The sequence below is a fragment of the Cibotium barometz genome, chromosome 9 (assembly GCF_041138505.1).
Source record: "Cibotium barometz isolate CiBa-2024 chromosome 9, ASM4113850v1, whole genome shotgun sequence".
Classification (NCBI taxonomy): domain Eukaryota; kingdom Viridiplantae; phylum Streptophyta; class Polypodiopsida; order Cyatheales; family Cibotiaceae; genus Cibotium; species Cibotium barometz.
Window position 1 is genome coordinate 61,764,375 of NC_141054.1, and position 72,089 is coordinate 61,836,463.

Here is a 72,089-nt window from a genome sequence, read left to right on the forward strand (position 1 = left end):
ACCATTTTGTTGAGGTGTGCAAGGCATTGTGCATTGATATTTTATATCTCTTTTAGCCATATATGCATGAAACTCCTTTTACATATAATGCCCCATCGATATGTATATGAAGGGTGAAACTTTACATGTAGACACATTTTCAGCCCATACAAACAAAGTTTCCAAAGCATGTAAAAAACTCTGACTTTTCCTTAATGGATACAGATACACCCAGGTGTGTCTAGAGTCATCAATAAAGCTCACAATGTAGAGATATCCCCTAATTGGTGGTGTCCTCATAGGACCAGATACATCATATAATTTCATCCCTTATTGTTGATCCATCTTTCAAGAATGGTGCCCATTCCATCTTGCCCAAAATGCACCCTACATATATGTTCGACATGCTTTGCAACTTTGACACCATCTCTTGCCTTTTAAGGCACAACAAATTGCCAAAATTCAAGTGACCAAAAACATGCGGCAATAATTGAACAAGATTTATATGTCAATCTTTCATATTTGTCCAACTTGTAAAGCCCATGTCTTAGAGTATTGGATACCATAGTAATGTCTCAATCACTCTTGTCATGAACTGTATACCTGTCCATCAACAAATCGACCTAGGCTTGCCCTAGCAATGGCAGAGACTCACAACAAGTTCTATTTAATGCTTGGCATGAAGAAGACTTCTGAGAGAGTGATTGTTCCACCATTTATAGTAGTGAGCACAACCTTACCAACTCCTTTCACTAGATATGAGGAGTTGTTTACACATGTGACTCTGCCTCCTTGAGGAGAAAACTCAAGGAAGGAAAATAATGTGATTTTGCTAGCACCACTATCAAAGTACCAAACATGATCTATCACTAAAACACACATAATGGACAAAAGGATCGTAACTGCAATGCACAATGAAATCATTCTATGCATAGTTCATTGACTCCTTTTCAACATAATGAAAAAGGATCATAACCGTAGTGCATAATGAAATCATCCTATACATAGTTCACTGACTCCTTTTCAGCACCACTTTGGTTCTAATATATCAGCCCACAGCCATGCTTAAATCTTTCTTCTTCTCCTTCTCCAGCATTTTTCTACATTCGTTGATATAATGGTCTGGCTTCAAAGGGTAGTTGCACTTTCCTATCTTCTTAGGCTTATCACCCCCATTCTTGGCATCCTTCCTTAAGAAAATTAAGCTGATTACACCTTTGGCTTATAGCCACCTTGAGAAAAGACTTTGCCTTTATCTTTTTGACTGGCAGCAAAGCAATGCCTGATCTCCCACAAACTTACTAGTTTAGTTTTGCCGAGATCGCTCTTCTTGCAAGAGAACTACAATCAACTCATCAAAAGTAAGGGTATTTGGGTTACCCTCCATCATAAGCCAAAGTGTATATGCAAAACCCTGGTATGAATATGATCAAACTATGATGAGAATAGTAGACACCAAAAAACTATTCGAATAGGCGTCATCAAAACATACAAGCTGCTCCCTAAGATCTTTAATCCTTGTGAGGAACTCATCCATTAAATCTCCCTCATTTATATACTCAAACTCTAACTATTTGCACAAATAAGACACTTGTGTTACGAGCATAGTAAAGCGTATCCCAAATATGCTTCATAGTTTTACATGAGCGAATATGAGGAATAATGCTCCTTTTTATTGAAAGTGCCATTAATTCATGTGCATGTGCAACGTTGCTATCCCACTTGGCTTGTTCTGCTATGGGAGGTGCGGAGGAAGATACCATTTGAACTAGTGTCACCATCTAAATTACCTATACTATCCTATCTTGGCAAGAAAGGGCATGCCTCAATACCAATTACGAATGTTCCAAATCCTTTTGGCAAAACTAATACATGATGATATGAATGCGAATGGTAGTAGGTCTTATCAAGCTTACCCTCAGTAAAAATCATCCCAAATACATCACTCCCTACCATTTCAGCCAGTAAACAACTGATCTCTAACACACGATACAAATGTCAATGCCCACTAAATACAACCGATATGGCTCCATTAGATCACAAATGACAAAGGAGACCTGTAGAGTGTATGAAAATTTACAAAGTGTAGTGTGAAAATGATACTTAGCAAGAATGCAAAAATCAATGGTAATGTTGATGATGTTGTTCAAGATGAGCTCAGCCCTGTCTGCACACCAAAATGTCGCTACTATTGCTATTTATGTAGAAAACCCAAAATTTGAATGGAAAGAGTTCAAACTGACACTCCCCTAGGATTCCTATTATTTCAAAAATCTTACAGAATGTGAACAAGCCCCAAATTGTGCCCAAAATGTGCAAGCAAAATGATGTTAACATAGATAACATGTTAACATAGATAACATGTTAACATACATAACATCTATTAACATAGTTAACAACACACTATAGGGTATACCATCTCTAAGAGGATAGCTTAATCTGAGACAATCAAAAGAGGAACTCAAGGAGAAGATGATAAGGGGATGAGGGCAAAGAGAACCTCAATTGTTGGAGAACACACACATAGATGTAGCAAGCAAGGAGAGATAGATGGAAGCACAACACTCAAAGTAGATTTATGAGAATGAGTGAAGTACGAGTGAAGTGGCATGATAAGGTCACTTACACTCATAAGAGTGCATACATATGCTCGATGGAAAAAACCTCCTAAAGAGGGGGAAAGTTCCTAAGTAGTTTGTGATTGTTCCTCATTGAGATCAGCCCCTTATGGAATTATTCAAGGATGGGAGCTCGTGGATATAGTTAACGAGGGGGTTTAGTTGGTTGAGAAGGTCAAAGGATTGGCGACTCCCATCATAAAAGGTGCTGCAAATTGTTCAACGGGAGGGTTATGGGTGGGGGTGAGAGTTGGTGGTTGGTTTTGGCTCTAGGGTATTTGATTTGTTGCCCAAACTATCTAAGGAGGGGGCTTGATTGGTGTGCAAGGCTTCTTCTCTAAAAGACTAATGTCCGCCTTGGTTTCCATCTAAGAACTCTCGAGGTCATCCTCCTTAGCTTTAGGCTTATGGCTTTGGAAAATGGAAAAGGCCTCCTCCACAAAGATGTCCTGCAGGTAAGCCACATGGATGGTCTAAATGGTGGCCCTCTCACTAATAGGCTAGGGCTTATTCTAGGTAAGAGTGGACTGTATGATATAGTCAAAGGATGCCCAGTGGGTTATACTGATTATTGGGCATGTTACAAAGATGGTGAAAAGGAGACTTCACTATTGTGTGGCAAACAAGGGTTTTCATGGGCTATCATGGCTGAGTGAAGCAAGTCAAAGGATGCCCAGTGGATTATACTAATTATTGAGCATGTTACAAAGATGGAGAAAAGTAGACTTCATTGTTGCATGGCAAACAAGGGTTTTCATGGATATCATGATCGAGTGAAGCGAGTCTACATGGATGTGGGCTCAAATTTGGTTGGCTGGAAAGTAGTTTGTCTAGGATCATGAGAGACACCCTGTTGTGGTGGTCCAAGGTCTTCTGGTGAGTCAAGAAGGTGAGCACACAAGCTACTGGCACACATTCGAGGATGACTATGTCATTAAATTTATCCCCATTGGAATCGATGCCATCATGCCGAACCTCAATCATGACTCCCTTGGCCCACTATGGAATTTGGATACATGGGCTGGGAGAGATGTAAAAGATGTCAGGCTCTACATATGAAAACCTCAGTGTGACCAGGATCCAACAAAGTTACCCATCCAACATCTCATAATTATCTATATTGGTAGCACTCAATGTCCCATGGAGATTTGTTTACGAAAGGCCATGAGGCTGACCTTGTCAAGGTAAGGGGAAGCTTTGGGTAAATGGAACATGGCATGGTATTTTGCCCCACCACAACCCTAAATAGGTTTTGAGAGGGGTTTTCAATTGGGACAATGCGAAGCATTTCAAAGTCGAGGGAGTTGGAGTGATCCCAATGGTGAGGGAAATTTTGATGAATGGATTTGGAAGATCGAGAGGCCACCTTCTAGGCTCCCTATGTAGGGGTGACGATGTGGATGTGGAATTATCCACCATAATGTGTGCAAAAAATTTCCTTGTACAAAGGATTAAATTCTTAGTTGTTTTCAGTAAGTGCACAATTCTTATGTGGGTAGTGCCATGTTGTGCTAGGTGTGTGCGCCCGAGAGGTGAGATAGCTATGATCGAAAAGGTTTTTGGACTGTTCGAGCTCAAGGAAAAGCATTTTAACTTTTTCAAGGGTGCTTTTTGGACTATCTAAGAGGGTACCTACAAATAGTCCAGCTATACTGGACTATCTAAGAGGGTACCTACAAATAGTCCAGCTATACTGGACTATCTGTGAGGGTACCTAGAAGCATTTGAACTTCTCAAGGGTGCTTTTTGGACAATCTAAGAGGGTACCTACAAATAAGCCCAACTATACTGGACTATCTAGGAGTTTATCTAAAAGCATTTGGACTTTCGAGGGTGATTTTTGGACTATCTGGGAGGGTACTCACGTAAATAAACCCAAATATACTAGTTTTACCCCCTCGTGGGGGTGCTCTACCCACTTAATAAGTAGTAAAAGGAGGGCAAGAAGGGTCTTCCTACACTTACCACAGTTATTGAGAAGAACATGGATGTTTGTGTTACATTAATCATCTCTTGTCAAAATGTTGATAGTGCGGCTAGATGAGGTCTTCTTCTCACCTATCTTGCTATCGATGGTTTTGCCTTATTATCGGCATTAGTTATGCTGTGTATCGGATGGTTGCTTGTGCGGCTACACCAGGATTTGAAATTGGTTTGTCACCGTCTCTTTGTCTTCTTATATCGGGGGGCTTGTAGCTCCTGCTCTGGTGGCTTTGATGAAGCCGATTATTGGCTTTGTTGGTGGCTTGCTCCTTTGAGGCTTTGTTGGTGGCTTGCTCCTCTGAGGCTTTGTCATTAGGGTGTTGGTGGTGTTGTAGTTACAAGGTGGACAGTGGTTTTGATTTGCTGGTAGTAGATGGGGTGCTTGCTCGAAGACTGGGTTGTTGTTGGAGAAATCAAGTTCAGTGTTTCTGTTATGGGAGAGGCTGAGGGTTCTAGTGCTGGGGAGCCAAAAGTTACCATGTGGTGATGAAGAAGGTTTAATCATGATGTCGTCCTCTCTCCCTCTTCAAAATCTTGAGCCCTAATTTACTTCATAGCAACTCTTATTGCTTGAAGACTACTTCATTAAAAAATTATGCGTTCACTTTAAATATAGATGTAATAAAGAGTACTTATGCATACAGTCGAAGCTCTCTCTCTCTCTCTCTCTCTCTCTCTCTCTCTCTCTCTCTCTCTCTCTCTCTCTCTCTCTCTCTCTCTCTCAAGCTCTCTTCTCTTTCTCTCAAGCTCTTGTCTCTTTCTTTCTTTTTCTTGGGACCAATAATATTTATTTTTAATCAACTGTTCAAAATCTGGCATACTTCACACCCAGAGACTCTCTCTACTCTTTTTTAACCTCATTCAAGATTTTACATAGAAATTCCTATCTTTCATCCTCACACAAAAAACAAGACTGATCCCACGAAATCTGATACCCCAGCAATAAGCAAGCCTCCATCATAGCCTCAGTAGTGCAGCCTCGGGGGGACTGTTTTTCTAACATACCCCCATGCTTTGACCAAACCTTGACAGTAAGTCTAGTGCCAACCGGGTTCTCAATAAAGGCAACAAATGTGTGATCCATTTGTTTTTCCTTGCTGTACCATCTCTGAGTTTTCAATGATGAGCTCAGTGGGTTAGTGTTTAACATTAGCTCTTGTCTCTTTCTCTTAACCCTCTTCTCTCCACTCTCTTTTCTTGACACACTAGTCTTTCTCTCTAAAAAATTACTATAAAAAAGAAGCCTAGGCATAACCTCCTAGTGAGCACTGAGTACATGCTATCACCTGATACACCCATCGTGCAATTACATGGAAATGGATTAGATCTCACTCCGCCAGAATAAAACCATGATCTTGGTAGAATTTTGTAGTCCTAAGACACTTAAGCACCATATGTAATGCCAATATGTAAGAGATATCTTGGTGGCTCTAGTAGCAGTAAAGCAACATCAAAATTTTTGTCCAAAACCTGGAGGGTCTCGATCCCTTCAGCTTTTTTTTTTGTTTTTATTACTTCCCATTTTGAATAACAATAATAGGTTGCCTTTCTTAAGCTCATTGTCCTTAACATTTTGGTTAAACGATTTTTTCTATCAAAGATTTTCTACCATTAGCTCATGCACGACTAATAGTCTAGTCTCTTCTAGCTTTTCCAGGTCAATTAGTATACCCAGTTATATACCTAGTTGCCTCTTTGTATAATGTTCCTGTAAGCTTATAACATAGTTGTAAGTTTGTGTTCCCAATTCAATCTATTGACTTAAACAATCTTTATTAAAATGCTACATAAAATTTTGGTCATGCTCTCTGCCTGGCCATTGGCTCGAGGATAGTATGACAAAGAATTTTTGTATACTATCATGAAGCCTTTCATGAAGTAATCAATCACCTCATTAACTTAGTCACTTACAAGCCTCAAAGGGTACCCAAATCTATAAATAACCTACTTATATAGGAATTTGGTAGTGGTACAAGCGTTTGCCTTTCTAGTAGCCTTGGATTCTGTGCACTTTGTAAAATAATATGTTGCTACTATGATGTAGTGGGCTTGGGATTTATGTGTGGCAAGACTAATGCATCCTACAAATTTAATTCTCCATTTTTCAAAGGGTCTCTTGACTATTATTGGGTTGAGGGGCATCTTATCCCTCTACTGGGGTACAAAAAATCGTTGGCATTCATTGTGCAACCTTTTAAAAAAATTACCACATCACCACATAGTGTTGGCCACCATATTCGTGCTTGGAGGACCTTTTGAGCTGCTTGTAATATTAGAGTATGCATCCTCTCTAACACATGTATAAATTTGTCCTCACAAACACACCTCCATAAAATATCACCTTTACCAAGCTTATATAGTTGTCCCGCTATCAATTGATATTTTGTCTCTAGCTTAATAAGCCGTAGCATCTTATCCTTATTCAATGTTTGATCTTAAGAAAAACCATAGGTGAGGTATCGAGATATTTCATCACTAAAAATCAAACACCATTGTCAATTTTAAACAAGTATGCATTAGGGAGATCATCATCAATTCCAATGGAGGTGGATTTGTCATTAGGATTTCATAACATATGATTAGCTACAACATGTGGTGTTCCTTTTAAGGAGCCAAAGATTGCTGAAGAAAAGGAGCCAAAGATTGCTGAAGAAAATCCCACCACACAATAAGTGCGGACATATAAAGCATGGCATAAAAGAGATAGAAAGATGTTGTATTGGTTGTCTATCATCAGTGTGACAAACTCTATGATTGTGCATATATAGGATGCATAAATGCATAAGGAGGCCTGGGGCACCTTAGTGAAGATATACAGTATAAACATTGTATAATCAAGCTTAGAGATGCAGCTAAAGTAGGAGCTACATAATAGAGGAAAGTTGAGTATTAATGACTCCTTAGTGAAGATTAAAGGGCTTACAGATGCCCTTACTTTTATTGGATTACCAATAAAAGTACGGGCTTACAGATGCCCTTACTTTTATTGTTTTACGAATAGATGACAATGATATAGTATCTCTAACCTTGAATTGTCTTGGCGGCAAGGAATATAATCAATTTCAGATCTCCATTGGATTTCAGGTGAACTTTCTAAATTTTAAAGAACAGGTTGCTCTCCTTATATGTGATAAGAAGATGAATATTGGGAGAGGTCAATCCTCTGGAAATTCACATGATAGCCCTTTTACTTAGATATAGGTAGAGGTAGACTGTCATCTAGAGGACGTGATGGGTGGTTGATTTGGAAATCAAATCCAGAAGCAACAACAACAATTAAAAAAACACCTCATACAGGTGAAAGAGGCCACGTTAAAGGGAGCTAGAGAGGCCACTATAACGGCACGAGGAGCTAGAGAGGCCAAAAGAAATTAAAAATGAAAATAACATGGAGTGCTATTACTATGGAAACCATGGCACATTGCAAAGAATTGTTATAAAAAGCAGAACGATATCAAAAGTAAAAAGTTACAGTAAGGTAACTATGTATCATCAAGTAAATAGGGTGATGACAGAAGTGAAAGTTGAATTGCAACACATGCTCGGTTCCATGACACGAGATATTTCAAGATTAGGAGATATTTGGTATATGGTTTCTGGTGCCTCTAACCACACGACCGGTCATGCTCAATGGTTTAGAGATATACAAATGGAAAAACCAGGATATGTGAAAACATGTGATAACACTGCACACCCCATTGGGCATGTTGGTACAGTGCCATTGGCATGATAAAAAAATAAAGTACCTCACATATGTACTTCATGTTTATAATATTAAAAAAAAACCTAGTTTTTTGTGTTGGACAAATGATTGAGTAGAGTTTGCAAGTGAGATTCAATTCTCAAGGGTGCTTTGTGGAAGACCTCAAAAATGAGTGCTACTTGGTTTTGCAAAGGGTAACATAAATGACACGATGCTTACTTTGGATGTTAATATGCTTGAGATAATGCTAATTATGTTAATATGCTTAAGGTGAAGGCAATTATGTTTGCACATGAAACCAGTGTCATTGAAGATATGGATATATTACATAAGTGCATTGGCCATGTGAATATGTAATGAAACTCAAGTTTATGCAGGTCCAAAATATTGTTGCAGGTTTACCGAAGTTCAAGGTTGATGGTATGTATAAAATATATCAAGCATGCTAGCTTAAGAAGGAAAAAGGTTTGCGGATCAAATACCTAAGATCTAATGGTGGGGGAGAACCAATGAGTTCAGTGGTTTCTTAAGAAAGCAAGGAATCAAGAGGCAATTCACACATAGGTACACTCCACAACAAAATGGTGTTATAGAAAGGAAAAATAGGCACATTGCAGAATTTGCTCGTGTCTTAATGCTTGAAAAGAATATACCAGGCATAAATCTAGATGTGTCTCACTTGAAAGTGTTTGGATGTATTGTATATGTGCATGTTCCTTATGAAGTGAGAACCAAGTTAGATCTAAAGGTGAATAAATGCATCTTCATTGGTTATGCTTTAAAGCATAAAGGTTATGGATACTATAATCCTACCACTCTTGAGATACAAGTAAGTAGACATGTTATCTTTGATGAGATGAGGCAACTGAAGATGTAGATGTAAGAAGTAATAATGCTATCCCACATGTAGAGGAGCAACCTCACACACAAGGTTCAACTTAGCCTAGAACTTGTTCAACTCTAAGAAAAATTATGGGAGAAAGAAAAAAACCTCTTCAAAAATTTCAAGATTTAGTTATATTTTAGAGTAAATATAAAAAAATACCTACTCAAAATGATAATTTCCTCCCCAACCATGTGCAAAAAGGATTCATGTAAGGTTCAACAAAAAGTCTCTCACACGGGCACACACCCTAAAGAGTCGCTTGTATGTTTTAAGCAACATCTTGGGCCGTCTGAGAAGCACGCCCACTATATATATTCACACATATTCTGGGCACTGGGCATATACGCTAGCAGTCGATCGTTTGTCCTCACAAATATATATATTGGCGACATGGGTTCGACCTCTCAGCCCACCAAAGCGTAACGAGACAGACTCGTCGCCCCATTCTCATCCTCATCCTCATCTGCGCAATCTACTGGTGTTCTTTCAATTGATTTGGGTTGCTTGTGTGCGCAGGTCGGGTGGCAAGGTCTCCTTCAAGGTCACTCTCACTTCAGATCCCAAGCTTCCATTCAAAGTGTAAGCGCCTCTTGATCAACTGCAATTATGATTGAAACTTTGCATGTGAACAGGTTGTGTGTTTCATTAGTTTTTTTATATAAAATTGTTTATTTAAATAAAAATTCACATTGTCGGACTCCCAAGTTTTGCATGCCTATGTGTATACTATTTAGACATGAGGCTTTTGACATCTGATTCCATGAAAGACCTTTCTTCTCCCATAAAGAAAACAAATGTAGACATGGGCATTTTGACATCTGATTTCATGCAAGGGCTTCCTTCGCCCGTGAAGAAAACAAATGGGGGCCTTCATGGAGGGACCAACAATTGCACAAGCACAGTGTTGACGTCAGTGTAACCTGGCGGATCAGCATCATAGTTGAATCTTGTCTCATTGTAAATTGAGTGTAAGTCGAAATAAGTAATGGAAAACTAGTCTGGCATGTTCTCTAGATTTAGAAGACAAAGTGGGCAGCTGGACTAGTACGAGCCCAACTGCCCTTGATAGCTTGCATTGCAGTGTCAGGCTTCTTGAGAGAGGCTTAACATTGATTAGCTCTACTGCTTACAGTGGTATCAGAGCTTTGGCTTGATCCTATACCCCCTACATTGGTAGCACTTGCAATTAGTATTTTCTTTAGTTACATGTGTAGTGTGACTTTACTCTTTGCATTTGCTTGTTTTCATAATCATACTCATCCACATGGAGACTCAAGCCACCCACGAAAACCATGTGGGAGAGTAGAGCACTCTTTTGAAAGCAATAGAAAGCCTTCGGGAGGAAAATCAATTGATTCGTCAGCAACTCTCAAATATGGAGGCTACTAAGAAGAATAGTGTGAAGAAGGAAAGAGGCCGATTATTCTCAAAACAATCAAAGAGGCGTCGTGAAAGTTCTTCTTCATTAAGAACGTTTTCTTTCTCTTCTTCCTCTTCGTCATCAGATGGGAGTTCACACCATTCTCATGGATGAAGCTATCAAAGGCAGTCTCATCAACATCCTCGCAAACATCATCAATCACCATCTTCTTCTCCATCTTTCTCTTCGACTTCTTCAGCATCAAGTTCTGGGCATAGAAGAAGGCAATCAAAGAAGACCATATCCTTATCCCAGCTTGAAAAGTAGATCAAATTCAGTACGTATGATGGTTCTCGTAACACCGATCTTCTTCGTAAGTTTATTCGTCAATGTCAAATTTTATATGGTCGTGATAACTATAAAGAAAAAGAAAAGATCAAGTTTGCAGCTCTTCATTTGACCGACTTAGCTCACACTTGGTGGATGGGTTTGGAATGCGATCATGCTGTCCCAAAATCTTGGAGGTCTTTTATTCGAAGCTGAAGGCCCAGTTTCTTCCCGTTCATTTCAAAAGAGATGTGAAGATGGAGTGGGATCGGTTTTGGCAAAGAAAGGTTGAGTCTCTTGATAATTATACGAAGAGATTTTGGGAGCTACTCTTGAAGGTTCAACACTTCAAGAAAATTAGAAACTCTGAAAAGATGAGGAAGTTCCAAGGTGGCCTCCACTTCAGACTCCGTACTGCTCTCAATCATTATCGCTGCTCCAATTTGAGAGAACTCATAGACCGTTGTCACGATTGTGACTTAGTTCATTATACAGTCTCCTTATGATTACAGATACTGAAGTGACATGATTACAGAGGACCCCCACACTTGGATGGTCACGACTATTCACTCTAGAGACATACCTCTTCATCAAGAGCCACACTCCTTCGACGACTGGTCACACCCCTTCGCTCTAGGGTTGCAACTCTTCATCCAATGGTTGCAGCTATTCGTCCAAAGGATGTGTCTCTTCGCCTAGAGTCATGACTATCTCCCTTAACCCCTGTAGAGACACCTCCTCTCGACGAGGTGGAAGACTTCGAGCCTTCGGAGTTAGGCTCCGATTTCTTAGCAGAATTGGGAGACGATTCACTGTCACTCTCTCCTCCAGCAGTACCACATATTTCACCAGCTTCTCCGCGCTACTCCCTCTAGCAGATCCAACATGCCATCTATCTCAGAGGAAGAGGGCCAGCAACAAGACGAGCAAATGCAGGCCATTACATTATTACGCGAGCAGATGGAGACACTTCAGCAGACTTTTTCGACAAGTCTCTCTACCATCAGCAGACGACTCGACCAGTTGCAGCGGCCCCATCCAGCGCGCACACCAGCCAGTGATCCACAACCATCTTCTTCAGAGACTTCGGTAGCAGAAAATGAAGATGAACCAGATCCAACTGCCGAGGTAAACAATGCAGAACTCCAACTTCTTTATAAAATATTAATTGCTGCACAAAAAAAGAAACTCGATGTCAAACTGCCTGCCCCTTATAATGGCCGCCGCGACAAGCGCGTGCTTGACCAATGGATATTCAAAATGGAGGTATATTTGACCAATACCGATTTGGTCGAAAGCAAGAAGGTTGCTTTAGCCAGTTCCCTACTCAAGGATACAACACTTCTATGGTGGCAACGACGTGTTGCAGATGGTAAGCACACTCCTACTTGGGATAAATTCCGGCGCGCCCTCCTCAAGGCCTTTGAACCTGCCAGTGCGGACTACCATGCCCAGTCTGCTCTCTGCTGCCTGAGGCAAACAGGATCCTCAGCCGCATATACCACAGAGTTCCAACGTTTAACTCTGGAAATTGAGAGCCTCAGTCCCGCTGACAAGCTACACAGCTTCATCGATGGGCTTGAACCCCACTTACAGGAAGATGTGCAGAAGTTTAACCCTCTCACCATAGATGCTGCTATTGCCTACGTAGAGCGCCTTGGAGATTTACGACAACAACCCAGGACATCCTTCTTTGGCAATCGGTCCTCAAACAGTGCTCATTTCTCCCAGCCCAATCGCAGAGGAAATTTATCTCAACCTGCGTCTCAATATTCCTAATCCTGTGGTCAGCAATCTACTCGGCAACAGTCCTTTCGGCCTAGATTTTCAGGTCAGGCAGCAGCCTCACAAACAAGATCCTCTTCCAACAACAACAATCGGAATCGAGGACGCAACTGGCAAGATCGCCGACCCAACAATCGCCGCAATTTTCGCCGCGATACCTCAGCAGGTTAGCAAGCCTCTACATCGGCACCTTCAACCTCTCAAGCCAACCCTTCAGGTCTTTGCACAATTTGCAATGGACCACACAGGTGGTATGAGTGCCCAAAGCGTAATTCTCGCCAAAATTCCAACATGGAATGTTTCCCAGAAGGTGAACATGGACATCATCATCCTTCTGCGCCAGAAAAAGGCAAGCAAGTGGTTCATGCAGTGCGAGTTTCTAAAGTTGTCAGTGCTTTAATGCTGAATGCCCACAACCATACTTCAGTGCCTGTTAACCTTTCCAATCAAGTTTTGAGCTTATTGGGATTTATTGGCCAGCATCCTATCAATGTTCTTGTTGATAGTGGATGCTCGACTAATTTTGTGGGAACTACTCTCGTCAGCAAGTTGCGATTACCTACTCAGTAGAGTGCGGAAGTTTTCCACGTGGAACTTGCAGATGGTTCTTTCTCACATTGCAGCAAACGGATTCAGCAGTTGCATTTTCAGATTCAGGACTATCAGGATCATCTGAATTCTATTATGCCTTTGTCACACTATGACATGATCCTTGGACAGTCTTGGTTATATGAGTATGATCCTTTGATCAGCTTTCGAGATCATTCCATTCGACTTTATCATAATCATCAAGAAATGGAATTACGAGGTCTGTTTAGTTCTAAGCCGATTACTGTGGTTTCTGCTATGCAAGTCAAACGCTTAGTGCGTAAACGCGACAGCACTTCTGCCTTAGTTATGTTGCGAGAAGCAGAAGATAATACAGTTGACCAATCGGAATCCTCGCCATCAGATATTTCTTATTTACAACAGCCCTTCTTTCAACCTTATAAGGATTTATTTCCTGACGAGCTGCCAACGACATTGCCTCCTCGACGTTCTGTAGATCATATGATTGATCTAATTCCTGGACAACCACCGCCAGTTCGAGCTCCTTATCGAGTTTCTTATTCAGAATCTCAAGAAATTTAGAGACAATTGGCAGAGTTGTTAGATAAAGGTCATATACGTCCAAGCAAAAGTCCTTTTGGTGCTCCAGTTTTATTGGTCAAGAAGAAGGATGGATCTATGCGACTTTGCATTGAATATCGTGCCCTTAATAAGCAGACAATCAAGAATAAGTTTCCCTTGCCTCGCATCGATGAGCTCTTTGATCAGTTGGTTGGTGCAAAGGTATTTTCGAAAATTGATCTGAAGTCAGGCTATCATCAAATCAGGATTCGAATTGGAGATGAGTATAAGACAGCTTTCAGAACAAAGTATGGACATTATGAATTTTTGGTCATTCCTTTTGGGTTAACCAATGCCCCAGCTACTTTCATGACTTTGATGAATGACATCTTTGGTCCTTACTTGGATAAGTTTGTCATCGTTTATCTGGATGACATTTTGGTCTTCAGTAAGACTTTAGCAGATCACAAGCAGCATTTGCAGATTGTCTTCGACGTACTCCGTACGAATGTCTTGTACATGAACAAGAAGAAGAGTCAGTTTTTCAAAGATCATGTGGAATATCTTGGACATATCATCTCTGGACATGGTATTGCAGTTGATCCTAAGAAGATAAAGGTCATTGTTGATTGGCCTTTGCCACTTACAATTTCAGACGTGGGATCTTTCTTGGGATTAGCAAATTTTTACCACACCAAGGTTCACAAGTTCTCAGATATTGCTGCTCCTTTGACGGCCCTTACAAAGTTAGATAAATTGCAATGGTCATTTGAAGCTGAAAAGTCCTTTAATGATCTTAAGCATGCGTTGACAACTATGCCTGTTTTGGCTATTGCGGATCCAACTCAGCCATTTGACGTCATGACCGATGCTTCGGATAGAGCATCTGGAGGCGTTCTTATGCAGAATGATCGTGTTATTGCTTTTGATAGTCATAAATTTTCGGCTATTCAAATGCGATATCCCGTTTATGACAAGGAATTTTCGGCAATTGTACATGCTTATAGAACGTGGAAGCATTATCTTCTTGGTGCAGATTCAGTGGTTAAGACAGATCATCAGTCTTTGACCTATATCTTTACTCAGCCAGTGATGAATCCTCGTCAAGGACGATGGGTTGAATTTTTGGCGAATTTTCACATGGCAATACTCTATGTTCCTGGATTACAGAATGTGGTAGCAGATGCTTTGAGCCGCATGCCTCGAGCTACGAACTTTGCTATCTCAAATGTGCAGATGGAGATTCCAGCATGTTTTAAGCATGAGTATTTGACAGATAGAGACTTTGGAGATGTCTTTCGAGCTCTCAAATCTCTTCATCCTACTGTTGCAGAAATGAATATGTTTGCCGCATATACAATTACAGATGATTTACTTTATTACTTAGATCGCATTTGTGTTCCTCACAATGCATCTTTGCGGAAACTCCTTATTCAAGAGCATCATGAAGTACCCTTTGCAGCTCATCCTGGAATTAACAAGACATATCGTCTGTTATCAGCAACATACTTTTGGCCTCAGATGCAACAGGATGTTATTAAGTTTGTTAAAGCTTGTCACTCTTGTCAAATTATGAAAGCTTTACGACAACTTCCTCAAGGATTGCTTCAGCCTTTGCTAGTTCCTCAGGAAAGATGGGAAAGTATAAGCATGGATTTCATCACTACTTTGCCGCGTTCGCAGAAAGGCAATGCTCAAATTTTAGTAGTGGTTGATCGGTTTTCCAAAATGGCACATTTTATTCCTTGCAAGAAGACAGTTTCTGCTCCAGATCTTGCAGCGTTGTTCGTACAGCATATTTTCAGAATCCATGGATTGCCAAGATCTATTGTTTCTGACAGAGATCCAAAGTTTACTGGACATTTTTGGACTTCCTTATTCAAATCTCTTGGTATAAATCTCTTGTTCAGTTCTGCTTATCATCCTCAGACAGATGGACAGAAAGAAAGAGTAAATCAAATTTTGGAAGAAATGCTTAGGCATTATATTCAGACAAGATTAGCTTCTTGGGAAGAATATTTGCCTCTTGTGGAGTTTGCTTATAATAATTCTCCACATTCAGTCACTGGAATGACTCCTTTTCAAGCAGCATATGGTAACACTCCGCTTGTGCCTACAAACTTTGTTCTTCAACACAAGGTGGCATTAGCAGATCAGTTGATTCAAGAAATGCAAGATATTCTTGTACAAGTTCGAGACAGACTGATTCATGTTCAGCAGAAGTATCAGAAGTATGCGAATAAGCACAGAAGGCATACTGAGTTTCAAGAAGGTGACTTGGTTTTGCTTTATGTTGCACTGCATCGATATAAGACAGTAAAGTCAGTCTTTCCAAAGTTGCGACCGCGTTTCTATGGTCCATTTAAAGTTATAAAGAAGATTTCAGTTGTCAGTTATAAGTTGGATCTTCCACCATCTTGGGGAAAAATTCATCCGACATTTCACATCTCTTGGCTCAAGGAATACATACATGAAGATTCATCTATCCCGGAGTTATCTTCTTACGTTTCTGAGATTGAAGATGATCATATTATTCTTGTTCCTGAGAAGATTCTTGATGTTCGTCAGAAAGAAACAAGAAAGAAGATTACTACAGAATTTCTTGTTAAGTGGATGGACTTGGATGAGTCAGATTCTACTTGGCAGACAGATGAAGAAATGCAACAATATCCTCAACTTCTCCAAGAATTCTTTGGCAGACGACCGACTCTCATTTAATCACAAGGGTTTTATTTTAAATGGGAGGGAATGTCACGATTGTGACTTAGTTCATTATACAGTCTCCTTATGATTACAGATACTGAAGTGACATGATTACAGAGGACCCCCACACTTGGATGGTCACGACTATTCACTCTAGAGACATACCTCTTCATCAAGAGCCACACTCCTTCGACGACTGGTCACACCCTTTCGCTCTAGGGTTGCAACTCTTCATCCAATGGTTGCAGCTATTCGTTCAAAGGATGTGTCTCTTCGCCTAGAGTCATGACTATTGGTCATGGGATGTGTCTTTTCATTCGTGTCTCTTGAACTCCTATATAAGGAGCCTGTTGTATCACAATTTCAATCAATCAATCAAACATCTGTGTTCAAGTCTACTTTCAGTTTCAGTCTTAAATACACAGATAGTGGATGAAATACTAAGTAATAATAGTAATCCTCACAACCGTGCAGAGACATGGGAAATGGAGCATGACAACAACAAGGTGCTTCAAAAGAATGAAAAGAAGAGGTCCTTTGACAAGGAGAATCATTCAGCCACTAAAGAAGGGGAAAACTAGCAGCAAAGGCATCTACCAACTCAAAAGAAGATGAGGCCTTATGGACCTTCTTCCAATGCTGTCACCAATTGGCCGACCATTTGGTCCATCTCCAGATTTTGTCTCGTTCACTTGAGGCCAGGCCAGTGTCTCGTGTGAAGAGGCCAGTAAGTGTCTCTTTCCCTTCCTTTGATTACTTGATTCCCGCCTTGCACATGAGGCGAGTTTGTATCTAGCCCTTCGAGGCTGTTTTTAACCCTTCGTGGCTGTTTTTTTAGTAACTAATACATAGTCACAAGGAACGGGGGACGGGGACGGGGACGGGACGGGGGACGGCCATAAGTAGGGAACGGGGACGGGGGAGGGAACGGCACTCAAAAAATACTTTTTTTTATAAAGTTTTTCCACCCTCAGGTAACTATGCAGGCATCGGCTAACTCTACTTTGTGAGTCCCCCCTATATGAGGAGAAGGCATTTATGAGTAGCACGGGTCACCTGATAGGTCCCGGTTTAAACACCGGATGGTGGCCGAGTGGTGGCCGATTGTGGCCAGATAGCATGAGACGATTCTGGAGAAGGTTGGCACACTGCCAACCAGGCTACATGCATATGCGGTGAGTTATTATACACCTATTGCATATGGGCTGTAAATTTTGAGTTCGTTGCGGTGCGCAGTTTCACACCAGCCTACTTGGGGGAAGGTGCGGAGGGGGGCGTGAGCCCCTCTCTGCAGGGGGTCCGGGGGGGAGATGACTCCCCCCCGGCCCGAAGGGCCGTTTACGCTAAACTCCATGTTTGTAGCCTTGTAGCCTTGTAGCCTTGTTCTATATATAGATATTAGATAGGCAAGAGAGAGGCAAGGGCAAGTGAGAGAGAGAGAGAGGCAAGGGCCAAGCCTCAAGGGCCAAGGCCCAAGGCCCAAGCCTCAAACTTAAGCCTCAAGGGCAAGAGAGAGAGAGAGTGCCAAACAAGCCTCAAAGAGCCAACCGCCATAAACGGCTAGAAATGGGAAGCGTAGCAGCCAAAAACGGCAGGCGTCTCTCTGCCGTCCCCTCACAGGTCCGTCCCTCACCGGCGTCCCTGTCCCTGCGCCGTCCCCGTCGCCGTCCCCTGTGAGAAACGTGCCATGGGGGACGTCCGTCCGTCCCCGTCCGTCCCCGTTGTTGCTGGTCCGTCCCGAATTGGCGTCCCCGCGTTCCAAGCTGCCGTCCCCTCCGTCCCCTGTGACTATGAACTAATAGAAGCATCTCCCCCCCCCCCCCCCCCAAAAAAAAAAAGGGTGGCTTGCGGTAGACTGCCGCGTGCATATGAAAGAAGTGGTGGCAGATGTGTGGAGTATGGTGGTGATTCGTGATGCGAGGGTAGGTAGGGGGATAGTAGGTTCCACATCGTGGAGTTGGCGGTCAGATGTGGTCGGAGTAAACGGGATAAAGCTCATGATCAAAATGGACTTGGGTGTAATGTGAGATGGTGGGTGGTGCAGGAGGGACGGGTGGTTTGTAGGTAAGAGTGAAAGAGAGGTGGGCATGGTTAGCTTCAAAGGGGGTTGGTGGGATGGAGAAGTTGGGGAGATGGTGTGCCAAAGCTGGAGATCCCATCAAGTAGTGCACGATGCTAGTTACCTCTTGAGTAAGTGAAGGAGGTGAGGTCGTCAGAGGAGGGTCATCGGGACATTGTGCTATAGATAACAAGACCGTGTGCAGCTCCCAGCTCTAAGAAATGTCTCCCATACACCGTGACCTCCTCATGGTCCTGTGATGATGTATGCAAACCCATGTCAGTGATGTCCAGCTCCTATAATCTGATTGGGTCGTCCAGATCGAGTAGTGGGACGTGCTGACTCCCTGTCATGGTGTTGAAGTCCCCGACCCCTAGCTGTTAGAACTCCATAGTATCCCCATATATATAATGTTAAGTACGGTGACTGGTCATGTTGTGAGTGTAAGGGAGTGGTGTAGTGCAAAATAACACAGCAATGTGGATGACTCTGTCACCACTAAGTTGTGGCCGCACCCAAAGATACCATGCATCCTCGTTCTTTCGGATGATGCTAAGAATTTGTCGGAGATGGGGTCTAAAAAGGACGGCTACCCCTACCCAAAGATGTGGTGCATCCTCATCTTTCCGGACGATGCTGAGAATCTGTCAGAGCTGGGGTCTGAAAAGGCCAGCTACCCCTCCCGAGCCATGTACTCCTCCTGATGTGCGGGTCTTGCCTCGGAAAGCCGCTTCCCACTCATACCCAGCTATGTATGGTAAACCTCTCTCAGGGCTCTGATGGCATGAAATACAGGATTCCTGGCCACAGCAATGGTACTCTGACTATCAGTATAGATAGGTGTAGGCTCCTCCACTGAAATATCCATATCAGTCATGAGACGACGCAGCCAAACACACTCAACAGTAGTAGTGTAGGCTGCTCTGTACTCTGCCTCACAAGACGAAGTGGCCACTGTGGTCTGTTTCTTGCTTAGCCAAGAAATGCATGAAGAGCCAAGAAAGAAACAATTTCCACTAGTGGAATGTCTGGTATCAAAATCACCAGCCCAATCTGAATCACTGTAAGCGTATAACTGCATGTCACCCCCCTCAGGATAAAGCAATCCAAGAGACAAGGTACCCTGCAAATAACGGAATACACGCTTCATAGCTTGCCAATGTGACAACCGCGGGGTCTCTATATAGAAAATGACATCCCTTCTTGGGAGAATCTCGCTCAAACCCCCTGGATTCGACCACAGGGTGCCATTGCATCTCCATACTGCTAACCTCATGTGTTTGGTCTCATAGACCCCGCGTCCCTATTTGGGATGGTGCTCAGTGATAATGACCTGATTCTTTGTAGATAGCCCACTTGCCCGCTCTACGGGTCTCATGAACTGTCATCATTGCCACCCGTGCTGGGGTGAGATCATCCCCATGTACACCTGTGTGCCCTTGAGGGCAGTCTGTCTGACTAAGAAAGCCTATCTACTGGTGGCATCAGGGAATCTGATGATGAGGGGCTGCTCTTGTCTCACATCCTTCCCTGCCCACCATGTATCCCTCACTCACACACGGAGGTCCCTATCCTTCTTGCATTTCTCCTCCTCGGGAGTCTCATGTATGATGCTCTGTGGGGGTTTGTGCTTCTTCACTACCTCCACCCAACCTTTCTTGATGGTCTAGATTTCTTCCCGCAATTTATCACTCACAGCCTTCAACTGCTCCAAGTCCGTTCTTAGACCCTCCTAAATATTCAGTTCCCCTTCTTCCATTGTATGGTCCTTGACAGTAACCATTAGGGCTTCCTTTTCTACCTAGAGTTCCCCTATCATTGGGGCAGCCTCTGGCATTGCCTGTTGTTGCGTGTGGGTCTCTTTCAACGGCCAAATCTCCTTCCCCTGGTGGTTCACCTTTGTTGCTAATTTTTTAGTCTTGTTATTCTTGCCCTGTATCTCCTTGTGGAGGCCTTCCAACTGCTTTTCATGTTGGTTCAGGACCCTGTCCAACACCTTCTGCTCGACCACTGCCTTCTTGGTGTTGTCCTCCACAATCTTGATGTATGCCTCCAACTCCTGTAGGTTCATCTTGGCTATTTCCCTGTAGTTACTGCCTTGGGGGCTTGAGCAGGTGGGTTACATAGGGCGCAGGGCAGCATGTAGCAGGCACAAGTGGCACAGAGCAACACAGGTCGCGCAAGCCTCCTCGGTCTGGAAGAAATTGGTGATGGTTGGCTGTCGAGGGAGGGGGCGGGGTGGCTGGGGCTTGTGTCTCAAGAAGGTTTCCCTGTGTGCGCGGAGCTCAAGCAGGAAGAGAGAGAGAGAGAGAGAGAGAGAGAGAGAGAGAGAGAGAGAGAGAGCGTCTACTAAAGACCCAATGGGCCTATGAGACCAAAGTGATACAATAATGTCCATGGCATATCTCATCATGGAATGGAAAATAAAACAGAAAGAAAACATAAATATAGCTCTCTCACTGGGGTGATACAAAACTGTCCATGGAAACTCGTCATGGAATACTAAGAACATAAAAACATGGGAGCAACATCAGCTCTGAGTAGATGGTATACCACTCTCCAAAATGTCAAGCATGGGGCTGACGAGTATGGCTGAGAGGTCTCCCTTAGCTACGTCACATTGAAAGGTAGCTCAATGGTAGTGGAGCATGTCTTGGATCTGAAGCTGATGAGGGGATTGTGGAGGGCGTCTGGGGGGCGTGCACGTTGGGCACGTTGGAATGTGGTGGCCCGATCCGAGGTAACTTCTGTGATATGGCCTCCTTTTCTCGTTGGTGTTCGAGTAACATACATTCTCGATCAAGCTCACGTTGGTGTTCCCGAGCGGCGAGTTCAGCTTGACGCCGGTCTTCGTCGATCCTGCGTTGGGCTTCCTCATAGTCCCGTCTTTCTTCTTTGTCTCTTCTCCTTCGGGCCTTGTCCTCTCTCCTTTGTTGTTCCATCTGAAAGAAGAGGGAGATGTAGTCGGGTGCTGCTGGAGGTGTAGAAGGACGTGCTGCTGCTGCCTCCAAGAGTTGGAGACGCTCCATGAGTAGCTGGTTCTGAGCTCTAAGAAGAGCTATGGTGTCTGCTGTAGGCGGAAGAACAAGGTTTCCTTCGGGGGAGACGTCTTCCGGCTGATGAGTACTCTCTCCTGTAGACATGATGCTGAAGTTGGTGGTCGTGCCGGAACGCAATCTAACCATCCAAGGATGCCCCCACGCTAGGATACGGTGTGTGTGGACAATCTGAATCTGATACCAATGTGATATGCAGCGGAAGTCTTTGTATTGGTTGATCCTGTCACACAAATGCTCACACCGTCTTCTGTATCCTGAGTTTCGTGAGTTTAGCAATCCATTTCATTACTTCAAACTTTAAAGAGATGAGAGAGAGAGATATGAGAACTGTACACCAGATTGGGTCCCGAATTACCCACTGAAGGGCCCCCTATCCCGATAACGAGATAGTATTTGCTTTATTTCTTTAGAGAGAACGACTGTGGACTGTAGATAAGCCAAACGCAAGATCTCGGAGGATCGGAGAGTGGCTGATCTGTACACTGCTGTAGAAACACCTCGATGACCTGATCTCGAGCCTATGCACTCTTCCCAAGGGCATGAGGAAGGGCTGCACACCTGAGTCTGAGAGAAGAAGAAGGTGGACTGTTCTACACTATGTTAGAATGCTGAAAACACTTATGAATGCTGTGTTACCTTCACCAGATGACTGCTGCATGTGTGGATGATGCATAGAAGGCTGGACACTGATGCAAACAGCAGATTCAGGGCTGGAAACTGCTGTAGACTGAATCTTCAGGGCTGGAAACTGCTGTGGACAGAAACGCTGAAGTGTAGAGGATGCTGTGGACTGAAACGCATGAGAAACAGGGCTGCTAGGCTGCTGCTGTACGGCTGGAACAGAAACGCAGACTGCTGCTGTACGGCTGTGCAAAAACGCAGGTATATGCAGGCTGAATCTGGCGTTAAACTGAGCTGAACTGTGGACTGATTCTGGGCCTGAACTGAGTGCTGAATTCAGGGCTGAATGATGCTGAAGGCAGGCGCCTAGGGCTGGATGAAGCTATGGTTCTCAAGGGGCTGGAGAAGAAAGCTTATGGGCTCTAGGGCTGGATTAGTCTTGGGCTGACAGGCATATGTATGCATATTATGCAAGATGTAGAGTGCTTTCTGATGCAAACCCTAAGGCTTCTACTGACTCTACATGCATGAATGATTCTCTCCAAGTGCGTTAAGGGACTTGACTGACTGACTAACCCGCTAAGGCTGAGGAATGACCTACGTAGCTCGTGCCTGACGTATCCTGGACTAAGGATGTACAATGGGGTCACGGCGTACGACAAATATCATCCTATTGGGTTCTAAAACTGTACAACTGTTGCACTTCTGATGATGAGCCATCTTGTCAGCATGCACTGAGTGCAGAGTGCATGTGACATTCCCTCCTGATTAGCTTGGCGGCAGGTTCATGGCTTCCAAGTAGTCCGCCAATAACTGGGGGTACTCCTGGAAGAACTCCTCGTCGAGCCATACGGCTTCGTGGGTGCCTCGATCTCGGAATTTCGTATAGAACTGACGAATCCGTCGACCGGAACCATGCTTCCATCGATAAAGAAGGATCTGCTCAGGCTCAATAACTTCTGCCACGTCTGGCTGCTGTTCATCTGAAACATCAAACACTTCTGGACCAACATATGGTTTTAGCCAAGAAACATGGAAAACATCGTGCATTGTCCAACTGGCAGGCAACTTTAACTTCATTGAGACATCACTTATCTTCTAAACTATGGGAAAAGGGCCAAAACTACGGAATGAAAGCTTGGGACAACGTTTGCCCACTTGTTTCAATCTCTGCTTCATGATACGCAAATAGACCCAATCCCCTTCCTTGAAGTGGACATCTCGTCTAGATTTATTTGCCTGTCTGCTATATGCTTCCTGAGCTTTGGTCAAGCGGTCCTTGATTGACTCAATAATCTCGGAAAATGCTTCCGTGGTTTTATTAGCCTCTAAAGATGGAGACACCATTCTCGTCAAAAGAGAAGAAAAACGGCGACCAAAGGTTGCTTCATATGGAGTCCGTCCGACACTGGATGAATGAGTGTCGTTCAAGATAGCTTGGACCAACGGAAGATAGTGCTCCCATTTGGACTGCTGGTCATGACAGTATGACTTGAGGACATCAAAGGCCAACTGGTTATAAATTTCTGTCTGGCCATCTGTCTGGGGATGGAATGCACTAGACAACTGCAACTTAGTTCCAAAGTTTTCAAATAATGCCCTCCAGAAATGCGAGGTAAACTTGGAATCTCTGTCTGATGTTATGGTGCTAGGCAAACCACAAATTGGATACCAATGCTTGAGAAACAGACGGGCTACGTCCTCGGTTGTGGCCGTATGCTTGCATGGGATGAGCATGCAGAACTTACTAAAGCGATCCACAATGGTAAAACACTGAGTGTTACGGGATCCAGTGGATGCTGGTAGAGGCCCTACAAAGTCCATAGATATGTCGATAAAAGGTCCGTCTCGGGGATAGGCAAAGGTTGAAGTAAACCTGCCTTCTTTGTATGGGGAACCTTGACTTTTTGACAAATCTTACAGGCTTGTACATGTGCATAGACATCACGCCTCATCTTTGGCTAATAAAAAGGACCGTTCTAATTTCTCGAGGGTACTGTTGATACCCGTATGTCCTCCAACTAAGGAGTCATGGGCATCGTGGAAAAGAGCGGAACGCTTTTCCCGAGTAACACAGAGACGGTTCTTGTAGAACAACCAAGCGTTCTGTATTGAATAGTGGCCAGGCTCAGAAGTGAGGGCCAAACTATACTGAGTACCAAACTCAGGGGAGTCGACATATTGGTCTTTCATACTATCCAAGTCCTTCCCCGTGATTTTGAGAATGGTAGCTTCTTGGACTGCCTGGATGCTGGACTTTCGACTGAGAGCATCTGCTACAGGGTTATGCTTACCAGGGATGTATTCAATCATACCTCCAAATTGTTGGAAGATTTGACTCCACCTGGCCTGTCGATCACTCCACTGGGCACTTGGCATAGTCTGAAGCCACTTAAGTGCTTGGTGGTCCGTTTTCACTGTGAAAGCCTGTCCATAAAGAAAAGGCTTCCAATGTTTGAGCGCTGTGATCACACCCAAAAGCTCTTTGTCATATACCGAATAATTCTTTTCGGCGACATCCAACTTTTTGCTGTAATATGCCACAGGTCTATTGTCCTGCTGGAGGACTGCACCTATGGCTACATTGCTGGCATCGGTGATGACCTCGAAAGGTTCGTCCCATGATGCTAACTTTAATACAGGTGCTTCTGAGGCAGCTTTCTGGAGTGCACGGAATGCATCAAGTGGCTTACCTGTAAAACTGAGACTTTCTGCTTGCGAGTTTTCACCCCCTTGAGCAAGTCGGTAAGAGGTGCTGCAAGGTTGGAAAACTGATGGACATGTGTGCTATAGGCCTGACAAAGACCTACGAATGAACGGATTTCTTGGGCGGTCTTAGGAATGTCCCAATCTAAGATCTCTTGAACCTTTGATGGGTCCAGTCTAATCCCATCGGAACCGATGATGTAGCCCAAATACCGAACTTCCTTAACACCAAAGATAGGCTTTTTGGCGTTTATGTAGAGCTGATTATCTTGCAAAAGTTACAAGACTTTCTCCACATCTTTCTCATGCTGCTCCGCAGTGGCTGAGAAGACTAGTATGTCATCAAGGAATATGAAAACACACTTCCCAATGTGGACTGCGAAAATCCTAGAGATTAGCTTATTGAACGTTGCAGGTGCATTTGTAAGCCCAAAAGGCATGACTACGAACTCGTAGTGACCACGCTCTGTCCTGAAAGCTGTTTTTGGAATGTCAGCTTCAAAAATGCTTACCTGATGGTAAGATGGTAACCACTCTTGAGGTTGATCTTAGCGAAAATCTTTGCACCGTCTAAACGCTCCAAAATGTACTCTATCCTGGGCATAGGAAACTTATTCTTGATAGTGAGTTTGTTTAATGCCCTGTAGACTTGTCCTTCCTTTGGACAAATAGGATAGGTGCAGCAAATGGGGAGGAAGAAAGCCGAATGAATCCGGCTCGGAGAAGCTCAGATAACTGCTTTTCCAACTCGCCCTCTAAAGTCTTGGAAAGACGATAGGGAAACCTGCTAGGAGGATCTGATCCAGGGACCAAATCAATGTGATGGTCCTCAAGACGAGAGGGTGGGAGACTGGGGGGGAGATCGTCCCTAAGCATAATGTCCTGGTGTCTGGATAGGAGGTCTGCTAACTGAGGGACTGAAGATGTAAGGGATGCTACTAATGAGGGAGGGGCTGTTTGAGCACGAAGATAAAGGAGTGCTCCTTCTGCTCCCTTGCGGATAGCTCGTCTGGCCTGGAGATGTGAAATCAATGGGATGCCAAGAATGCTTCTATCCCCCTGAATCATGACAGGCTCAGGAAAACCTTTACAAATAGTAAAAGTGTCCTGCCCCCAATTGGGAATAGGCTCATACTAACGGAACCACTGAATTCCTAAGATCATGTCACACCCTAATAGAGGGGAGACGATGAAATCTCGTTTAAATGAGGCCTTCTGAACTTCAAAGGCAAACTGCTGTGTCTTCTGGGAAATGTGGGTGCGAAGACCAGGTGTAAACCCGTCCACATCAAGATGATATGGGAGTAATGTGCAGCTCAATCGAAAAGGACTACAAACTGTCGGCCTTGGGCAGAGCCATAAGCTCGGATAAGGCTCTTTTGAGCAGCATCACTCTCGCTTAGCTTCAAATACCACGAATGGCATAGGATGCATGGAAGGTAAAAGTTGAACTGCAATTGAGGAAGTAGGCGGGGCTGGAGGAGCTGGGGAGGCTGTGGCAACTGTGGCAGAAGGAGCTTTGGCAGCTTGTGCCGCTTGCCATTTGTGGCAATCCTTCTTACCATGCCCTATAATATAACAGAAAAAACATCTATTTTCTGACTGCTACTTCCTTTGCTCCTCTGGAGGAAGATAACCTCCAGTAATGCCTGCTTTAGCCTTTTCATCAGGGGTTTTCTTAGGTTCTTTATCCTTCTTACCTCGTGAACTGGAGCTATTACTGCTGTCCTTCTTAGCATCTTTAGAAGATGCGTTACCTTTCCCTGTCTGTGCAGCTGATTGCTTCTGCTGGGGTTTGGTACTGGACTGAGATGTCTGCTTGGGCTTGCCCCCGTTGAGCTTCATTTCTTCATTCTGAGCGAGAGTCAGAGCCCGGTCATATGTACTTGGTTCAAAGTTACGAACTGTGAACCGAATGTTGGAGTCCAATCCACGAATGAATTGCTCCATCTTGGCCTGCTCAGATACCCTAACCGCTATGCTAAAGTAATAACCTTACCGGAAAACTGAAGCACTGGGGATCCGTTCTGTCTGAGTCCATAGAACTCGTCTTTCAGACCGGTCATGTATTGGGGCGGGAGAAATCTGGTCTTCAGGTCATGGACAAAGATGTCCCAGTCAAAGGCTGTGACACCTGTGGCCTGGTCAGTATGAATACTAGACCAGGCCTGGTCAGTATGAATACTAGACCAATGCTGCCACCAAGTGACTGCCTCACCAGTGAGATGGGGAGCCGCTAAGTGGACTTTGTCTTGTGGGTCTGTGATCTTAGCTAATGGAAAATGAGCATTAAACTGATGAATAAATTGATTGACTGAAGAATGATCACACTTACCATTATACTTGCTGAAATTCGGTTGACTGCGAATGATGGTGGTTGATGCTGCTGTGCGGGATGCTGGCTGGTGACACCTATGACTGGGGAGACTGAGGAGAGCTGCTGATACGTCAAGTGTATGGCCTCCTTTTCTCGTTGGTGTTCGAGTAACATACGTTCTCGATCAAGCTCACGTTGGTGTTCCCGAGCGGCGAGTTCAGCTTGACGCCGGTCTTCGTCGATCCTGCGTTGGGCTTCCTCATAGTCCCGTCTTTCTTCTTTGTCTCTTCTCCTTCGGGCCTCGTCCTCTCTCCTTTGTTGTTCCATCTGAAAGAAGAGGGAGATGTAGTCGGGTGCTGCTGGAGGTGTAGAAGGACGTGCTGCTGCTGCCTCCAAGAGTTGGAGACGCTCCATGAGTAGCTGGTTCTGAGCTTTAAGAAGAGCTATGGTGTCTGCTGTAGGCGGAAGAACAAGGTCTCCTTCGGGGGAGACGTCTTCTGGCTAATGAGTACTCTCTCCTGTAGACATGATGCTGAAGTCGGTGGCCCTGCCGGAACGCAATCTAACCATCCAAGGATGCCCCCACGCTAGGATACGGTGTGTGTGGACAATCTGAATCTGATACCAATGTGATATGCAGCGGAAGTCTTTGTATTGGTTGATCCTGTCACACAAATGCTCACACCGTCTTCTGTATCGTGAGTTTCGTGAGTTTAGCAATCCATTTCATTACTTCAAACTTTAAAGAGATGAGAGAGAGAGATATGAGAACTGTACACCAGATTGGGTCCCGAATTACCCACTGAAGGGCCCCCTATCCCGATAACGAGATAGTATTTGCTTTATTTCTTTAGAGAGAATGAATGTGGACTGTAGATAAGCCAAACGCAAGATCTCGGAGGATCGGAGAGTGGCTGATCTGTACACTGCTGTAGAAACACCTCGATGACCTGATCTCGAGCCTATGCACTCTTCCCGAGGGCATGAGGAAGGGCTGCACACCTGAGGCTGAGAGAAGAAGAAGGTGGACTGTTCTACACTATGTTAGAATGCTGAAAACACTTATGAATGCTGTGTTACCTTCACCAGATGACTGCTGCATGTGTGGATGATGCATAGAAGGCTGGACACTGATGCAAACAGCAGATTCAGGGCTGGAAACTGCTGTAGACTGAATCTTCAGGGCTGGAAACTGTTGTGGACAGAAACGCTGAAGTGTTGAGGATGCTGTGGACTGAAACGCATGAGAAACAGGGCTGCTGGGCTGCTGCTGTACGGCTGGAACAGAAACGCAGACTGTTGCTGTACGGCTGTGCAAAAACGCAGGTATATGCAGGCTGAATCTGGCGTTAAACTGAGCTGAACTGTGGACTGATTCCGGGCCTGAACTGAGTGCTGAATTCAGGGCTGAATGATGCTGAAGGCAGGCGCCTAGGGCTGGATGAAGCTATGGTTCTCAAGGGGCTGGAGAGGAAAGCTTATGGGCTCTAGGGCTGGATTAGTCTTGGGTTGAAAGCAAGGAGGAGGAGAGCTCTTAGCACAATGAAGACTGAATGAGGAAAAGAGGCTCTAGGCAAGCCTATTTATACTAACTGGAGGTTGGTCATTTAATAAAGTTAATATTTATAAATGCCCAACAATGCAAATAATGCTAAATAAATACTAATAAATATGGAAAAAATACCAGATAAATCCCAGTAAATTCCCTAAGGCTTTGGGGATGTTCTAAATGATGCGCAGGCATATGTATGCATATTATGCAAGATGCAGAGTGCTTTCTGATGCAAACCCTAAGGCTTCTACTGACTCTACATGCATGAATGATTCTCTCCAAGTGGGTTAAGGGACTTGACTGACTGACTGACCCGCTAAGGTTGAGGAATGACCTACGTAGCTCGTGCCTGACTTATCCTGGACTGAGGATGGGGTCACGGCGTACGACAAATATCATCCTATTGGGTTCAAAAACTGTACAACTGTTGCACTTCTGATGATGAGCCATCTTGTCACCATGCACTGAGTGCAGAGTGCATGTGACATTCCCTCCTGATTAGCTTGGCGGCAGGTTCATGGCTTCCAAGTAGTCCGCCAATAACTGGGGGTACTCCTAGAAGAACTCCTCGTCGAGCCATACGGCTTCGTGGGTTCCTCGATCTCGGAATTTCGTATAGAACTGACGAATCCGTCGACCGGAACCATGCTTCCAATGATGAAGAAGGATCTGCTCAGGCTCAATAACTTCTGCCTCGTCTACCACGTCTGGCTGTTGTTCATCTGAAACATCAAACACTTCTGGACCAACATAACTGGCGGGCAACTTTAACTTCATTGAGACATCAATTATCTTCTTAACTATGGGAAAAGGGCCAAAACTACGGAATGAAAGCTTGGGACAACGTTTGCCCACTTGTTTCAATCTCTGCTTCATGATACGCAAATAGACCCAATCCCCTTCCTTGAAGTGGACATCTCGTCTAGATTTATTTGCCTGTCTGCTATATGCTTCCTGAGTTTTGGTCAAGCGGTCCTTGATTGACTCAATAATCTCGGAAAATGCTTCCGTGGTTTTATTAGCCTCTAAAGATGGAGACACCATTCTCGTCAAAAGAGAAGAAAAACGGCGACCAAAGGCTGCTTCATATGGAGTCCGTCCGACACTAGATGAATGAGTGTCGTTCAAGATAGCTTGGACCAACGGAAGATAGTGCTCCCATTTGGACTGCTGGTCATGACAGTATGACTTGAGGACATCAAAGGCCAACTGGTTATAAATTTCTGTCTGGCCATCTGTCTGGGGATGGAATGCACTAGACAACTGCAACTTAGTTCCAAAGTTTTCAAATAATGCTCTCCAGAAATGCGAGGTAAACTTGGAATCTCTGTCTGATGTTATGGTGCTAGGCAAACCACAAATTGGATACCAATGCTTGAGGAACAGACGGGCTACGTCCTCGGCTGTGGCCGTATGCTTGCATGGGATGAGCATGCTGAACTTACTAAATCGATCCACAATGGTAAAACACTGAGTGTTACGGGATCCAGTGGATGCTGGTAGAGGCCCTACAAAGTCCATAGATATGTCGATAAAAGGTCCGTCGGGGATAGGCAAAGGTTGAAGTAAACATGCCTTCTTTGTATGGGGAACCTTGACTTTTTGACAAATCTTACAGGCTTGTACATGTGCATAGACATCACGCCTCATCTTTGGCCAATAAAAGGACCGTTCTAATTTCTCGAGGGTACTGTTGATACCCCTATGTCCTCCAACTAAGGAGTCATGGGCATCGTGGAGAAGAGCGGAACGCTTTTCCCGAGTAACACAGAGAAGGCTGGAGGAGCTGGGAAGGCTGTGGCAATTGTGGCAGAAGGAGCTTTGGCAGCTTGTGCCGCTTGCCATTTGTGGCAATCCTTCTTACCATGCCCTATAATATGACAGAAAAAACATCTATTTTCTGACTGGTACTTCCTTTGCTCCTCTGGAGGAAGATAACCTCCAGTAATGCCTGCTTTAGCCTTTTCATCAGGGGTTTTCTTAGGTTCTTTATCCTTCTTACCCCCTGAACTGCAGCTATTACTGCTGTCCTTCTTAGCATCTTTAGAAGATGCGTTACCTTTCCCTGTCTGTGCAGCTGATTGCTGCTGCTGGGGTTTGGTACTGGACTGAGATGTCTGCTTGGGCTTGCCCCCGTTGAGCTTCATTTCTTCATTCTGAGCGAGAGTCAGAGCCCGGTCATATGTACTTGGTTCAAAGTTATGAACTGTGAACCGAATGTTGGAGTCCAATCCACAAATGAATTGCTCCATCTTGGCCTGCTCAGATAACCCTAACTGCTGTGCTAAAGTAATAACCTTACCGGAAAATTGAAGCACTGGGGATCCGTTCTGTCTGAGTCCATAGAACTCGTCTTTCAGACCGGTCATGTACTGGGGCGGGAGAAATCTGGTCTTCAGGTCATGGACAAAGATGTCCCAGTCAAAGGCTGTGACACCTGTGGCCTGGTCAGTATGAATACTAGACCAATGCTGCCACCAAGTGACTGCCTCACCAGTGAGATGGGGAGCCGCTAAGTGGACTTTGTCTTGTGGGTCTGTGATCTTAGCTAATGGAAAATGAGCATTAAACTGATGAATAAATTGATTGACTGAAGAATGATCACACTTACCATCATACTTGCTGAAATTCGGTTGACTGCGAATGATGGTGGTTGATGCTGCTGTGGGATGCTGGCTGGTGACACCTATGACTGGGGAGACTGAGGAGAGCTGCTGATACCTCAAGTGTATGGCCTCCTTTTCCCGTTGGTGTTCGAGTAACATACGTTCTCGATCAAGCTCACGTTGGTGTTCCCGAGCGGCGGCGAGTTCAGCCTGACGCCGGTCTTCGTCGATCCTGCGTTGGGCTTCCTTATAGTCCCGTCTTTCTTCTTTGTCTCTTCTCCTTCGGGCCTCGTCCTCTCTCCTTTGTTGTTCCATCTGAAAGAAGAGGGAGATGTAGTCGGGTGCTGCTGGAGGTGTAGAAGGACGTGCTGCTGCTGCCTCCAAGAGTTGGAGACGCTCCATGAGTAACTGGTTCTGAGCTCTAAGAAGAGCTATGGTGTCTGCTGTAGGCGGAAGAACAAGGTCTCCTTCGGGGGAGACGCCTTCCGGCTGATGAGTACTCTCTCCTGTAGACATGATGCTGAAGTCGGTGGTCGTGCCGGAACGCAATCTAACCATCCAAGGATGCCCCCACGCTAGGATACGGTGTGTGTGGACAATCTGAATCTGATACCAATGTGATATGCAGCGGAAGTCTTTGTATTGGTTGATCCTGTCACACAAATGCTCACACCGTCTTCTGTATCCTGAGTTTCGTGAGTTTAGCAATCCATTTCATTACTTCAAACTTTAAAGAGATGAGAGAGAGAGAGATGAGAACTGTACACCAGATTGGGTCCCGAATTACCCACTGAAGGGCCCCCTATCCCGATAATGAGATAGTTTTTGCTTTATTTCTTTAGAGAGAATGACTGTGGACTGTAGATAAGCCAAACGCAAGATCTCGGAGGATCGGAGAGTGGCTGATCTGTACACTGCTGTAGAAACACCTCGATGACCTGATCTCGAGCCTATGCACTCTTCCCAAGGGCATGAGGAAGGGCTGCACACCTGAGGCTGAGAGAAGAAGAAGGTGGACTATTCTACACTATGTTAGAATGCTGAAAACACTTATGAATGCTGTGTTACCTTCACCAGATGACTGCTGCATGTGTGGATGATGCATAGAAGGCTGGACACTGATGCAAACAGTAGATTCAGGGCTGGAAACTGCTGTAGACTGAATCTTCAGGGCTGGAAACTGCTGTGGACAGAAACGCTCAAGTGTTGAGGATGCTGTGGACTGAAACGCATGAGAAACAGGGCTGCTGGGCTGCTGCTGTACGGCTGGAACAGAAATGCAGACTGTTGCTGTACGGCTGTGCAAAAACGCAGGTATATGCAGGCTGAATCTGGCGTTAAACTGAGCTGAACTGTGGACTGACTCTGGGCCTGAACTGAGTGCTGAATTCAGGGCTGAATGATGTTGAAGGCAGGCGCCTAGGGCTGGATGAAGCTATGGTTCTAAAGGGGCTGGAGAAGAAAGCTTATGGGCTCTAGGGCTGGATTAGTCTTGGGCTGAAAGCAAGAAGGAGGAGAGCTCTTAGCACAATGAAGACTGAATGAGGAAAAGAGGCTCTAGGCAAGCCTATTTATACTAACTGGAGGTTGGTCATTTAATAAAGTTAATATTTATAAATGCCCAATAATGCAAATAATGCTAAATAAATAATAATAAATATGGAAAAAATAGCAGATAAATCCCAGTAAATTCCCACAGGCATATGTATGCTTATTATGCAAGATGCAGAGTGCTTTCTGATGCAAACCCTAAGGCTTCTACTGACTCTACATGCATGAATGATTCTCTCCAAGTGGGTTAAGGGACTTGACTGACTGACTGACCCGCTAAGGTTGAGGAATGACCTACGTAGCTCGTGCCTGACTTATCTTGGACTGAGGATGTACAATGGGGTCACGGCGTACGACAAATATCATCCTATTGGGTTCTAAAACTGTACAACTGTTGCACTTCTGATGATGAGCCATCTTGTCACCATGCACTGAGTGCAGAGTGCATGTGACATTCCCTCCTGATTAGCTTGGCTGCAGGTTCATGGCTTCCAAGTAGTCCGCAAATAACTGGGGGTACTCCTGGAAGAACTCCTCGTCGAGCCATACGGCTTCGTGGGTGCCTCGATCTCGGAGTTTCGTATAGAACTGACGAATCCGTCGACCGGAACCATGCTTCCATCGATGAAGAAGGATCTGCTCAGGCTCAATAACTTCTGCCTCGTCTACCACGTTTTGCTGCTGTTCATCTGAAACATCAAACACTTCTGGGCCAACATATGGTTTTAGCCAAGAAACATGGAAAACATCATGCATTGTCCAACTGGCAGGCAACTTTAACTTCATTGAGACATCACTTATCTTCTTAACTATGGGAAAAGGGCCAAAACTACGGAATGATAGCTTGGGACAACGTTTGCCCACTTGTTTCAATCTCTGCTTCATGATACGCAAATAGACCCAATCCCCTTCCTTGAAGTGGACATCTCGTCTAGATTTATTTGCCTGTCTGCTATATGCTTCCTGAGCTTTGGTCAAGCGGTCCTTGATTGACTCAATAATCTCGGAAAATGCTTCCGTGGTTTTATTAGCCTCTAAAGATGGAGACACCATTCTCGTCAAAAGAGAAGAAAAACGGCGACCAAAGGCTGCTTCATATGGAGTCCGTCCGACACTGGATGAATGAGTGTCGTTCAAGATAGCTTGGACCAACGGAAGATAGTGCTCCCATTTGGACTGCTGGTCATGACAGTATGACTTGAGGACATCAAAGGCCAACTGGTTATAAATTTCTGTCTGGCCATCTGTCTGGGGATGGAATGCACTAGACAACTGCAACTTAGTTCCAAAGTTTTCAAATAATGCCCTCCAGAAATGCGAGGTAAACTTGGAATCTCTGTTTGATGTTATGGTGCTAGGCAAACCACAAATTGGATACCAATGCTTGAGAAACAGATGGGCTACGTCCTCGGTTGTGGCCGTATGCTTGCATGGGATGAGCATGCAGAACTTACTAAAGCGATCCACAATGGTAAAACACTGAGTGTTACGGGATCCAGTGGATGCTGGTAGAGGCCCTACAAAGTCCATAGATATGTCGATAAAAGGTCCGTCGGGGATAGGCAAAGGTTGAAGTAAACCTGCCTTCTTTGTATGGGGAACCTTGACTTTTTGACAAATCTTACAGGCTTGTACACGTGCATAGACATCACGCCTCATCTTTGGCCAATGAAAGGACCGTTCTAATTTCTCGAGGGTACTGTTGATACCCGTATGTCCTCCAACTAAGGAGTCATGGGCATCGTGGAGAAGAGCGGAACGCTTTTTCCGAGTAACACAGAGACGGTTCTTGTAGAACAACCAACCGTTCTGTACTGAATAGTGGCCAGGCTCAGAAGTGAGGGCCAAACTATACTGAGTACCAAACTCAGGGGAGTCGAGATATTGGTCTTTCATACTATCCAAGTCCTTCCCCGTGATTTCGAGAATGGTAGCTTCTTGGACTGCCTGGATGCTGGACTTTCGACTGAGAGCATCTGCTACAGGGTTATGCTTACCAGGGATGTATTCAATCATACCTCCAAACTGTTGGAAGATTTGACTCCACCTGGCCTGTCGATCACTCCACTGGGCACTTGGCATAGTCTGAAGCCACTTAAGTGCTTGGTGGTCTGTTTTCACTGTGAAAGCCTGTCCATAAAGAAAAGACTTCCAATGTTTGAGCGCTGTGATCACACCCAAAAGCTCTTTGTCATATACCGAATAATTCTTTTCGGCGACATCCAACTTTCTGCTATAATATGCCACAGGTCTATTGTCCTGCTGGAGGACTGCACCTATGGCTACATTGCTGGCATCGGTGATGACCTCGAAAGGTTCGTCCCATGATGCTAACTTTAATATAGGTGCTTCTGAGGCAGCTTTCTGGAGTGCACGGAATGCATCAAGTGGCTTACCTGTAATTGAGACTTTCTGCTTGCGAGTTTTCACCCCCTTGAGCAAGTCGGTAAGAGGTGCTGCAAGGTTGGAAAACTGATGGACATGTGTGCTATAGGCGTGACAAAGACCTACGAATGAACGGATTTCTTGGGCGGTCTTAGGAATGTCCCAATCTAAGATCTCCTGAACCTTTGATGGGTCCAGTCTAATCCCATCGGAACCGATGATGTAGCCCAAATATTGAACTTCCTTAACACCAAAGATAGACTTTTTGGCGTTTATGTAGAGCTGATTATCTCGCAAAAGTTACAAGACTTTCTCCACATCTTTCTCATGCTGCTCCGCAGTGGCTGAGAAGACTAGTATGTCATCAAGGAATATGAAAACACACTTCCCAATGTGGACTGCGAAAATCCTAGACATCATCTTATTGAACGTTGCAGGTGCATTTGTAAGCCCAAAAGGCATGACTACGAACTCGTAGTGACCACGCTCTGTCCTGAAAGCTGTTTTTGGAATGTCAGCTTCAAAAATGCGGACCTGATGTTAACCACTCTTGAGGTCGATCTTAGTGAAAAACTTAGCACCGTCTAAACGCTCCAAAATGTACTCTATCCTGGGCATAGGAAACTTATTCTTGATAGTGAGTTTGTTTAATGCCCTGTAGTCTACACAAAGGCGTGCAGACTTGTCCTTCTTTTGGACAAATAGGATAGGTGCAGCAAATGGGGAGGAAGAAGGCCGAATGAATCCGGCTCGGAGAAGCTCAGATAACTGCTTTTCCAACTCGCCCTCTAAAGTCTTGGAAAGACGATAGGGAAACCTGCTAGGAGGATCTAATCCAGGGACCAAATCAATGTGACGGTCCTCAAGACGAGAGGGTGGGAGACTGGGGGGGAGATCGTCCCTACGCATAATGTCCTGGTGTCTGGATAGGAGGTCTGCTAACTGAGGGACTGAAGATGTAAGGGATGCTACTAATGAGGGAGGGGCTGTTTGAGCACGAACATAAAGGAGTGCTCCTTCTGCTCCCTTGCGGATAGCTCGTCTGGCCTGGAGATGTGAAATCAATGGGATGCCAAGAATGCTTCTATCCCTCCGAATCATGACAGGCTCAGGAAAACCTTTACAAATAGTAAAAGTGTCCTGTCCCCAATTGGGAATAGGCTCATACTGACGGAACCACTGAATTCCTAAGATCATGTCACACCCTAACAGAGGGGAGACCATGAAATCTCGTTTACTTCAAAGGCAAACTGCTGTGCCTTTTGGGAAATGTGGGTGCGAAGACCAGGTGTAAACCCGTCCACATCCAGATGATATGGGACTAATGTGCAGTTCAATTTATTAGCCAACTGGGGAGAGATGGCGTCTTCAGAACTACCCATATCAAAAAGGACTACAAACTGTCGGCCCTGGGCAGAGCCATAAGCTCGGATAAGGCTCTTCTGAGCAGCATCGCTCTCACCCTCCTGCTCAGCATCAAATACCACGGATGGCATAGGATGCATGGAAGGTAAAGGCTGGAGGAGCTGGGGAGGCTGTGGCAACTGTGGCAGAAGGAGCTTTGGCAGCTTGTGCCGCTTGCCATTTGTGGCAATCCTTCTTACCATGCCTTATAATATGACAGAAAAAACATCTATTTTCTGACTGGTACTTCCTTTGCTCCTCTGGAGGAAGATAACCTCCAGTAATGCCTGCTTTAGCCTTTTCATCAGGGGTTTTCTTAGGTTCTTTATCCTTCTTACCCCCTGAACTGGAGCTATTACTGCTGTCCTTCTTAGCATCTTTAGAAGATGCGTTACCTTTCCCTGTCTGTGCAGTTGATTGCTGCTGCTGGGGTTTGGTACTAGACTGAGATGTCTGCTTGGGCTTGCCCCCGTTGAGCTTCATTTCTTCATTCTGAGCGAGAGTCAGAGCCCGGTCATATGTACTTGGTTCAAAGTTACGAACTGTGAACCGAATGTTGGAGTCCAATCCACAAATGAATTGCTCCATCTTGGCCTGCTCAGATAACCCTAACTGCTGTGCTAAAGTAATAACCTTACCGGAAAACTTAAGCACTGGGGATCCGTTCTGTCTGAGTCCATAGAACTCGTCTTTCAGACCGGTCATGTACTGGGGCGGGAGAAATCTGGTCTTCAGGTCATGGACAAAGATGTCCCAGTCAAAGGCTGTGACACCTGTGGCCTGGTCAGTATGAATACTAGACCAATGCTGCCACCAAGTGACTGCCTCACCAGTGAGATGGGGAGCCGCTAAGTGGACTTTGTCTTGTGGGTCTGTGATCTTAGCTAATGGAAAATGAGCATTAAACTGATGAATAAATTGATTGACTGAAGAATGATCACACTTACCATCATACTTGCTGAAATTCGGTTGACTGCGAATGATGGTGGTTGATGCTACTGCGGGATGCTGGCTGGTGACACCTATGACTGGGGAGACTGAGGAGAGCTGCTGATACCTCAAGTGTATGGCCTCCTTTTCTCGTTGGTGTTCGAGTAACATACATTCTCGATCAAGCTCACGTTGGTGTTCCCGAGCGGCGAGTTCAGCTTGACGCCGGTCTTCGTCGATCCTGCGTTGGGCTTCCTCATAGTCCCGTCTTTCTTCTTTGTCTCTTCTCCTTCGGGCCTTGTCCTCTCTCCTTTGTTGTTCCATCTGAAAGAAGAGGGAGATGTAGTCGGGTGCTGCTGGAGGTGTAGAAGGACGTGCTGCTGCTGCCTCCAAGAGTTGGAGACGCTCCATGAGTAGCTGGTTCTGAGCTCTAAGAAGAGCTATGGTGTCTGCTGTAGGCGGAAGAACAAGGTTTCCTTCGGGGGAGACGTCTTCCGGCTGATGAGTACTCTCTCCTGTAGACATGATGCTGAAGTTGGTGGTCGTGCCGGAACGCAATCTAACCATCCAAGGATGCCCCCACGCTAGGATACGGTGTGTGTGGACAATCTGAATCTGATACCAATGTGATATGCAGCGGAAGTCTTTGTATTGGTTGATCCTGTCACACAAATGCTCACACCGTCTTCTGTATCCTGAGTTTCGTGAGTTTAGCAATCCATTTCATTACTTCAAACTTTAAAGAGATGAGAGAGAGAGATATGAGAACTGTACACCAGATTGGGTCCCGAATTACCCACTGAAGGGCCCCCTATCCTGATAACGAGATAGTATTTGCTTTATTTCTTTAGAGAGAACGACTGTGGACTGTAGATAAGCCAAACGCAAGATCTCGGAGGATCGGAGAGTGGCTGATCTGTACACTGCTGTAGAAACACCTCGATGACCTGATCTCGAGCCTATGCACTCTTCCCAAGGGCATGAGGAAGGGCTGCACACCTGAGGCTGAGAGAAGAAGAAGGTGGACTATTCTACACTATGTTAGAATGCTGAAAACACTTATGAATGCTGTGTTACCTTCACCAGATGACTGCTGCATGTGTGGATGATGCATAGAAGGCTGGACACTGATGCAAACAGCAGATTCAGGGCTGGAAACTGCTGTAGACTGAATCTTCAGGGCTGGAAACTGCTGTGGACAGAAACGCTGAAGTGTTGAGGATGCTGTGGACTGAAACGCATGAGAAACAGGGCTGCTGGGCTGCTGCTGTACGGCTGGAACAGAAACGCAGACTGCTGCTGTTCGGCTGTGCAAAAACGCAGGTATATGCAGGCTGAATCTGGCGTTAAACTGAGCTGAACTATGGACTGATTCTGGGCCTGAACTGAGTGCTGAATTCAGGGCTGAATGATGCTGAAGGCAGGCGCCTAGGGCTGGATGAAGCTATGGTTCTCAAGGGGCTGGAGAAGAAAGCTTATGGGCTCTAGGGCTGGATTAATCTTGGGCTGAAAGCAAGGAGGAGGAGAGCTCTTAGCACAATGAAGATTGAATGAGGAAAAGAGGCTCTAGGCTAGCCTATTTATACTAACTGGAGGTTGGTCATTTAATAAAGTTAATATTTATAAATGCCCAATAATGCAAATAATGCTAAATAAATACTAATAAATATGGAAAAAATACCAGATAAATCCCAGTAAATTCCCTAAGGCTTTGGGGATGTTCTAAATGATGCACAGGCATATGTATGCATATTATGCAAGATGCAGAGTGCTTTCTGATGCAAACCCTAAGGCTTCTACTGACTCTACATGCATGAATGATTCTCTCCAAGTGGGTTAAGGGACTTGATTGACTTACTGACCCGCTAAGGCTGAGGAATGACCTACGTAGCTCGTGCCTGACTTATCCAGGACTGAGGATGTACAATGGGGTCACGACGTACGACAAATATCATCCTATTGGGTTCTAAAACTGTACAACTGTTGCACTTCTGATGATGAGCCATCTTGTCACCATGCACTGAGTGCAGAGTGCATGTGACAACTTCTCTCAGGCAAGGTCGGACCGGAGTGGCCCGAGGTGGGTCTAGAAGATTCACTGTATGAGTGTCCACCTCTTGGGTCCGAAAAAGATTGGTGATGTTTGGCTAGTGAGGGAGGGGTCAGTGTGGCTGGGGTTGAAGCTCTCTCACTAGAGCCCTAGGCAACGCTGGTCCGGGAAGTGAATGATCTCGGTGAGTGGACCAAATCTTTCACGAAACAAATAGTGAAACATCCCACGGATCTCATAGTATATTCGGCAGCGGCATGTGTAATGCTCCTCTACCTCTACATCTGTGTGTCATAATCGGCAGATCCTCTCCTCTCCGGGTCTCTGTATGAGCTCCCCGGCTCTGAAGACGCTCTCAGCTCTACTTGTCTCCACTCTGAGGCGGTGGGATGAAACTTGTATCCAGCCAATTGCAATCCGCATGACATGAGACATTTGAACACTTAAGTAGCTAGGCTGCTAGATGAATCCTTCCTCGGTGAGCGTGAGGAAGTGATCTCTGTCGAAGTGCATCTTTGTTGGGAGCTCTGGAGGTGTGATCCATGTGGAATGGGTGTAGAGGTTGAGAAGATCTAATTGGATAAAACGGTTAGTATCCTCATGAGAGAGCTGGAGAAAAGGGGAGTCCAAATTGTACTGAAGGGGTGGTAGGCAATCCATGTGGAGCCCATATACTGAGAACCAAGTGGAAACTAAGGCATACCATACTCCGGAGTGGCCTTCAAGTGCTAGATGTCTTGAGGACTCCATGGCAAGCCTTAGGTACCGGGGTGTAATGTGGGATGGGGGGTGGTGTTGGAGGGGCGGGTGGTGTGCAGGTAAGAGTGAAAGAGAGGTTGGCAGGGTCAACTTCAAAGGGGGTGGGGGGGGCAGGATGGAGAAGTCAGGGAGAAGGTGTGCCAAAGCTGGAGATCCCATCATAGTGACAGGGGGACGGAGGGACGCCCACGTGGGACGTGGGAGCGCCGTCCCAAGCAGAGAGACCTGCACACCGGGCTGGGGACGGCCAGGGGGACGGGACGGAGGGGACGTGACCAGGGATGGGCGTTCCCCATTGTGGGAACGGGGGGACGTTGTTTGCAGGGGACGGGGATGGCCTCAACAGCTAAATCTTCAGGCATTTTTTTTCAAATAAACGGCTACTAGCCGTTAACACTGGCCATTTGAGAGAGAGAGAGAGAGAGAGAGAACAACACAACTATATAATGGGCTTGGAGCCACTCCTCTTCTACTCAAGCCTTCCAAGACTTGAGTTCCTCTCCACGATCTCCCTCTCCTACTCAAGCTTTCCTCTCCACTATCTCCCTCTCCTACTCCACGGTCCATCACCTTCCTGTCCACCCTCTCCTACTCACCCACCCGTCCCCACCCACCCGTCCCCGTTCCCTACCTTTAGCCGTCCCCGTCCCCGTCCCCGTCCCCCGTCCCCGTCCCCATCCCCGTCCCCTGGTAACTATGGATCCCATAAGATAGTCCACGGTGCTAGTACCTCTTGAGTGAGGGAAGGAGGTGAGGGTGTCGGTAGATGGCCATTGGGACATCCTGTTATAGATAACGAGACCATGTGTAGTTCCTAGCTCTAAGAAATATCTCCCATATACCGTGACCTCCTCGTGGTCTTGTGATGATCTCTGCAGCCCCGTGTCTGTGATGCCGAGCTCCTGTAGTCTGATAGGGTTGTCCAGATTTAGTAGTGGGACCTACTGACTCCCCGTCTTGTCGTTGAAGTCCCCCCCCCCCCCCCCCCCCCAGCAGGACTTCCCCCAGCTGTGAGAACTCCATAATATCTCCATTATAAGTACGGTGACTGGCCATGCTGTGCGGCGTAAGGGGAGTGTCACAGTGCAAAATAACACATAGCAATGTGGATGACTCTGTCACTGCTAAGTTGTAGCCGCACCCAAAGAAACCTTGTATCCTCTTTTTTTCGGACAATGCCGAGGAATTGTCGAAGATGGGATCTAAAAAGAATAGCTACTTCGGAGCCACGTACTCCTCCTGGTGTACGGGTCTCGCCTCGGAAAGCTAACTCCCACTCATACCCGGCTATGTATGGTAAGCCCCTCTCATGGCTCTGATGAGTCTCTGTATAGAAAACGACATCCATGTCTGTGAGAATCTCGCTCAAACCTCCTAGATTCGACAATGGGGTGCCATTCCAATTCCTTATTGCTAACCTCAGGTGTTTGGTCTCATAGACCCCGCGTCCCTATTTGGGGCGACGCTCAGTGATAATGACCCTACCATCTCTCAAGATAGCCCACTTACCTGCTCTACGGACTTGATAAACTGTCACCATTGCCTCACGCCGGTGTGCCACCTGTGGTGGGGTGAGATCATCTCCCATGTACACTTGTGTGCCCTTGAAGGCAGCCTGTCTGTCTAAGAAGGCTTGTCTATTGGTGGCATCAGGGAATCTGATGATGAGGGGCTGCTCTCATGCCATATCCTTGCCTACCCTCCATGTATCTGCAAGGGGGGGGGGCGGGGATCCCGTCCACTCCTACCATCTGGCAAAGCGTCATGGCATCAGCCTTGGGGGAAGCCCCCACCTGTAGCCCCTGCACTCGCACATGGAGGGCCCTGTGCTTCCTGTGTTTCTCCTCCTCAAGAGTCTCATGTATGATGCTCTATGGGGTTTTTTGCTTATTTACCACCTCCACCCAATCTTTCATGGTGGTCTGCAGTTCTTCCTGCAACTTATCACTTGCAACCTTCAGCTGCTCAAAGTCCGTCCTTAGACCCTCCTGAATATTCAGTTCCCCTTCCTCCACTGTATGGTCCTTGACCGTAGCCTTTAGGGTTTCCATTTCTGTCCAGAGTTCCCCTTATCACTGGGGCAGCCTTTGGCATTTCCTGTTGTTGCATTTGGGTCTCTTTCAACATCCGAATCTCCTCCTCCTGGTGGTTCGAACACCTTTGCTACCAATTCTTCAATCTTGTTATTCTTGCCTTGTATGTCCAGAGAGAGAGAGAGAGAGAGAGAGAGAGAGAGAGAGAGAGAGAGAGCGTCTACTAAAGACCCAATGGGCCTATGAGACCAAAGTGATGCAACAATGTCCATGGCATATCTCATCATGGAATGGAAAATAAAACAGAAACAAAACATAGCTATCTCATTGGGGTGATACAAAACTGTCCATGGAAAATTCACCATGGAATACTAGGAACATGGAACATGAGAGGAGCATCAGCCCCCAGTAGATGATAGATGGATCATGGTATACCACTCTCCAAAATATCAAGTGTGGGGCTAATGAGTATGGCTGAGAGGCCTCCCTCAGCTATGTCACGTGGAAAGGTAGCTCGATGGCGGTGGAGCATGTCTTGGATCTGGAGCTGATGAGGGGATCATGGCCAACGTCTGGGGGGGCTGGGGGCGTCGGGCACGCTGGAATGCTGAGGCCCGGTCCGAGAGAGAAATGAAATGAAATGATATATTAACGTCTTCAAAAGGCCAAAATGACCTATGAGACCAAAAAGGTTACAACAATTGGTGGATCTGATACAATGTCTGTGTAAGAAAAGCTAAAAAAGCTAAAAACAACTAAACAACTAAGTGAAACTGAAACAACTATGAGGAAAAGTACGGTACTAGGAGCTCCTAATGGATAACATCTGGGAGGAAAACTCCAGCAACAAAGGTAAGCATCATACACATCACTATACAAAGATGTCTCTCATTGGTCGATGGCGGATATCCTCAATGTCCTCCATGGTGAGTACTCTGACTGGACGTCTCCCATGCCGTGCTAGTATGGTCCTGATCCTCTGTTGTAGTCTCCGCGGGTGTCGAGATGGCCTCTCATCTTGGGGCGCCTGGACTGCCCCAGCTCTATAGCCCGATCAATCAGTGTACCTTTGGTGCGGCTATACTTTGGGGCTAGTTGCAATGCCTGCTGGCGTGACTGCTCAATCTCTGGTTGAAAGAAGTCTGTAATCTGCCTCTGTAGGTGTCTCTCCCTCTCTGATCCCCTCCCTCTCAAGAGACCCTCTCTATGTCTACGCAGCTCCAGCAAGTATAATCCGAGGCATCTCTGATCCTCGTATCTCATGACTCTAGAGAGAGAAGAAGAAGAAGAAGAAGAAGAATGTATTATCGTAGAGAGAGAGAGAGAGAGAGAGAGAGAGAGAGAGAGAGAGAGAGAGAGATTAACGTCTACAAAAGGCCAAAATTGGCCTATGAGAGAGAGGTTGACATATGGTGTTTATGGTGTTCGAACTAAAAAAATAAATTAAATTTTCAGTTTTAGTGTACCTGAGGAGGCTCCATTTACAGCAGTGCTGAAGTTTGCAGCTGAAGAGTTTAAAGTCCCACCTCAAACAAGTGCCATCATCACAAACAGTGAGCCTATATGCTACTAGCTAGGTTACAAACATGCTTCGATTTTTCATTGCATTAATGGCCTCTATTTTTGGCTTTCAGATGGTGTTGGAATTAATCCTCAGCAAAGTGCAGGTATGAATGAATAATTATCCCAATACAATGAAGGATTTCTTGTTGTGTGCATTTTACGTTTATATGCTGTGCTTGAAAGACACCATCTTCTCACAAGTGGTTGTATTGTTTAGGAAATGTCTTTTTGAAACATGGATCGGATCTACGACTCATCCCTCGAGATAGGGTGGGATATTTGGGTGCCTGGAAATGAGTTTAGAGTTTTGATGAATGGTTATGATCATTGATCTATTATGGTGGAGACAATCGTTCATCATCTATAAGTCAATGGCAGTCGTGAAACTGCGGGAAGTTTTTATTAAATAAACACTGCCAACAAGATCAGTGTATATCAGGCAGCTATGTGATTTAGTTAAGTGTTAATAGGTAATAAATGATGGTTGAAGTATCATTATATATGTTTAGATGCTCTTTAAAAAAAAAGCTCAGTGGATGTGGTTTTGATGTTGTCCCTTGATCTCGACTTATGGATTGCCTACAAGGGCTTCGATTTTCAGCAAATATAATATGGGGCATGATGAAATATTATGAGGTCGTGTTTGATAAGATATGTGGCATCCTCAGTAGTATTGGGGATGTCTGATAAGATATGGCTCTCAAGTGGCATCCCCAGTAGTATCGGGGTCAAACAGGATCCCTCTTGTTGTTTGGGCTATATATTGATGAGATCTCATCATTTGTGGATAGGCTGGGGAGGAAAGGATCATGATTCACTTAGGCAACTGTGACCATTATTTTGTTTTATGCTATCGTTTTTGGAGGAGGGTTGGAGGTATGGGCCGAGGGAGTGGTGGTGCTTTCCCTGACAAGAGACCTTTTGGCGAGCTGACATAGGCTTGATCTCTAACTCTACAGAGGGAGCTATGGAGACATTTAGATGCATTGCGACAAGAGATCTCCCAATCAATCTTTACATAACAAGATCATGATCTTTAACACCTCTTACTGAGAGGGCCAGTTTGTCCTTTCTTTACAAAGGAATCCACGCGGAGATAGTCTCATCTTATGTATATCTTGTAGTGACCTTTACAAGCCCGATCTTCTCCATGAGACTAGTTGTGGTGGCTCGTTACAGTGTCTTCAAGTCTATTTCTAGGAGCCTCGTACCAAATGTTGGAATTTTGACACTCTGGATTGAGTCTGGTATGGTAGAGGGTATATGTAGGGTAGGCATAAACAGAGAGACGGAGATGGAGGAGCACTCTGTTTTGATGCCCACCCTACTATGAAGTTTGACGGAGATTCAATTGCCTCTTCAACGATGGATCTGGTCCCCTTTCACAGGCGATGTAGTATGAGGACCAAAGATGCTTGGGCCTATACCTGCTAGAGCTTTGCCGCTAGCGAGAGGTCATGCTGAGACACCATCCGAGGAGTAAGGAGCTTGTGAGGTGTCTCTCAACTTGCAATTACAAACTTATTTGGATCACACCTGTTGACCATAAGTTCCCTACTCAAGTTCGACAAGAGCTGTGGATCAGGCAAGTACATACACAACAACAGATACATTGGCCCCACATGGTTATATTGGAGAGAGCGTGATGCCTTCTGAGAGCCTCGACCCCAAGAATCCCAGCCCTCACACTTATCAGATGTAGATTCAAGACATCATGGAGAGCACTTGCAACAAGGGGATTTTCTCACTACCTACGCTCATTAGATGATCTTATTACACATTTTGATAATTTGTATGGCTACCTATTTTGTACTCTCATTTACACATGCGGCTACGTGTTTTTTCTTTCCATGACTTTGTATCATCCACATGCCCACCTATTTTGTACTCTCATTTACACACGTGGACATATGGACACATGTTTTTTCTTTGGTGGACACATGTTTTCTCATTTACACACGTGGACATATGGACACATGTTTTTTCTTTGGTTCTTTCTATGACTTGGTATTTTTCATGGATTTGGTCTCAGAATCATTGGGTCTCTCGAGGATTTGGACCACTGGCTAGAGTCATGGACTATTGTGTTCAACGATGCTTGGGTTTTTATCTCCTGGAGATCCGCAGGCTCAGAGAGTCCATTATTAGACGCCCGACTGGTAGGGAGTCCACACAGAGACAGATTACTGACTTCTTTAAAGGGACTAACTACCCGGGAGGACACAGCCGACAGCCCAGCAGTGGGCACCCTGTGGGACTCTAGTTGAGCGAGCTATCTAGTTGGACAGATCCAGACGTCCGAGGGCTCGTGGATCCTCACATCGGAGACGGTGCCTACACCGGAGGATTCAGAGCATCATTGCGAGGTATCGGGCTCGTTCGACCAGGCATATCACTATGGCAGATATCCAGGCCATCCGATATAGACTAATGCTAGAGCTCCTAGGATGATTACCACTCCAGCCATATATTGTTGTACTCACTGTCACTTTTGTACTCCCCCATATTCATGTATTCATGTATCCATGTACTCATGTACCCCATTTTGCCTAGTAGCATTAGCTTCCTACTCTCCCTAGTTGCTGCTTTCGGATGCTCCCTATTGATGTATTGTAGGGCTAGATACTTACCTTCAGTTCTTTCTTTTCTTTTCCAGACAGTGTATCAGATGTCACATGGTTGGAACTTTGGTCTCATAGGTCACTTTGGCATTTTCAAGACGTTAATATAACATTTCATTTCATTTCTCTCACTTCACCGTGCTGCGGACCTGCGAGCCAGACAGAGACCGAGAGCACCAGGCTACCAGACTCCTAGACTACATCAGAGGGAGATCACAGAGATACGGGCTCGACATCAGCACAATATCCAGAGTGGCTAGCTCACTCACACTCACACTCGGAGATCATGCTTCGAGGTATTTTTGCCTCGCCATTGCCTATGTATATCACATATTACACCCCCATTATGGTATTGGTTGGAGCTAGACAGATTTGCATTGCATTCTTGTATACCCTACGCATATAGGTTACATACTGAACCCCTAGCAGTAGTGCTCCATCCATCTCTCTCTCTCTCTCTCTCTCTCTCTCTCTCTCTCTCTCTCTCCCCCCCTAGCTCAGTACTCTCATAGTTTATTTCATGTTCATTTTGTCTTTTTGTGTGTGTGTGTGTGCGTGTGTGTGGACATTGAGAAGACATTGACAGTTGTACATTGATTTGTCTCATAGGTCGAGTTCGGCCTCTAGTAGACGTTAATACAGCTTTCTTTCTTTCTCTCTTTTCTAGTTGGGAACAAGACATTCGAAAATGGTTTAAGAGGTGGAATGCGGAGGAACTACTAGATCTACCACCAAAGGATATGTTAGTTGCGGACATTGAGTCGTGTCTTGCGGATGTGCTTAAGCTCAAACGAGAAGAGGACGCAAAGAATAGCAAACTAAAGTACTATTGAACTCACATCCATCCAACACGCTTGAGGACACTAATACATCATCATCATCATCTCTCGTATGTCATATTCATGCCCTCAATTACTATCATGCAAATTACTTTTATGAAGAGCTTGTTGGGGGGTTCATCACTTAAACTAATGCTTCATTTGGAACATTAACGGCAGACCATGTGGTTTGCCAAAGCCTTGGTGTCCTCGCCACTATCTAAGTTTTTGGTTAGGAGCTTTGTCATGGCTTTATTAGGGTCTTCATATCTTGACAATCCTCATGCATAGGCTTTGAACATTAATACAAACACTCATTGGTAAAAGAAACATTTTGAAGCCATTTCACTTTACCTAGCATCAAATTGCGAAAAAAGTAATAATGAGAGTGGTCTTCTTGGAGTGCCTTCATTTCTCCCCAGAATCATCCTCCAAAAAAAAATGATCCCTCCACTTAATGAGCATCTCACACTCGTAAAAGTTTAACATTAATTTAAAACCTTCTTTGGTTCTTGAGGGAGAAACTTAGTAGAATCTTCCATCTAATAAGTTCTTTGTTGGAAACAAAAGCGTAGATGGGATGAGTAAGGTGAAATGTTTGATTTCTTTAAAGAATTTTTTGAAGGACCACTTAATATGGAGGAAAGATCACCAAATCTTTCGGTATTCGTTACAAGTGAGCCCTTTTGAATTATATAGCAAATTGCTTGACAAACTTGGTACATGCATTGTTGACTTAGTTTAATCATGAGCTATGCAATAACCTAGCAAAGACCTTCATCTCGTGTTTGCACTAGAGCACCTCTCTATGTAGGGTCATTCGTAGACACTCTTGATAAATCCCTTTGGAGTAGATAAGTAACCCCTTCCCTAAGAAACTTGGATATGGTTGCAGGCAAATTGATGGTCAAAACTACTACCCGTTGTGGAAATAGCGAAAGGGGTATGGAGCATAGTGACATGAGAAGAAGTCATAGTTGATGATGTTGAGGTGGAAGTCGTGAGGAGGGGATGCTCAACTACCAGCAAAGGGAGCACCTTCAATATCTCTTGAGCCTGGGTGGTTGATGGTCAAGAAGATGAGGTACACCATGCTCATACACTTAAGGAAGTGTGGCAGATGAGATACACCATGCTCATACACTAAAGGAAGTCATAGTTGATGATGTTGAGGTGGAAGAGTCATGAGGAGGGGATGCTCAACTACCAGCAAAGGGAGCACCTTCAATATCTCTTGAGCCTGGGTGGGTGATGGTGGTCAAGAAGATGAGGTACACCATGCTCATACACTAAAGGAAGTGTGGCAGATGAGATACACCATTCGTGACCAGAGCATTATCAAAACAAGAAATGGAATGTAAACAATACATGGATGAGGTACGCCATTTGTGACCAGCGCATTATCAAAACAAGAAATGGAATGTAAACAATACTTGTAGCATCAGCAAGCACAACAAAAGGAGGGAAGAAGTAACGTGCTTTTACTGCAAGGGACATGGACACACACGCGCACAACCCTCCTTTGTCTGTCTCCTCTCTTTTCTCTCTCTCTCTCTCACTCTCACTCTCTCTCTCTCTCTCTCTCACACACACACACACAACCCTCCTTTCTCTTTGTCTCCCTTCCCCCTTCCTTCTCTCTCCTTTCTCTCTCTCCTCTCTCTTTTTCTCTTGCTAGTTTTAGTGCATCAAGGCTTGCGGGTTGTGAATTGAATGCGTTTCTTAGAGAGTGTGAGTGGTTAAGGTCAACCCGAAGGTTTATGTAGTTCTTGCATTTGCTCTCATATGGACAGTACACTAAAATACTACTATATACACCCAATGGAACTTTTCTTATGTCCATAAACAGCTGTAGTGTTGAAGGCTTTCCAGCAAAAGCAAGAGGTAGATGAATTACTAAGTGCACATCAAAAGTATGCATCTCACACACACACACACATAGTCTTATCTTTGATACAACTTATTTGTTTATCATTTATTTATTAGAGATTATTTGTATGATATAAAAAAACCAAATAATAAAACTTGAGCATTGTGTTACATGTGTTGTGTATGCTTTGGTGGTTGTTCTAGTGTGGATAGATTCTTATACACGGCTACTTTTTACCTTCTTCATGGGAACAAGCACTAAGGTGGTACATAGCATGATCATACATATACATCTTGGATGGCACATGATGTGTGCATGATTGGTGGAAAAGTGCTCCTACATCAAAGGAGAAATTTCAGGTTGCAGTCTTCTCAAGAGGCAATCTTATCTCAAGATCTAACTGTTAACTTTTGAATGATCCAACTGTTAACTTTTGAATGTGTAAAAAGATGAAATGTTTATCTTTATGTATACTACAACCTCACCGTTGGGATTTTCAAGATGCTAGTTTTAGATGAAGATATTTAGCTTGCAATATGGCTGGTTGGTAACTACAGACTTTTGGACTGCACCTACCTATGTACATTGGTGGCAAGATTCATGGAGATGGAGATTCAATCACGACTTGGAGCCTAAAGAGAAGTTATTCCCCATATCATAAGGAGTCTATCTACTATGAGCAAATGAGCTGATCACCTACTTGGATCATTATGTAGTGGTAAGATTCATGGAGATGGAGCTTCAATCATGACTTGGAGCCTGAAGAGAAGTTATTCCCCATATCATAAGGAGTCTATCTACTATCAGCAATGAGCTGATCACCTACTTGGATCATTATGTAAGCCCATCTTGTATATGCAGTTGCAGCAGGGAACAAGAAGCCACTATAACCCTAGCACTAGAGTGTGTAGCCTAAGCCTAATACTTAGAACACTTGTGTGGATTGTCATATCAGAGCTGATTGAGCTCCTTAGCATTTCAGATAGAGTTCGGGGATTAGCCCATCTACATTAGAGTTAGAATTCATTTATTTCTACTCTTAGTTGTACCTCATCTCATTTAATAATATAAAATAGTGTTGATTTGTTTTAACTTGTTTATTCATCTTTGATTTGCTGGTTGTTGTGTCATATTTCCTCTTTCCCATAATTTTCACATACAGGTTGGGCATACATCACACCTTGGCAAGATGGCAAGAAAGGCTTTATTGCCACTTTTGTAAGTTAATAAAATGTTTACATTTGGTCCTCTACCTGCATTTAAGTGTACATAGTGGATGTTCTTATCAATCTATAATTTTTTTAAAAAATAACAGGTGAAGGACTATAGTTGGGAGCCTAGCCCTCAGGATATAGAGACGACCATGTACCAAGGCTATCGGCCTTTGAAGACCGAGCTACCTCCATCGTCTCCTTTTGTTAGTTGTTTCGATTAAGCAACATATTACATCATTCAAACATTGACTAATTTGTGTAAAATGTAAGACGTGCACGATGAGGAGGTAGCTTAGCAGAGTGCTCTACTACTGTTGGTAAGGCTAGGGAGGACAAAAAGGATGATCTATAGACTCTGGACAAACCATTCTTCCACGAGGGCCTCAAATGGCAGATCGATAGAATCAACCTGACTTTGTAGAGTTCAGAATTTGGCCGCATAGTCTTCCACTAGCAAGCTCGTGTTTTAGACAATGAAATTTCTCCAAGACCAGTGAAGAGGTCTTATCCTTCTAGAACTGATGCAAAAAGGCATCACACAAGGCTGCATAAGTTGGAAATGTGTTGGGGCCATATTACGCATGCCAATTTGTCGCTCACCCATCAAATGTGCCAGTGAATGTGTTGGGCTTCTGCACCACAGTGATGGTGAGTAGCATGGCATGACATTGGCGAACCAGATGTTTTAAAAATTTGCCATATGTGTGTCTGGATCCTTCTTCCTACCATGAAACTTTGGATACTTAAGAGACACACGTTGAGCGAGGTCGAGTACAGAGGTGCTGCTATGACAGCATGTGAGGTAGCTTGGTTGAGAAAGCTACTTGCAGATTTGGGTCTATCAGTGGATAGACAAGTTGTCATTTTCTGTGTGACAACTTGTCTATCGGTGGATAGACAAGTTATCATTTTCTGTGACAACATTAGCAGTATACAGTTGGCCCAGAAACCCAGTTTTTCATGCTTGCACAAAGCATATAGAGGTCCACTATCCTTTTGTCAGAGAAAAGGTTTTGGTAGGAGACGTTGACCTTGTTTATGTCAGCACACAGGATCAAATCGTTGACATCTTCCCCAAAGCATTGGGTACAAAGAAGCTCCGTAGATTGAGGGCTTCGCTTGGTGTACATGAGATGGAGTTGAGCTCAAGGGGGAGTGTTGAGATATCGAGCTCATCTAGTGAGGCAGTGGACACTAATAACCCGCCTGGGGGATAGGCCCCACACTGATGACCCGCCTGGGGGATAGGCCCCACACTTACACCACTGGCATGGTTGGTGAGATCATGGGTGATATGCGGCCAGTGGGATGACAGGCTGTGCGATAGCCATTCTAGAGACTGGCATAGTTATAGCGCCAACTCATTTAGTTGGGTTCACACTATAGAGAACCCTAGTATGTATTTGGTTGAGTACCTTTTATATTGTGTGTACTATTTTCTTTGTATATGGTGTGTTGAGTGTTGTGTGAAGAAGAAGAAGATTTTCAGCCTCTCACCTTGTGTATTCTCTTCTTTTAGGGTTTTGTGAGTGTGTGTGCTTGCAAGAGCTCAAGCTCTCTTGTCCCCTGCATCTTTTCAATGGCCGTGTGCCCCACACCCTTTTCATCAGTAGCCCATTCATGTTCACCACAAACAGCCTCCTCTTCTTTGGAAATCAACTATATCTTTCATAACATGACTGCTCACTTCAGAACTAATTGAGAGCTCTTCCATAGCAGCAATGGTTAAACCTACATATGAACATCGACACTCTACTATGTGATTCACAAAATTAGGTCATTATCAAATACAAAAAAAGAGAGACATGTTTCAAATACACAATAGAGGCATAAAGACACATGACTTTGCAAAAGATTAATACATTGAAGACAAATTGTCAGTACATGAGGTGGCAATGATTCCATGGTAGAGGATGCACGATTCCTAAAGGTTGCAACTAGAAATGATAAGAGGTGTCAAGAATGCCAGCGCACACCCCTCCCACACACAGGCACAGACAATGACACACTAGGATACAGATTTCCTAGATGACTTGCATCTCTTGGCTGCAACCATAGATGACAAGTACACATCTTCTTCATCCTCATTGGGGGGGATCCGGATTCCTTTCACTTGGAACTTTTCTGGTCTTTGCAAGCCTTGATCTCTAAGTGTTGCATGGCGATGTCCCATTTGTGGATCTGCACTTAACAGGTGATCTAAAAGTGTACTTTGCAGGGGACTTTGTATCCATACATCTGTGCTTTGGAGGCGACCTCACAGCTGGTTGCAACTGTATATCCAATTTGTCAACTCCGGATCGCTATGTGTACCCCTTCGTTTGGGTGTATCTGTAGGTATGTTCTTCTCAGCTTCAGGTGGTGTCCCACTAGAAGCACTTCCATCATCCTGAGAAGCCAGATTAGACTTTGCAGGCTTCTTTGCTGGTTTAGGAGAAACCTCCCCCTCTCCTAGATCTGTGACTTCCTTGATTGCATACAACAATATTCATATCTAATATAAGCTAACAAACATGATAAGGAAAGCAACGAATGAGAAGACTACTAATGTACATAGCATGTCACCTGGTTCAGGGGACTTTGCATCTATACATCTGTGCTTTGGAGGTGACCTCATAGGTGGTTGCAACTGTATATCCAATTCTGTCCACTCCGGATCGTTGCATGTACCCCTTCGTTTGGGTGTATCTGTAGGTATGTTCTTCTTAGCTTCAGTCGGTGTCTCACTAGAAGCACTTCCATCATCTTGAAAACCCAGATTAGACTTTTCAAGCTTCTTTGCTAGTTTAGGAGAAACCTCCTCAAGGACAATATCCCCCTCTCCTAGATCTATGACCTCCTTGCTTGCATACAACAATATTCATATCTAATATAAGCTAACAAACATGAAAGGGAAAGTAACAAATGAGAAGACTTCCAATGTACAGATCATGCCACCTAGTTTAGGGGTCTTCACATGCACAACCTTGAGGCTTCCCATTACTGAGCCATTGCAGAGAACATTTTGCAGGACAACTGCAGATTTTGTAGCTATCCATGGTCTGTAAATTGTCGGTAACCTAGGACAAATTCAAGAGATTTCACAAGCTGATTGGACCAATGTGTTTGCATGTGCCCGGCCCTGTGGACAAAAAATCAAGCATGATGAAGTCAGGGAAGAGTACCATGAGGATTTAATGCTTCTCCATTTGAATGTCTACTAGGAGCTTCCTAAGAATGGTGAGTTGGGTGTCTACTTTGCAAAGGGGTTTGCACTTGAGCGGTTGAAGGTTGCACCAGAACAAATCCATTGGGCTCACTTTGCAGAGGAAGCAATTAATTGGTTACAGAAGCACAATCAATTGGAAGGAAAGATGGACAGGTGGCAGAGCTCAAGGAGAACAAGGTTCTGAGGAGATTGCAGGGTACTTCTACCATGGGGTCAACTCCTCACTCTCCGACTACCTACAGCAACCAAGTGCAAGTTATGGTGGTTGCTCTACAAAAGTGTGCCTTACCAAGGAAGAAGAAGATACCCTTAATGTAATGGTGGTCTCCATGGGCCAGAAGATATCGGATTTGGTGTTAGAGATCGCAGAAGCGAGAGGATCACCGCAAGAGGCAAAAAATGCCTTACACTTGGCAAAAGATTCACTCAGCCAAAAGAGAAATTTCGAGGAGATCCAGTCATTGCTTGCTGGAATGCAGGTGTCTCTCATATAATCTCAAGGGTCTCTCTCATATAATCTCAAGGGTGTCTCTCATATAATCTCAAGGGTGTCTCTCATATAGTCTCAAGGGTCAATCATTTGTTTTCGAATGAGGACGAGATACATCTCTTCTTTTTGGTTCTGCTATCTTTCCTTAGTTGTATTTAAATGTCAGTTTAGACTGCACTTGTAAGATGATCAATATGCACATATGTTTGATTTGGTGCTTTGAAGCACTACACATGCAAGATGATGTGCTGGATAGTGCTTTGAAGCAATGCTGGATAGAGGTGCTCTAAAGCACAGCACATGAGCTCAATGATGTGCTTGATACAATCTGCATGATGCTTTGCAACACTACACATATGCTTTCTTCTTTCTGCATGGTGCTTTGAAGCACTGCTGCACATATGCTTGACAATGTGCATGGTGCTGTTGAAGCACTACACATGCAGGATAATGTGCTGGATAGTGCTTTGAAGCACTGCACACATGCTTGTTTTAATGAGCATGTTGCTTTAAAGCACATCACATGAGATCAATGATATGCTTGACTCAATTTGTAGGGTGCTTTGGAGCACTACTACACATATGCTTTCTACTGCATGGTTCTTTGAAGCACTACACATATGCTTCATTTAATCTGCATGGTGCTTTTAAGCACTGCACATGTAAGATGATATACTAGATGGTGCTTTGAAGCACCACAAAAATGCTTGTTTCAATGGGCATGGTGCTTTAAATAATAGCACATTAGCTCAATGTTGTGCTTCACTACTTCTGCATGGTGGTTTGAAGCTTTGCACATACACTTGATTCAATCACAAGGTGCTAATACTGATGTGCATACAGATTTCATGTTTCTCTGATTATGGTGCACTCTATAGAGCAGGCTACTTTGGAAGCCAAAGAGAGATCTTTGGAAAAAGCAAGACTGAATATCAGCTTTTTGTCGGAGCTACAGAATAGGGCTAATGGAAGCGCTCGTATCCTGGCTCGTCGACCTCTTTTGTCAGTTCCACGTGTGGAATGGTGGGAGGGTATAAGGATTTCTGGCTTTAGGGAGTGTGCAGTGGGTGTGTCACATACCCGCAATGCATGTGTACTCCACGTGTTTTCCTTGCCTTTCCGACACGTTTATCATTTCATGTGCTTTGTGCACATTTGTGTGGAGGTAAAGAAATGTGTAGCTCTAGAGTGTGACCAGATTGTTCCCGACAGGACCTTGAGGATTTTAGGTCTTGATGTTGTGGGTAAAGAGTGTGCCAATGCTTTAGGTATTGAATAATTTCTTTTATGCTTGTTTGTGTGGATGCACATTTAGAATTCTTGAATTTTTATGTTTGCTTATGTGTTTATTCTTCTCTTGCACATTATAGGCAAAGCATATATGCCTAAGGACCTCAAGGACAACTCTTGTGATAAATTTGATGAAACTCTCACACCATTATGTGAACTAATATGTTTTGATATGTTGTTGTTTTGAAGGATTTGAAGATTAATCTATTGTCTTAACTTTTTTCAGTCACATATTCTCTTGGAAAGTAGTGGGAGATGGCAAGACGATGGAGAGACGATTGACACAAGGAGGTAGTCTGTCAGTCGTCTCCATCGTCTTGCCATCTCCCACTACACTTCCATGAGAATATGTGACTGAAAAAAGTCAAGACAATAGATTAATCTTCAAATCCTTCAAAACAACAACATATCAAAACATATTAGTTCACATACATTTGAATGGTGTGAGAGTTTCATCCAATTTATCATAAGAGTTATCCTTGAATTCCTTAGGCATATATACTTTGCCTCTGTAATGTGCAAGAGAAGAATAAACACATAAGCAAACATAAAAATTCCAGAATTCTAAATGTGCATCCACACAAACAAGCATAAAAGAAATTATTCAATACTTAAAGCATTGGCACACTCTTTACCCACAACATCAAGACCTAAAATCCTCAAGGTCCTGTCGGGAACAATCTGGTCGCACTCTAGAGCTACACATTTCTTTACCTCTACACACATGTTCACAAAGCACATAAAATGATAAACATGTCAGAAAGGCAAGGAAAACACCTGGAGTGCACATGCGTTGAAGGCATGACCACACCCACTGCACTCACTAAGGCCAGAAATCCTTATACCCTCCCACCATTCCACACGCGCAGCTAACAAAAGAGGCTGAGCTAGGATACGAGTGCTTCCATTAGCCCTATTTTGTAGCTCTGATGAAAAGATGGAATTCAATTTTGCTTTTTCCAAATTTCTCTCTTTGGCTTCCAAAGTAGCGTGCTATAGTGCACCATAATTAGAGAAACATGAAATCTATATGCACATTAGTATTAGCACCTTGTGATTGAATCAAGCATATGTGCAAAGCTTCAAACCACCATGCAGAAGTAGAGAAGCACAACATTGAGCTAATGTGCTATACTTTAAAGCACCATGCCCATTGAAACAAGCTTTTGTGCAGTGCTTCAAAGCACCATCTAGTATATCATATTACATGTGCAGTGCTTAAAAGCACCGTGCAGATTAAATGAAGCATATGTGCAGTGCTTAAAAGCACCATGCAGATTAAATGAAGCATATGTGTAGTGCTTCAAAGAACCATGCAGTAGGGAAGCATATGTGCAACAGTGCTCCAAAGCACCCTACAAATTGAGTCAAGCATATCATTAAGCTTATGTAATGTGCTTTAAAGCAGCATGCTCATTAAAACAAGCATGTGTGCAGTGCTTCAAAGCACTATCTCGCACATTATCTTGCATGTGCAGTGCATCAAAGCACCATGCACATTGTCAAGCATATGTGCAATAGTGCTTCAAAGGACAATGCATATTGAGTCAAGCACATCATCTTGCATATATAGTGCTTCAAAGCACCATGCAGAAAGAAGAAAGCATATGTGTAGTGCTTCAAAGCACCATGCAGAAAGAAGAAAGCATATGTGTAGTGTTGCAAAGCATCATGCGGATTGTATCAAGCATATCATTGAGCTCATGTGCTGTGCTTCAGAGCACCATGCACATAGAATCAAGCATTTGTGCAAGGCTTCAAAGCACCATCCAACAGATTGACTGAGGCATGTAGTGCTTCAAAGCACCATGCAGATTAGTGCTTCAAAGCTCAATGATATTGATCATCTTGCAAGTGCAGTCAAAGCTGACAGATTGACTGAGGCATGCAGTGCTTCAAAGCACCATGCAGATTAGTGCTTCAAAGCTCAATGGTATTGATCATCTTGCAAGTGCAGTCAAAGCTGACATTTAAATACAACTAAGGAAACATAGCAGCAACAAAAAGAAGAGATAGATATGGTACCTTAGCAGCTGCAACCTTTGTTCCAAGCTCATGTATCTCATCCTCATTTGGAAATAAATGATGGACCCTTGAGATTATATGAGAGACACCTTGCATTCCAGCAAGCAATGTGACTGGATCTCCTCAAAATTGCTCTTTTAGCTAAGTGAACCTTTTGCCAAGTGTAAGGCCTTGTTTGCCTCTTGCAGTGATCCTCTCGCTTTTTTGATCTCGGACACCAAATCCGATATCTTTTGGCCCATGGAGACCACAATTTCATTAAGGGGATCTTCTTCTTCCTTGTTGTAAGGCACACTTTTGTAGAGCAACCACCATAACTTGCACTTGGTTGCTGTAGGTAGTCGGAGCAAGGAATTGACCCCATGGTAGAAGTACCCCACAATCTCTTCAGAACCTTGTTCTCCTTGAGCTGCCACACACCTGTCCATCTTGCCTTCCAACTGATTGTGCTTCTGTAACCAATTCATTACCTCCTCTCCAAAGTGAGCCCAATGGATTTGTTCTGGTGCAGCCTTCGACTGCTCAAGTGCAAACCCCTTTGCAAAGTAGACACCCAACTCACTATTCTTAGGAAGTTCTTGGTAGACATTCCAATGGAGGAGCATTAAATCCTCGTGGTACTCTTCCCTGACCTCGTCATGCTTGATTTTTTGTCTAGGGCCAGGCATTGGACAGCTTGTGAAATCTCTCGAATTTGTCGTGGGTCCTTACGACAATTGGCAGACCATGGATAGCTGCAAAATATGGTATCCTGCAAAATGTTCTCTACAAATGGCTAAGTAATGGGAAGCCTCTTCTTGTGACCATCTTGAGATGACTTAGTAGGCTTAGGCATCTTCTAAAAGAGGTATCCCTTGCTAAGTAACCCTTGCGGTGCCTTCTCTCTCTAGCTTAAAAAAGAGGGTGCATGTAGGAGAAATGGCGTGAAATGTTTAGAGGGAGCTTGGAAGGAAGCATGCAGGAGGGCGCGTGAAAAGCTTACCTCTACTTGTAAACAACAAAGCTGTTGAGATTCAACCTGGATGCCAACTTATGCTAATTGCACTACGTGCTAGCATGTTAGGTAAACCGAATGAATTTGGTACGAGAGGGACGGACAGTAAACCTACTTGTCCATCTCTCAAATCTGAATCAAGCAAAAACTTCGTGATCAATTCCAGTTCCTAAATATAAAGAATAGATTACCATTGAACTAAACTAGTTTTCCTTTGATCGAACTCACCAAGAATCTAGTTGGACAATCAGTCAAATGACGGGTAGATTACCCTGATATGAGAGATCAAGGATCCTCATTATGAAACTAGGAATTATGAAAAAAGTGGAACCAATCTCAAACTGGGAATTTTACTTGCATTAGAACCTCTGTTTTTCATTTAAAGGACTGTTTTACGCGAGGAAGCGTTTGGCATGTGTTTTACTAAGAGGAGGTTCACAACAGCTGGTAGGGAGTCGTCGAGGGACATCGCTCGTGGCAAAGCCTGCGGAGGTCTTGACCAGCCTCGGTACCATTAAAATGGTACGCTTTCGGTACAATGGGCGAGGACCGACAAAGTGGTCCCTGAGTGAAGTGCTAGGTCACCTAAGGAGGATCTTAGAGGGTTCTAACCAGGAGATGCATGGGCTCGCAGTTGCTAGGACACCCATGCGGCGTCGAGGAAGATTCGGATGGACTAAAAAGAAAGATTTTTGTGAATCAAATTTTGATACTGAATCTCATTGGTTGGCCAGCTGGTCTTCAACACGGAGAGTCCAAAGGACACATTTTGTAATACAATGGACTCAGAATTTTGGAGGATGATGATCAATAATATTATGATTTCTATTGAAGGATTGTTTTAAAGCCAGCCAAATCTGTTATAAATGGCAATTTCATATTGGGTGTGTACGTGGTATGCCTACCTTAATTTCTGCATGAATCATTGGCTAGGGGGCCTGGGAACTCTTTTTCTTGGTACCCGGGCAAAAACACAACCAAATCTTTATAAAGGAATCCCACCAATATAGTGGTCGAGGGTGGTTGGCTAACCCATGGGCCGATTGGTTAGGCTGGATCAGAGGAAACTTGCGAAACAATTAAGATGCAATTAGCTATGTTAGTTAAATTAAGTCCTGAGAAGACCTTGTTCTGTGGGAGGGGATCAGTGGGTTGTGCCTCGTTTCAAAGGAGGAAAAAAGCGGTGATTCCATGGACCAAGTGCAAGTCTCTTCTTGATCTACCCATGTGACTTCAGGTTTGGTCAGTTTAACTAGTTAAGACTTTGACTCGTTAGAGTAATTTCCCCGTTAGAAGATTTTCCCATGGCGGAATCGCCCATGTCTTCCGGGCGAGGGGAGTTTTATCGAGCTCAGTTTTTTGGAGGAACCGCCACGCTAGTCTCTCATCCGGACATCCCGCGGGCGGGGGCGAGGCCCCAAGTGTGGATCCTCGCCCCGCGTGGGAGGCCGACGCTGCTTCCGCCGCCCCTAGAGGGGGGGATTCTCAGAGGGGGGTTCCTTCTAAGATAAAGAAGCAAGCCAAATCTAGAGGTAAGAAGTACTCTCATGGTTTTCATTAATATTCTCAATGATTTCACTTCTCAACCCCTCTCAAGCTTGAGAAGTTTCTATTTAGTTATTTTTAATGCAAATCAAGCTTTCTCTAAGTGTTTTAATAATTAATCACAAAAAAGTTAATCTTTATGCCTAATTAGGATGCTTTTTATGTCTCTCTCTCTCTCCCAAAAGAATAGTCATTCCTATGACTAATTCTTTAGCAAATGAATGCTTTTCATTGAAAAATTCTTAATTCCAAATCAATCTCTAAGCTTGTTAAGCTAGAGGTTAAGAAAATTACTTTTTATGCATTTATGTTAATGAAATTATGGTAAATTTATGATTTAATTCCATAAATTGGATTTAAGTTCAAAGATAGTTCTTCTATCATAATTGTATTACAAAGTCTTATTCTTTCTAGAAATATTAAAAATTATCAGTAATAGCAGCGAAGCTAGCAAAATTTTTAGAAATTAATACATAGCTCAATATCCTGGGCTAAAAGAATGATTTTCATAATATTCATGGGAAACTAATTTTTAGTCTTTATGCATAAATAAGTAATTAAGAAAAGAGATATTTTGGTAATTTTATTTTTATGAAAAAAGAGGAATTTCCATGATAATGGAGATCCATGTAATTAAATGAAAAAAGAGAAATTTTTGGTATATTTAAATAATGGATATTTTTATTTAATTTAAAGAGAAATTTTAGACAAATTTATTTTATGAATGAGAAATTTTTAAATGATAAAAGAGAAATTCCCATGACATTTTGAATTCAATCATTTAAATGGTAAAAGTGAAATTCTTGGCACAATTGAAGTAATGGATATTTTTATTAAAGAAAAGAGAAATTTTAGATAAATTTATTTTATGATGAAAGAGTAATTTCCATGATATTTGAGATCCAAGAAATTAAATGGTAAAAGAGAAATTTTTAGCATAATTCAAATTTTGAGTATTTATCAAACGTGAAATTTTGAGCATTATTAATTTTATTGGAAAATATGGGTAGAATTGATTTTTGTAAATCCCATGAATCTTTTACTCAAAAGAAGAATATTGAATATATTTCACTTGAGAAATTTGAGAAAGAATATGAAAATATCCGTTGAGAAAAAGTACCTTTAACTAGGCCAAAAAATTGACAAAAATTTAGAAAAGTTCCATTGGTATCGAAAATAGAAAATGTTACTAAATGTGAATATATGTGAAAATAGAAAATGTTACTAAATGTGAATATATGTGAATGTGATGTGAATAAGATGTGAATGCGATGTGATAAGATGTGAATGCGATGTGATAAGATGTGAGTGGATGTGATAAGAGGTGGTGTGATGTAAATGAATGTGGATGGGATGTAAATGAATGTGGATGGGATGTGAGGTGATGTAAATGGATGTGGATGTGAATGAAGAGATGAGAATGAGATGTGAGGATATGTGAAAGGATGTGATGTGATGTAAATGGATATGGATGTGAATGAAGAGATGAGAATGAGATGTGAGGATATGTGAAAGGATGTGATGTGATGTAAGTGTGATAAGATGTGGTGTGATGTAAATGAATGTGGATGTGGATGTGATGTGATGTAAATGAATGTGGATGTGGATGTGATAAGATGTAAATGAATGTGGATGTGAATGAAGAGATGAGAATGAGATGTGAGGATATGTGAAAGGATGTAATGTGATGTAAATGGATCTGGATGTGGATGTGATAAGATGTGATGTGATGTAAATGGATGTGAATGTGGATGTGGATGAGATGTGATGTGATGTAAAGGGATGTGGATGTGAATGTGATGAGATGTGGATGAAATGTGATGTGATGTGAATATATGTGGATGTGAATATGAATAGATGTGAATGAGATGTGATGATATGTATGGGTGTGATGTGATGTAAATGGATGAGAATAAGATGTGAAGTGATAGATGTGAATGTGAATGAATGGATGGATGTGGATAGACGTGCATGTGAATGACTGGATGGATGTGGAGGATGAATGAGATGGAATGTGTATGGATGTGATGAGATATGGATAGATGTGGATGTGATGTAATGTGGATGGAATGAATAGATATGATGTGGATAGATGTGGATGTGATGTAATGTGGATGGAATGAATGAGATATGATGTGGATAGATGTGGATGTGATGTAATGTGGATGGAATGAATGAGATATGATGTGAATAGAGATATGATGTGGATAGATGTGGATGTGATGTAATGTGGATGGAATGAATGAGATATGATGTGAATAGATGTGGATGTGATGTAATGTAGATGGAATGAATGAGATATGATGTGGACATGATGTAATGTGGATAGATGTGGACGTGATGTAATGTGGATGGAATAAATGAGATGTGATGTGGATAGATGCGGACATGATGTAATGTGGATAGAATTTATGTGATAGGATGGGGATGCAATGAATGTGATGGATGTGAACGGATGCGATGAGATGTAAATGGATGCGATGTGATGTGAATCGAGATAGATGTGAATGGATAAGATGTAATGTGAATGGATGTGATGTGAATCAAGATAGATGTCAATGGATGAGATGTGATGTGATGTGAATTGGGATAGATGTGAATGGATGAGATGTAATGTGAATGGATGTGATGTGATGTGATGTGAATCGAGATAGATGTGAATGGATGTGATGTGATGTGATTTGAATGAATGAGATGTAATGTGAATGGATGTGATGTGATGTGAATCGGGATAGATGTACCCGGGGCAAAACATAACCAGATTCCTAAATAGATCCTATCACTAGAGTGGTTTGGCAGTTGGCTAACCCATGGGATTGGATGGGGTTAGGCTAGACTGATGGATCCCTTAAATGAGACTCAATTCTGTTAAGTTACGATAGTTGAAGTAAATCCCGGATAGTCTTTGTTCTATGGAAAAGAATCAATGGTTGTAGGACGGGTTTGGTCAGATCAGTTTGGTTAGTGAAGACCTTGACTACGTTAGAATAAAATATCCTGGAGGAATCGCCCATGCTTTCTAGGTGAGAGAAGTTTTTTCGGGTTCGGTTATGGAAGAACCGAGGGATTAGTCTCTTGTCTGAATATCCATGGGCCCGAGTGAGAGGCTCTGCCCTATGCAAGAATTGTTACTTCTGCTACTAGCACCCCCGAATTCGTTACGCAGAGGGGGCAAGGATCTTTGGTATCAGAGTAAATTGGCTAAAGTGGATCAACCGAGAAGCAAGAAATATCAAAAATTTATAAAGTACCGGTAAAAGCTTGTAATTGTGTGATGAAATTCATACAAATTGATATTCAGAATGAAGATTCATAAATTGGTAATTGGGTCTTCAGATGAAAGTACCGCAATTGTATGGAATCCCTGACTTGCTTGAGGCCTAGATATGATGGTATTTACCTTATAATTCCAAGGACCGTGACTACCCGTATATACCATGGGTATATCTGCAGCTCTTTATTGACAATATATACGAGTAAATCTAAGACTTTGAAATTATAAGCAAAAATGCTATCCAAATGATGAGTTCGAATGTTGGTTGATATGATTTTAGAATTTTGGTTGAGAATTGATGAGTTGATTTGGATTCTGATAGAAAGATAATGGTTCCTGAATTCTGGTTGAAAGAAGATAAGTTGAACAAAGACACAATGAGGATGAATGGGACAAATCCCAGTAATGATGTTAATAACTAGAATGGCGATAATGACTTCAGCAAATCATTACGAGATTAGTGGATTGTGCTGACACAGATTGCTGCTATTTGATCTTTGACCCAGTGGCTCAAATTAAGGGATGACAAATTGAGAACGTACATAACTGAAAATTCCGTGGGAAATATTCAAATGGAATTTTCGGTTGGATGGACCATTATTGTGTTAAGGATATGAAAGATATGTTCTGAATGAATTATTCTCTGATAATGAGTTCTGTGTGTTCTTCTTGTAGAAGGGATCTTTATCCCAGGATTCTGCACGGGTTGAGCAGACTATAAGGAACCCTAGAATCAGTTGGATCTTAAGGGAAAGAGTTTGCCCTCTAGCTGCGAGAGATGAAGACATCTCGTATTTTTTAAGTGGGATAGGATGTAAGATTCCTACCTCCAGCTTTTGAGGTGTAAAGGTGTAAGAACCTCCCCTTCTATTCTTGAAATTATTTCCCTCTCTGAAATAGAAGAAAGATCTTGTTTTACCCTGTTTTGGCCTAGAGAGAGAAAAAGTCTAGAGAGAGATAGTCCTAAATTGAGATATCTTCAAATATAAAAATCCTCCTAGTGTCTAAAATGAAAATTTCTCCTAAAACCGAAATTCAAAAATAACTTTCCAATGTGTAATTGGAATAAGGACCTTAGCCTAAGGGTCTACATTTTTTTTAAAAAATGGATTATGGTCCAATTAAGGTTCCAATGGGCCAATTGGATTAATAGCCACATCTGTGTTCTCAAGTGCACAAACATTTCTTAATCAGCTGGCCGTTCCTTCTTCCAAGTGTATGCGCCGTACCTTCCAAAAAAAACCAAAAAATAAAATAAAAAATAGAAACTGTCTAGAGGGGAATCTAGCACTACCACTTCTCACATTCATGCACTTACGTTCAGGAAAATTGGTGCAAAACAACCCTCTCATTTGAGATGACATAAATCCTCTTGATGCACCCTCACTTAGAAGATCAAAACCTTCGGTTAACATGGTGTGGAGCCAAATAGTGTTGGTCTTTGATAGCACCAATGAGAGTGAAGAGCATCGTAGCATGGGGCATGCTACCCCCAACTTAGAGACAAGAAAATTGGTGGCTCATTGCATGGACAAACCACCTAGGTACCTTGGAGCAAGAAACAGAGTCCCCTGCACCTTCACAAAGAAGTCTCGCTTTGAGACTCCGAAACTTTATCCTGATAAATGCATAATTAGACAATTTGCAACCCAAGGATAAAGGCATGGAACGCCAACCCGAAAGAGATCCTATGCCACCTCTAGACCATAGATCGAAAATGGGGCAAAGTGAAAGCAACCCAACCTAGACTAAACCAATAGTCTGGGGGACCATGCCAACCATAGATCGAAAATGGGGCAAAGTGAAAGCAACCCAACCTAGACTAAACCAATAGTCTGGGGGACCATGCCAACCATAGGAATGGCTAACTCATACCAAGACCATAGGTGTAAGATTCCTCCCTAGCCCCTCAAGATGTCCAGTTTTTTTCTCCTATAATCAATCCCCTTTTCAAAATAATAAAAGATCTTGTTTCTACTTATTTTGGCCTAGAGAGAGAAAATATTTTAGAGAGAGATAATTCAATTTTTAGATATCTTTGGATGGAAAAATATCCCTTCTTATTAAAATAAATTCCCCCGAAACAGAAGTTCGAAAGGAAATTCCTAAGGTGCATTAGAAATAAATTATAATGTACACAAAAGACCTTAGACGCCTAAGGGTCCAGATTTTCTAAAAATTTTGGATTAGGGTTCCTATGGACCAATAGGATTAATCCAAATGTAGGATGGAGATAAATTGAAGAATAAAAGAAAACCCTCCAAAAAATGAGTAAATGCTCACATAAGATGAAGAGTGGGGACTAAGGACCAAAGTAAACAATTAAAAAACTTAATTTTGACACCTCAGTGTGGGGATCTCCCCTCATGAAGTAGGCACATTATTCTCGTCACTACCTCTACATTTTAATCAATAAAATGAGATATTTCATCTCTCCTCTCTCCTATTTCAAAACTAGATCCAAAAAATAAGCTGAACTGACCAAAAAATGGTCAAAAATTGGCTAAAATGATCTGGAAAAATCTAGAACTAGTTTGCTTGGTTAGGGGCTCACTTTTTCCTATAGATAGAAGCCTCCCCCTTTGTAAAAGCTTAATGGTATTTATACACTGTTACTTTGCTCCTGTCCTGAGCCATCTACCTTGAATTTTTTAATAATTCAATTGATTTTGGCCTAATCCTCTCCAAAGTGAATTGGTGGCCACTCTTGCTTCAAACAAGAGTAGTACCCTCAGTCCCTCAAGCCAAAGGAGAGCTTACAAGCTCTATGTAAGTTAATTTTCTTACTTATTTAATTTTAAATCTATGGTTTTCTTGATTTTCATGTTTTACAGTTGATTGAATTAAATTCAAATGCTATGCCTTGAGGAAAAGGCCACCCCTTCTCTTCTTTACATTCGAGTCTTTCTTAATCTTAGAAAGATTAACTAAAGGATTAATTAAATTCTTTTTATTATTTACTCTCTTGAATTTAGAAAATTTTTGTAGATTAGAGTTCTATAAACCTAATTTGGGTTAATTTAAGTTAACCCAAATTTAAGTTCTATAAACCTAATTTGGGTTAATTTAAATTAAATAAAGAATGATAAAAATGAGAAATGGTCAGTCATACAAAGGAGGTTATAGCAAAATTTTCTAAAATTTTGTGGAAAAGAAAGTTTGTTTTTATTCCAAAAGAGTAATTCCCATAATTTTTGCATCTAAAAGAAATCTTCTAATTACTCCATGTACATATTCACCTATGAATATGCATGGATATCACTGATATTAATTATTAAATTTGATTTTTATGCATAGGAAGATGCATAAAGGAATTATTTTTATTTCAAAAGTGTTATTCTCATTAAAATTGATTTTTATGCATAGAAAGATGTATAAAGGAATCATTTTTATTTCAAAAGTGTTATTCTCATTAAATTTGATTTTTATGCATAGAAAGATGCATAAAGGAATCATTTTTATTTCAAAAGTGTTATTCTCATTAAATTTGATTTTTATGCATAAATAGATGCATAAAGAATTTTTATATCAAAATTAGAATTCTCTTAAATTCTATGTTTAAATTATATGAATAGATGTGATGTGAATCAGATGTTAGGGCATTAAAAATATGTACTTCGGGGATGCCTGTGTGTGGCACAAAGGGGTGCAATACTTCTTTTATTATATTGATGTAACTTCTCAATGATGAACGTGAATTGGTGAATCAGTTCTCTCTCTTCTTCTTCCTATATCTAATTTACTATTTTTGAAAGTCTCCTTTGTATGTTATTCTGCATGTTGGGGCTGTGACCCCAACACATGGCAACCACGATCATGTGAATCTCCTTCCTTTGGTGATGAGGAGAGAACAGCGGAGTGAAGCTACCTTCTGGGGGGCGGGGGGCGGGGGACGGGGGCAAGCAACAACACAAGACCTCGATTCCCAAGGTGGCTTTTGTTGGTTCAATACTGCATGCAAGGCATGGTGATGGTAATCTCTCTTACATGCGTGCTGTGGCTAGCCGCTAAAAGGAGGCACAATAGTACTAAGCCGACCACAACAAAAGCAAGGGTGGATGGAGTCCGGATGAAGCAGTGGATTTTTGTCAGCGAGACGAGACAAGCCGTTGACAATCAAGGAACACAAGCTACACATGGTGGTGTGGCGGAGTTTCAAAGAGCGGCTTAGAGTAGTGCACTACTGATCTCATCAGTCGAGTCGACTTCTTAATTTGAAGGGATTCAAAGTCTACGTGCGCTAGTCAGTGGTGGTGGCGACAAAATTCTTAGCCGAGCGCGTCCGTCCTCATCGATACCTCAACCAGTCGGTGTGACATGGAATGATCCTGAGCAGTTCGGTGGACGCAAGTGGCCATAGTTAGATTTCGGGGTCGTTGCCAGCGTGGAGTTTTTGGCCAGCTTATGTGGCAAAAACCAGCGTGGCCACGCTGGCACCTACCACGCTGGCACCTACCGAAATCGCATTGAATGCGGCCTCAGTAGAGCAGCAGCGTCTTGACGGCCACCGACGTCCCTCCACCTGCCTGCGGACTCGGACGCCGGCCGGACTCGGACGCCGGCCGATACAATTCAGGCTGAAAACAGACTGCTCCAGTTGTCTGGTCGATTCAGAATCAACTGGCTCTGTTGCCTCTGCTCCTCCGATACTGATTCCCTATTTTCCTCCTCGTCCTCCAAGCTACGAGCCCGGCTCGAAGATGCACCCGCCAGCGCTCCTCCTGGATTCAATGGCCACTCTTCGTCCCCCTCCTAGGTCATTCGACTACAGTAGCAGCAGCGTCTTGACGGCCTCAGTAGCAGCAGCGTCTTGACGGCCACCGACGTCCTCTTCGTCCCCCTCCCAGGTCATTCGACTTCCTAATCTCTTAACCCTACAATCATACAAATCATTGCAAAGGTTGTAATTTTAGGAAGGTCCAGGCAGAAAACCATGTACAATTAAGCTTAATTATACATGTCTTCTGAGCAATTTTAGGCACGCTTACGCGGATATCATGTATAATCAAGCTTAATTATACATGATTCCTGCCTAAGCCTACCTAAAAGTACAACCTTGCTTAATCGTGTCGAAAGAATTAAGCTCAATCAAAATGAAATTATTGATGTTTAGTGAGTCGAAGAAAGTGATTTTTTTCCCACCCTTTATCGAAAGTATTAATTAATGGACTTTAGTAAATTTACTCACAACTATAGAAATGAAGACTGCGAAGGTCGGCCAGGTCTAAGGGATTTACTTTTACAGCTGCTTCCGTCTTTGCGTGACATTCTTCCTCTGCTTGACTACAGCAGGTTCTCATACCAGGAACTGCATGAAGCAACAGATTCTCACGATGGCCGTACCTGCTTATTGGGCCTCCGGCAGCCGCCCATAATGCGATTGAGGTAGACTTGGGCACTGGTGGATGCGGCACCAGCAGCTGGTTTATTTTAGCTCATTTAGCAACAATCGATGGGCACCCCTGTTCCCACGCATGGTCTTTTTGATGTTTCCGGAATACAATGGAGACTGGTACACAATGAAAGGTCGAAGTACAAAGTGCAAAGGGAAGCTCGTATTCCATGGGCTCATGTTGGCGAGTTTGTGAACAGAGGCACAAAATCCTGACTTCCCTACAACGTTTACGAGGTACTCCCACCATCATCGCACACCAGGCTCGCTAATACGGCCATTCAAGGATTCATGGCTTGAGAGCACCATGTAAGTGTTTATTTTCCATTACCTTATTTAAATGATTAGCATGCAAGGCTTTAGACTTATACCCAATTATCATTGCCAATAGATATTGGTGTGCTTGTGGGACACGTTGTGCTTCCAAACGTGTATGCCATGTGCATGAACAATCGGGTGGAAAAGATGTAGAGTGCAAGAGTAATGTGCATGAAAATGAGCTTGACGATGGGGAGTTACATGGTGTTCCTACCATCAATGAAGACAGCGTAAAAGCCTCTACTAAATTAAATGCCAATTTGATCAAGAAAGAGACTAAGCCAAGGCGGCCACCCAAGGCAGCAGGACAGCGCATTCGAGGGTGTCAATGCCATTTCATGGTGAATCGTCTATACTTGGATCCTAGCATCGCAGTTATATCTTATATTAATCCCTTTCACACAAATAAAGAAGATATCATCTGCCATGGGGAGCCTTGTAAGAATGAGGGAAACACCCTTCTTCTCCTCTCTCCATGGATTTCATTGGAAAAAAAAGTTTGGGTTTCTAACTTGTTGTTCAAGGGCTTTACTCCACAACAAGTTTTCGATGCACACATTCAAAGTTTGCATATACGACAAAGCAAAGAGCCCAAATGTCCAATGGTGAGGGATGACTACTTATTGCTCCAAGATATACTCAATATTGAAAGGAAACATGCTATGGAGACATATCAACTACATGATGATGATGCAGAGAGTACAAGGCGATGGTGTACACAAAATGCGGATATGATATTTGTTTACCAGGAGCAAAATCTTCAAGTACAGAAGGAATTCTTTTTAGGGATCCAAACCCCATGGCAAAGAGAGATTTGTGACAAGTTCGGAAATGGAAATTTGTTGGCTATGGACTCCACATTTGGAACGAACAAGTACAAGGTATGCTTCAATTCTTGTTTGTTTTTTGCCATGTTCAAGTCAAGGTACTTGTACTTACTATACCATTAATGATGTAGTTCCATTTGTATACAATTCTCGTATTTGACACACATCGCAATGGCATCCCAATTGCGTGGGTTCTTGCCTCAAGTGCCACCTTTGAGGCTGTGCGATATTGGTTGACAAAGTTTCGAGATCGCATGCTTGATCACCATAAATCGTGGCAGCCAAATGCTTTCATGGTGGATGATGCGGAGAGAGAAATTGATGCACTAAGGTAATTTTCCTAACATAATGCATGGTGCTTGGACAATGCTTTATGACCATTGCTTGGATTTGTACCCTCAATACTTGGATTTGTACTCGCAGGGTCGTTTTCAATTTGCCGGTGTACTTGTGCTTATGGCATGTACGTAGGTGTTGGCTAAAACACCTCATTCGAAAGGTGAAAGATTGGCCAACACATGCGGCCATGTTTCGGATGCTTGGTAACATCATGAATATGCAGGGAGGGTCCTCGTCTTCATATGAGCTCACCAAGGATGAAGCTAGGGAAATGATATGCAAGTTCAAGGAAGATTTTCAAAGTGAGAAGGAGTTCCTCCACTACTTTGAAATGCAGTGGCAGCCTAAAATAGGTGACTATGAGCTATTTTTCTTGCTTCAATGTGTTCCCAATGTGTTATGTTCTCTTATGGTCATATATGCTTACAAGTTTTCATTATGTTAGACATGTGGGTGCGTGCGACAAGGACATTGCCACATTCCAATCAAGACACGAATGGTGCAATCGAGGCGTACCATGGAGTTTTGAAGTACAGGTTTCTAGGATCTTCTAAGAAAATGGTGGGGCGTCGAGTGGATTGGCTTCTTTACAAGCTAACCACAGCTTGTGTACCTCATTATTGGTACATACAAGTTGTGAAGGAAGGTGGATTTAAGAGAAACAATGCCATTGAGAAGGTAGTGGAGAGCTCGCGTGAACGAGCTCTCAAAATTCCAGATGATTATGTGTCATTCATTGGTAGCAACATGAAGGCAGATGCTTATGTCCGAAGCCTCTCCAATCCAAACCAAGTGTACACTGTCTACAACTCAGATTGTCAATGGGCATGTTGTACATGCCATTGGTCCGAGCTTGGCAACATATGCAAGCATCAAATCAAGGTGATGCTCATGGCCGGTGTTCAGGAGCAAGGTATGGTGTCACATTGTGTGAGCATGTATGAAGATAGTGCCTTGGAGATGCTCCCGAGGAGACTGCTTGAGATTAAGCCTGATGACCTCAACATCGGAGTGCCACTTGAGGATGATGCGAGCTTGGAGGAAGGGCACAATTGTGAGGCTGCGTCTACGAAGAGGTCAAGCTTGAATCATTTACATGACACTTTCCAACAACTTCTGGATTTTGTGCAGGATGATGCCGAGCTTATTCATGAGGCTACCACTAGCATGAAGAAGACACTTGGGCAACTACATACATTGAAAGCACAAAGAGAGGAGGGCATTGAGCTTGCAAAGTCTTTTGTATGAACTAGAGATGGCTTTGGGAATAGCTTGAAGAGAGAAAAGTCTTTCATTGAGAAAGGGATCAACAGGAAGAAGCGCAAAACAATGGACGGCAATCAAGTTGGCACCTCCTTCATTGCTACAGTTAAGGGTAGACGCCCCTCCATGCAAGCCAAATTGGATGCACGTGCAGTTAAAGAGTCGATGCAAGCAACAATCGAGCTAGAGGGCAATGACGCCCAGATTACATGATAGCATCTATATGTATGAATGTATAACCATTGTATCATGAAGCCCATATTACATGAAGGTGGATTTTCAAATCTATATAGGCTCTCTATTGTGATTTACAAATTGTTGTTCTAAGGTTTGGTAATGTAGAATGTAGGCTCTCTCTATCTCCCTTGTCTACATTCATATTCATGCATTATCTTCATGGCTCTATGCTCTATATTGTGAGCTACCATTTCATGTCACATATCATATTCCTTTTGCTACATTCACACATACTTTTGGCACTTTGAGGTTTAGGCCTTTAGATACTCATTCATTGACTTCATGTTATGAGGTAGCCTATTTATGCCATGGGTG

General features: G+C 43.4%; 1 protein-coding gene across 1 annotated transcript; it reads left to right on the plus strand.

Moving 5' to 3' along the window:
• The first annotated feature begins 9,417 nt into the window (after nt 1-9,417).
• LOC147635799 (ubiquitin-fold modifier 1) lies at nt 9,418-44,594 on the plus strand. Its single transcript, XM_086803227.1, has 5 exons — nt 9,418-9,588; nt 9,686-9,748; nt 43,942-44,039; nt 44,121-44,153; nt 44,267-44,594. The coding sequence occupies exons 1-5, from the start codon at nt 9,560-9,562 to the stop codon at nt 44,344-44,346; spliced, it is 303 nt and encodes a 100-aa protein (XP_086659353.1). The 5' UTR covers nt 9,418-9,559; the 3' UTR covers nt 44,347-44,594.
• The last annotated feature ends 27,495 nt before the right edge of the window (nt 44,595-72,089 follow it).

Coding starts and splice junctions, on each gene's coding strand:
- LOC147635799 (XM_086803227.1), top strand. CDS start 9,560: ATGGGTTCGACCTCTCAGCCCACCAAAGC. Junction 9,749..43,941: donor CCCAAGCTTCCATTCAAAGT/GTAAGCGCCTCT, acceptor TTAAATTTTCAG/TTTTAGTGTACCTGAGGAGG. Junction 44,040..44,120: donor AAGTGCCATCATCACAAACA/GTGAGCCTATAT, acceptor TTTGGCTTTCAG/ATGGTGTTGGAATTAATCCT.